We start from the raw sequence: 60,948 nt of genomic DNA, 5'->3' as shown, positions 1-60,948 counted from the left end.
CAAACAAGTTTTATTTTGAATTTCCACGAAGAAACACAAGCATCTGAAAGTGTTCATCTGACATTTTGCTGTGTTTTGATTCCAATATGTCTTTGCCCATTGAAAACATTCTTTCAACTGCACCGCTGGAAGGTATTGGAGTGTTGTAGCGAAAAAAAGACTTTAAAAAGTATGCGTTGACGCTATGCGCTAAAAAACCGCGCATACTTTACGGCGTAGCCTCAAGCGCAAACTATCCAAAAAAATGTGGCCGCAAGCGTTAACGCAAACAAAAAGTCTACGCCGCAAGTCTGCGGCGTATACGTACATCTCTGGGGAATTCCAGTATCGTAGTTGATACTTGATAGAGATTTTGTTGGTGCTGAAGGATATGATTTCAGCTTAATTTAGTATCCAAACGACGATACCAGCCAGCACAAATAAACTACCGTACTCGTAAGCGTTACGTAACGTTTTGCTTGAACCCCCTCCCCCCGATGTGACGCTAACGTAACGCTTTTCATAAACCCCCTCCCCCTCGATAACGTTACGTAATATTTGAACGGTCCCTAAAGTGACGTTACATAATACTTGAGTAGCCAAAATAGAATCTAAGATGAGATGAAAGTTGATTTCGTGAAACGACAAGTAACCTAAATCAATTTTTCGCCGAAAGTATCCGTTTCAAAACATGCCAAGCAGGGACGTAGTCACGGATTGGCTTAAAGCAATCTTTCTCCAAAAATATGATTTTAATACTATACAGTATAACGTTTTAATGACATTGTATTGTCATGTACAAGGACGTTGTGTAAATGTTTTACTGTATTCATCAGCAACATTTTTAAACAAACTTGGTATTTTAAACAAAAATGTTTGCCCCCCCCCAAGCACTTGGCTTTGTCCTCCCATAGTTACGTCACTGCTGACAAGCGCAATCACAACTAAATCATAGCTGCTTTCCTGGCAATACTCACACAGAACGTAGTTGTTGGATGATAAACCGTACCTTTAATCTGTATTCAATTGACTGGCAAAAGCAGCGGTTAAGAACTATGTGGCAAGAACTAGTGGTGCGGTACTGATGAGCCCATCCTCATGGGCGAAACACGTGTCTATCGATAAGTTCTTGCTACACTCGACTGCCGAGAAAAACATGTTTTTGGGAAAAGTCTTGATGGCTAGTGTAGAGGCTACACCGGTATGGATACTGGATAGCGAAACACAATGGTCGCTGTTCTATAGTGAGTAGTCAGGTAGTGCTGAGGCCAAGAAAATCTCTCCTTCTCAACATTGAACTTACTTCTTCCACAATGTTTATTGAAACACAATTGCTGTTCACGAAAAAGTTTTCCATTTCTTGTCAGCTACGGTATAAGTTTAGAAGAGTTTAACTTTACTCAAAAAACACCTGTTAGCCTGTTTTGGCTCACCACCAATAAAGCAAGTACTTAAACATAAAAAATAACATGATTGCATGTTTGGTTTAGAATCTCTTAAGACATGCATGCGAACCATATGGCGGAAAGGAACCTCATACAGTAGAAATCGCCTAATTCGTCACCTCACAAAAATTAAAACAAAAGTGACGATTTAGGTGAACTGACGAATTATGCAAACATGTCAAAATTATAACGGCTTCTGCCGGGACCAATAAAAATATGACAAATGAGGCAAACTGACGAATTAAATGAATTTTACTGTATTGAGTTTTACAGTGGCAATTATGCAATAGTTCAACAAGTGATTGCAGTAAACTATGTTCCGACTAATATGCAAGGAATTGATAAAAGTGTTGAACAAACGTTGAACAACGTAAGAAAAGATACATACAAACGCATGAAGCAAAGTCTTACAGACAACACACACCGCTTACATATCACTTTAATCTCATATCTGACATCTGCATATAAGTAGTAATTCATGACAGTGACCAAAATATGTAAAAGATGAAAGAAAACAATTTGCATCAATCACACGCACAATAGAAAAACTTTCACAATAACTTAACATAAGCAAACTGCGCTTTCAATAGATCTCATCATAAACATGATTGGAACATGATCAGCTTCTGACGAGGCAGGAAAAGCATTCAGTAAAATATTTCAGCGAAGATCATTTAAACATGACTGGATGGGGAACCGAACACTGGTTCTCTTGGTTTAAAACTCGATGCTACACGATTGGCTGCAGCTCCACTTCAAGGAAAACTGAACGACAATGCACAAGCTGTTATGTTTACAAATTTAAAATTGCTGTGATTGAAACAGTTATTTTAAAACACTCATCCATGCTCATATTATAGCAAGAAGCTTCTGGATAGCTCGACGATTATATTCTCTCTGGTGTTCCAGAAATAATTCCAAGTAATCCTGCAAGCAATCTGCATCCCCATCACATAACTCCTCCCAAGACTCCAGTCTGGTCTCCGCAAGGTCCGCCCATGAAGACTCTTTCTCTGAGCTGCTCCGAAGAGGGCCATCGCGCTCTTCATCATCTGTGGATTCCATCTTTGCAAACTTCTCATGCATGCCATGATGCTTCATCATCGAAACGAGAAGATGCTGTTTATCCATGTCCAGACTTACATCTCCCTCTCCTCCGGAAAAGTGGAGGAGATTCTGTACCGCTCTCATATCTTCATCAAACGATGTGACCTGAACAAATTTAATACTTCAGAAGTTAGAAATGGATCAACGCACGGTATCAACTTTAAGCGCCGCATCACTTCTTCGTCGCATCCAGGTTTACTCCGTCTTACTAAAATGATGTGGCGGGAAAGCAAGGAAACCAATCTTCGTGTCCACATTCAGGCATGCCATGCCATAAGTGTCTCGTTAAAAACACAACTATATGCCGTTTTAAGCGTCGTACCAGGGCTCTCACCATTCCGCAACAGATATACGTTTTCTGAGAGGTAGCCTATGCAATAGAGATCGTATCAGAGCAGCCTTAGAGACACACTCGTCTCTACATTACCATATTATTTAAACTTACAAGTGAGTAGTATGTAGTTCTAAAGAAGATTCACAGATTAAATATTTAAGAGGTTGCCTGCTGAGAGAGCCTACAATTACATACCTCGATAGGTTCATCCGTTTTTGGCTTTTTTGCAATCGTCTCCATGACCTGCCTCCTTTCCAAGTAGCCAGCCACCACAGAGAGCTTCTGCTTGCTAGCAAACGACTGCGGGTCAGACTTTATTTCTCTACAAAGTAAAAGATTTAAATTTGAAAATTTAGCATAATCTTCAATTGAATCAAAACTGAACTGTTAACGACCATTCGGTCATGGCTGCATAGAAATCAACCAATTAGCATACAGAATAGTGCACATTGGTGCGATTCAGCAGGACCAGCGCTCTATATCCTACTTCTATAGCCACAAGATCTGCCATTCATGCAGATATTGCCACGTTTGAAAAAAGCAGATCTCAAAAGACAACAAAGAAAAGAACGCCAACTATACAACCACAACCAGCTCTCAAAGGTTGTTAAATGTCCCAAATGCAACCGGACTTTTAAAGGTAGGTGTGGACTCATTAGTCATTTAAGAACTCCATCGTTAGCGTTTATGCAAAGACCGTCATCTTGTAACTAAGACGAGGGATAGCCATGATCACCAACTCTACTTCCACAACCACGCGCATTGTGGTGTTGAACAAGTCATTGTGAGGCAACTGGTCACGTGACTACTAATAAAGTAAATTACGTGGTTGAACCAATATTCCTGCAACCAGGCAGACATGAACGACTGAACGTTGTGAAACGGAAGATGCTACTATTGGAGCGAAATCGATTTTTAATTAGAAAAATGAGGCAGGTAAACTGTTGCTGCGTTATTAACAAGACATCTCATAAAAGGCAGAGCCCCTCGACCCTTGAAGTGGCGAAGAAGGATTAAACGAGGAACAAGACATCTCAATCATACACATAAAATTGACAAGAACTTCTTAAAATTGACAAGCACGTACTTGACAATGTCCGTCACATGGGCGGCAGAATGTCTCATTTCCTCGTGGAACGTTTTAAGGATGGCTTCATATTTGTTGATTGAAAGCTTCACTGCAAACGTGTATCTTGGCCCCCCATAATCTGGTGCGGGTGGGTGAGCGGAGTGGGGGAAGTTGCCCCCAAACACGACAGCCCTTCCATACAGGGGAACCACCTCTGCCACGTAATCATTCTCGGGGGAATCGACATTCAGTTCCATGAAAGCAGTCTCGCCTGAAGATGGATTTGTATCAGAAATAAAAAGTCACTTAAAAAGAAAATAATTCAAGTTAATTAGCCCTGAACAACTTTACACTCTTGTAGACTAAATCCAGGAGTGGGTGCCATATTATCGCGTGGGGAGGGGAGAACTGTAACTCAAAAGTCCAACTAGTGGTCTGCACGAACATGTAAACTTCTTCAAAGCTGTAGACATATCTGCTGAATGTACGTTGTTGTTTTTCTGTTGTTTAAAGCACACAAAATGACTCGGTTGCGACTTGACAGAACTGAATAATTAGATTCTACATAAGCAGACCAACCGACTTGGCTTGTTTTGCATCATATAGGCTACAACAGAACAACGCTACGTTTTAACTTACAGTCGTTGTGTATTGTAACGGGCATGACAAAACATCGATACTTTCGCAAGTGAACACTGCGTAGGCAACACAACGACACAAGCATGAGGCAAAAGATATCTCGATCTCGGCCTAGTTCCGTTGGACTGTCAATAGGCAAATCAACTAGTTAATCCAAGCCAAAAGCACTTGAATGTTAAATATTTCACCGTAATTGCTCGCCGTCCAGTTAGGACTCAAATAGAGCAAGAATGTCAATTCCTTTTCTTCAGAATGCGAAGTGTCGAGGTGGAACCGTGTGTGGTCGGTACTTCGGATAAGGTTGCATGCAACGTCATAAGGATACCACGTGTCTATGCCTGAAACATACGAAACGTTACAACTCCTTCATGGGGGCATTGTTGAAAACGTGTTAATATAGAAGCGGCATTGTGACAGTCCTTCTGCGACTTGAGATCGTACATCGCGAATACATGTTTGTTGGTGGTGCGAGTCTCACACAAGTCAGCAGTTGTGAATGTGAACTGAGTAACCAACAACTGAGCTAGCAACGTTTTAGCAAGTGGCTGCAGTTGGTAAGTGATGAAACTGAGAAAGCAACAACTGAGCAAGCTGAAACTTGGCATGTCACAAGTCAGAAAATTCAGCTTAGCAACCGATGACCAAGCAAGTTCAACGTGAGCACGTAAATCCAATTTGCTGACTTGAAAGTAGCTGAAATGTAATTGCTGAGTTGTTGCATGTCGAGTGGTGCACCAACAAGGAGGGCCCTTTCCAGGGTCTGATGTTGCAACTATGGAAGTTAAAGAAATGCTTCCAAACACTTTTTGTGAATACCGTACACGAAGTAACTGTGATGTCATGTCAAGGTAGTTCAGTAATTTATAAAACAAACTTAGCGTAGCATATAAAGTGATAGTTCATACCGATGCAATAAGCGAAGCCAAGAAGAGTTTGTGAAATGGAACATCTTACAATGCAAACACACACAATTTGATTACAATATCAAAGATTTAAGCTTGGGGTTAAATCCATGGATCACACGCACATCACTTGACATTTGTCTGGTTGGCTTATCTTGGCGTATCTGCTGTCTGGAGTTAGCTACAAAATTATGTTAAAACAAAGTAAGTTGTTCATCAACTAGCCCACCTGATACGTAGGCAGCCACTTGCTTTATCACTGGCCAGAACCTGGTGGCAACAAACTTTTTCACATTGAAACCAGCAATCCACTGGACGTTATCACTGGTCAAGTCCAAGTGGTCATCGTAAAAATACTTTCCATACTTCACAGTAAAAGTACGCAGTGTATCCAGGTCATCCTTGGCAAACAAGCCGTCAAAAACTGCAACCTGCAAACAGCATAAGAAAGTTTAAATTAATGAACTTTGCATTAGGGTGGATTAAAAAAACGACTTTTTGAGTTCAGCTTAGTGCATCTGCCAAAAGATGCAGTTTGGGCTATCTTTAACATTGGTACTTGAAAAAACATTTTTTGACCCCGTTTGACCCCTATTCAAGAGCGCTCTAGTGGCCGCCGAGCCAAAATTCCTTAAATTGGCCATAATGCTTTTTCTAGTGGGTGCAGGCTAATGATTTTGGTGTCTAACCCCACTAAATCAAGTCTTAGGAAGTCACTTCTGCAGTCTAAAATGATGCATGGGCAGCCAAAATTGCATAATGACATTTTTGCTCTAAAAAAAGTGTAACCTAGGTAAAACACATTAGGATATGACCATTTGTGTGCAAACTGGCCTCTAGTCCAATGAGGTGGTCGAGGTGATATGAGGTCCAATAGACTACCGAAGCATACGATAGTGCAGCTGCATGCCGCATATATATTTATTTGATAGTGTAAACTTAACTATTGCATTTATTACAGCTTTAGATATTGTTTATTTCAATGTTTGTAAATATCTGATCACACTTAACTTAATTGAGTTTATATGATGTTTGCTAGAGGCAAAACTATCATTTGGCTTCTGAATAAGCATCCCATTGAACACATCTTGGGTAGTGTGCACACAATCCCCTTGTTTTTTACTTTTTTTTTTACTATTGACTTGTAGATTTGTGAGATTGTTCCACTAGCCAAGAATCTTTGCTGGTCCAAAAATCAGTAGAATTGGGGCACGTTTATGTGGGCCACGATCCCATTCAAATTTTCAGGTTTGCCATTAAGTAAATATTGAATTACCGGTATTTTCACGCTTCTCAGCAGAATTTGTATGTGTCAACAAAATTATATGCATAAAACTTTTACTTGTTCGACTATCTATTGTACAGGGAATTAAAAGAATATGCTTGTCTATACGAGTTGTCTGTGAATTCACATTTTTTATGCGTTGGAATAGCTAAAAATAAAACTCCAGTGAGCGAAAGTGGTCTAAAATTCTAATTTTGCACTGGAAATAAATCAAATAATACACATAAAAGTTAACAATTGGTTAGTAACTTTGCTACATGAAAGCCTGGTATTGAATCTGTGTATATACAGTAACTGCAAACTTTTACTAACACATTTTGTCACAGAAGGCAATGTGATCGACTAGTCTAATCTGTGCAAGAGGTTATTAGTTTTTTCTCTTTCTCAAATTAGGTGTGTCTTTTCTGTTAGCTTCCACTATTTGTAAAGTGTTTTGATAGTGTTCCTCGTTTCTGGCACTATGTAGGTAATCGGTGCTCAGTTTAACTCCATGTTCAGCCACATTGTAAACAGCTTTCTGGTACGAGTCTGATTCAGACCATTTCTCTACTGATAAAGGAAGAAAATCATCATTTATCTCTAAAACATAGAAAAAGAATTGAGAGTCTTTTGTGATAAAATCTGTCAGTTTTGATTCCAGATTGATTTCTGATGGAAAACGTGGTTTCCTGTAGCTAGAGAGTGCCAAACCGATTTGCTGGTATAAAAACAGGATCTGTAGGTTTTACATATTGTATAAGTTCATCAGCTATCTGATGTTTTCCTCTTCCTGAACTTCAGAGCTGAACATCGTAAGAGCTGAGCCAGTAAAACCATCTCAGCAGAGAGATACCAAAATTGACGTTTGAAGCTACATTCAGCAGCATCAGATATCAACTTATGCACTGCTCCATATCTGAGAATGTTCTTGTACATAGTCAAACAGTTCCAAGGAGCATCTACAGCAACACTACACCAAAACCAATATATACACATACAGTAGACGAGTGAAAGAAAGTTCATGAGATCTTTCAGTTTAGCCACTTGTGAAACTGATGTGATAGTTCTCTTCAAAGGTAACTTAGCTTTTTGATTTTCCAGTAGCACCAATTAATAGGAATGAATCAATTTGGCTATCCATCTGGCCTTGTGTGTGGCCCCAGAACGGTAGAGTTTCACATTTTGTAGACCAGGACTGATATAAGCAATGCACAAGTTCATAAGTTATTTATAGTCGCCTCAAATGAACTTGTATTTGCTTTGTGTAAGTTGAGCAACATCATCTTTGAGGTTCTGAATGAGATCGTGTGTTGTTACTGGAAAGCTGTTGATATCCAGTGTACTTAGCAGTTGGCCACTGTGGAATAGAATCCCAGTTCTTGCGGAGTCTCATCAAGATGCTCATTTCTGGTTATTTTGAAACCTCTAGCTTTAAATCTTCAAAGATATGTGACACAACAATTTCACCGATGTGATGTAAACAAGCTGACTAGAGAAGTTCCTTATTTTAAGAGCTACAGTAGAAGCAGTTTTTGTGTTTCTTTTTTAGAGTATTTTTGTTATTTTTCTGCACTAAGAATCGTACTTTCTTTCCTTCTGACTCGTGCGAATGAAATAGAGCCAAATCCGGCTATTGTGGCTGTCTTGTCTGTCATCATTTATTTTAAGAAAGATATGTCTGCATGATTTGATTATAAGCTCCTCAACAAAACACTAACATACTGATTTTGCCTGAACCCGTTGTCATGCATTTTGTGTCCATTACTGTAATGCTATGGATGATTGGATGCACAAATTAAAGGCAGCATTTTTGCAATTAACTTCATATGGTAATTGTTTGCTTCAGTGTATTAACAGCAATACCTTAAGAAGCATTATGAATTTGTTTTTCTTTGCCCTTTTTAAAAAAAAAACAATAAATTTCCAACTTTTTCAAGCATTTTTGCTGAATAAAGGCTCTGATGTCATTTTGCTAGCCCATAGATGATTTTAAACTGCAGAAATGACTTCCCAAGACTTGATTTAGTGGGGATAGACACCAAAACCACAAGCCTGCACCCACTAGAAAAAAAATTATAGCCAATTTAAGGAATTTTGCCTCGGCGGTCACTAGAGAGCTCTTGGATAGGGGTCAAACGGGGTCAAAATTTTTTTTTTCAAGTACCAATGTAAAAGATAGCCCAAACTGCAACTTTTGCCAGATGCACTAAGCTGAACCTAAAAATTTGATTTTTTTGATCCACCCTACTTTGCATGCATGTTATACATTTGATTGATTGATTGAATCGTTATCCTCGGACTGGGAAAGCTTCTTGCAGAGCTTAATCCTGGCAGTTTCGCATACTTGTAGAGGCTTTGAATCACTGACGCAGGCCCGGTCACCGAGATTGACAGAGTGAAGTTTCCAATTGTTGAAGTCTTGTTGCTGGGGAATTATTCCATCCATTAGATGCCGCTGAATGGAGAGCAGTCCTTAACGTGCGTTGCTCAAGCGCACACCCCGAGGGTCGAACCAGCGCCGCTTGATCTTGAAGCTTCTTCGTTCCAGAAGTGACCCGCTAACCAATTGAGCTATCGGGGCGGACAGAGAAAGTTTTATGAAACTCAACTTGTATCATATATGTATGCATAGATTTTAGGAAAAAAATCTGAATACAAATTACACCTAATCCAACTCCATGGTTGAACAAGAACAGAAACGATTATTGCTAACCGACTCTCCAGCTTTATTGAACCTTCTTAAAGTAAGATGTTTGTCCAAATCCAACGCAGGTGGGACATCGGGTTGATCAGTACAAACAAAATCCCTTTTCCTTGCATCCTGACAACAAATAAGAATGTCACTAGATACCTAACTAATATCAAAAGCACCCTTTGTATGAAAACTGCTTGTTAGACGAGAAATATATTTCATCAAGGTAACAAAAAGACAACGCCTTGATTACGTTGGCCACAACTGAACACAGCTGTCAGTGCTCGGAAATTTAGCTTTAAACTTGCGATCACTCGATGTTTTAAGGTTTGTGGATCATTAAGTAATTCAATAACCTCAGCAATCAGCATGGGTCCTTTATACGGGTCTGCTACTATTTGGTGAGTCCGATTCGGTGAGTTCCTAACCTCTAACCCTAACCCTAAAGCGGCAATGATAATTAGGCTACGGTACCCAATAATTTAAAAAAAAAAATTGAAAAAATTCCCCGTTAAGGGATTGGACTCACCGAATCGGACTCACCGAAACGGGCCATTCTGCCTTTATACTGCTACTAGCAGAAATGCCACGAGTTTGCATTACATCCCTTGTAATAAACAACTTGATGCTGTGACAACTCAAAATGTGGATTAAGGGGGAAAGAAGGCAAATCTTCGTGTCTATACTCACGCACGACATTATAAGTAACACCATTCAGGGATGTCGAACTGCCACCCCTTGCAGCATTGGATAGTACAAATAGTTTGAAACTAGCAAACCTTAAACTTGCAACATGTTTCCATCTGTTCAATTGATTTTTATTTTACCAGACAAAATCATTAAAGCAGATAAAGCCATGATCGTATTATCAAGACGTTAATGATCTTACCTTAACTTCATCAAGATACTTGTCGAAGTATGTTCGCTTCTCGAATATAACTTTTGGATCAGAGTAAAACAGTGCAAATATCAAATACTGACCAGATAGCTCATTATTGCTGGGTGACCGAGGGAGATAACGTATGCTGCTGTCCCAAACTACCACTCTGCCTAAGTGTGGTGAAACAACAGCAAATACATCAAAGTCATCCTGGTCTTCATAAAAGAGTACTTCACCATAACTGTTCTTCCTCCAGATGGTGTTGGTAAACGCCACAGCAGAGTAAGCTGTGCCGGGTGCTTGACCAGAGTCACTGTGCAGTTGAGTGACATCGCCACGTCGAGATATTGCAGAATAAATCTCTGACAGTTCAAAACCTCTAAACAAAAGTTTAATCTAATTTTAGAACATCAACTTTAATTTTCCAAGATAAAATTTTAAAATGTGTTCCGTTCCACAATTGATCTTGACATAATGTCAATGCAGATAAAAAAAAGTATATACTGTAATATAATACAAATAAAATGGCCTAACTAAATTAATTATTAGGCTATTAAAGTAAAATAGTGGTCAATGACTACATTCATGGATATGTACAATTGTACGTTAGTAGCCTACAGTACAGGGATGCAACCTAGTTCGTACCCTGAACAGTTCGTACCCTCAAAAGATCGAGAGAAAAAATTAAAAAAAACGAAAGTTGCTGATCGCAGTTTCCGCAAATATTTTAAAATTTTCCCCCTGAAAAGATCGAGAGAAAGATAGCACAAAGCCGAAGTCGCTGAACGCACTTTCCGCTAACCACCGTAACCCTTACCCTAACTCTAACCTTCGCTGATCGCAGTTTCCGCAAATATTTTTCCGTAGTTTCCGCTAACCCTTACCCTAACCATAGAGTAATCTTTGCTCTAACCCTAACCCTCGCTAACCGCAGTTTTCACAAACATTTTTCCACAGTTTCCGCTAACCTTTACCCTAACTCTAACCATAGAGTAATCTATGCTCTAACCTTAACCCTCGCTGATCGCAGTTTCCGCTGATTGCAGTTTCCGCTAGTCGCAGTTTCCGCTTACCCTAACTCAACTCTAACAATTGAGTAATCTATGCTCCCTAACCAGGGTTGAAAAAAACCCGGGTTTTTTTAAAAAAGCCCAACCCGCCCGTTTTTTTTTAAAAAAACCCGGGTTTTTTTAGTTTTTTTAAAAAAAGATGCAAAAAAAAGGTATTCATGCTTATTTCACCTCAAAACTACTTTTTACGAATAAAGTGCCTTTCACTCACAGTACATGCTTGCATAACTCAATAAAATAATGCACTAGGGCTGTTGTTGCTTGAATGTTGCATCCTCCATTAATTTCAAGATCAAGTTGGATGTTGCATCATCCACTGATTTCTATACCAAGTTGATGCTACTGTGGTAGAAATCACATTATTGCATCATTTGCTTTAGATTTGAAGGCAAGGAGCATTTATGCCATCATGTTTAAATATTTTTTATCATTTATATATATATTATTAGGGGGGTATGTTAAAATTAAAAAAATCTGAGTATATACCCCCCAAAATTGTGCCACTGGGTGTAAAAAAACATATTATGAAAAAATTTTTAGGTTGCTCCTCCGGGAACCCCCCGCTACCGGGGGGTCTAACGAGCGATTTCCAAAATGCATGGGATTTGACACCTAACTTTTGAATCGGTGGCCATAGAAAGCTGAGACTGGTCGTAAAAGTTTCGTCTTGAAAAGTTAAGATAGGAATGTAACAGTTTCAGAAGTTTCAGGTGTGTAGTTTGGCCCGTACAAGCCCATTTTGGCCCAAAATGACCCATTTAGCCTACCGCGATAGTACCAAATCAAAAATTTGGCAATAATTGGCCTTAATGAGTTGGAAATGGGCCTAAATTTTTGATTAATAAGCTATGATAGGGTTGCAATATTTTTGCATGAGTCATATATGCCCGACTTGACTATGCTTCAGGCACATCATTTCCTGCAAACATCAGTTCCTGCAAACATCAATGGAAAGAAGCATTTGAAACCAAGGGTATGAAGGTGAATCTTGAAAAAACAAAAGTGATGGTGAGTGGAGCAGAAGGAACAGTTGTTGAGAGCAAAGTAGATCCCTGTGGAATATGTGGCAAGAGAGTGATGAGAAATTCAATGCAATGCAAGGAATGTGGAAAGTGGGTACATGCAAGATGTGCTAATGTCAAGAGAGCCGCAACAAGATTGGCGAAGTGTTTTGTTTGTGGGAAATGCAGTAAAGGAAGGAATGAAGTGGAAGGCCATGATGATGAGTTCTGCCATGGCATCGAAACAGTGACAGACTTCTGTTATCTAGGTGATCGGATAAATGGAAGTGGTGGATGTGAAGCAGCGGTGACAACAAGGGCAAGATTGGGCTGGGCAAAGTTCAGGGAATGTGGGGAAATGTTGTATGGCAGAAAATTCTCACTAAGGATGAAAGGGAAAGTATATCGGAGCTGTGTGCGGCCTGCAATGCTATATGGTAGCGAGACATGGATATTGAGAGAGAGTGAACTGGCAATCCTGAGAAGAACGGAAAGGTCAATGGTGAGAGCAATGTGTGGGGTGAAAACGAGAAGGGAAAAAAGGACTGAAGAATTGTTGGATATGCTAGAGATGAGAGAGACCATAGACCAACTGGCAAGGGCAAATGGAGTAAGATGGTATGGACATGTGATAAGGAGGGAGGAAGGAAGTTTTCTTAGAAAGGCACTAGATCTAAAGGTGGATGGGAAGAGGAAACGCGGTCGACGGTCGTCCAAGAAGAACGTGGAAACAACAAGTGAAGGATGAATTTAAAAAAGTCGGACTGAAGGAGGAAGATGCAAGGGACAGGGTGAAATGGAGAAAAGGGATTAAAACAATTGCTGCGCGGAAACAATCGGCCACCCCCACTAGTGGGGAACAAACCGACGATGGATTATGATGATGATGATGATCAGAGTGTGTTACTTCTTGTTCGTCAATTGATATGTTCAAATCGACATTACCTAAACCAACAATTCTCAGCTTGATCGATGTTTGCTTGCAAGAACACTGTAATGAAGGAGCTTGCTTGCTGTATTCCTTCAATCTTTTGCAAAAGGCTTGGCAACTCAAAAAGGGTCTCTGTTTGGTTTTGGTCCTGCTGCAAATGAGGACACAGGATCGCTGCTAAAAATTGGATCGGCAAGTGATGATGTCCTACAAAACTGGATAATCTACCAGTTCACAACCTGGGTGAAGAACGTAGTGTCGGATTAGTGAACTACAAGATAAATATTTATGGTAAAAGAAATCTTGATACAGTCTCCAGAAGTGTAATTCTCAATAAAAGCACGGATTTACTTAAAAATATTCTGAAGATTGACAAAAAGAAATGGGAAAAATCAGTACAAGACAGCAAAGAAATTAGACTACAATGGAAGGAAAAGATAAAAGCTTATGAAGAAAAAGGTTACTCTGAAAAAGAAGCTCTTAATATCAGAGCAGAGTAAACTTGCTGATTTAGATTTCCTGAAAGCGCAAAATCCACCAGGGCCTTTCACCACTTCTGAGGAAGTGAGTGCTTACCTTCTAAGTGATGTTGTAACAGATCACACATAAAGAACAAAAGACTTTGCACTGAATTTCGCTATGCAAAGAAGACATGCCACTCCCTAAAATCAAGTGCTTCAATATTCCGACTGAAATGAGACTATAAAAATTCCAGATTTGAAGACTATGGCAACAACCTTATCAGCTAGTTAGATAATCCACGTTCATGTGCAACTATAACAATGTTAGACCTCCAAAGTGTGCTTTCTGCTCTGCATTTGCTTACAGAGGCAAATTCAAGCTCCACATCAAATGACCAGGAAGCTGATTCTGCAGCACCAGCCTATCAAGTTGGTGAGTTTGTAGCTGCCATCTGGATTGAAGGAAGTGAATAACACTGGTACCTTGCTAACATTGTTGAAATTGTGAATGATGATGCCTTACTACTTATATACTTCAAGAAGGTTGGCAACAGTAGACATGGAGAAATATGGATTTCCCCTGAAAATCCTGAACTTCTTGTTACTGATACTTATCAGATCATTCATAATAGCTTGGATGTGTCGTATGTCAGATCTGCCCGGATCAAATGCTGTGTTTCAAATGAAACAGTTCAACTATTGAATGAAGCTCTTAATGAAAAGATAAAAAACACTAACTAATTTGATATCTGGAACTACACAATACTTCCATAACATTGGACCTTTGAAACATAACTATGATTATTCTTTATATATGCGTCAGACAAAGCTGTCCATATCCAAAACAAAACAACAAAATAATACACAAACTGCAAATGCACAAACAAACAAACTATCATTTAATATTACATAGCAATAGCCTCCTGTTCTTATTATTTTATCAGTATTTATACAGTATGCTGAATATTATATATATAATACGTCGTATTGGTAACTGACACGTACATATATTTATATTTCAAAAGAGCAAACATGGGCAAGAAAATTGAAAATGCTTTATAATGACTGGCTGTAATACCTATATTTCAATTTTTATGAGATTACCCAAAATGTCTCTGATTTTAAACGTAATGACGTCATATAATCAATCAATTTTCTACAACTAGACATGCATATGATTCATTTGAAAGTACTAATTCGAATCATAACGTTTTAAACAAAAAAATATCCCGATTTCAAACTTATTAAGGTAAAATTTTGAATTTCATACAATCACGATAGGCCAAATAGGCCGTTTTGGACTAAAATGGGCCTGTCCATAGACCTGACACTTCTGAAACTGTTACATTCCTATCTTAACTTTTCAAAACGAAACTTTTGAGACTGGTCCCAGCCTTCTATGACAGCCGGTTCAAATTGTAGGTATCAAATCCCATGTATTTTGACAATCGCTCATAAAACCCCCCAGTAGCGGGGAGTTCCCGGGGGGGCAATCCAAATTTTTTTTCATAATATGTTTTTTTACTCCCAGTGACATAATTTTGGGGGGTACTCAGAGTTTGTACTCAAAATTCGTATTTTAACATACCCCCCTAATATTATATATAGTAATGGATGAGCCATTGAGCGATTGCGTGGCCAATGGCCATTTAGGCAAATGCTCTGAAACAGCCATGAGTTAGAATCCAGAATCTGTAATTGGTAAATAGCCTCCTAAATTGCAATTCACATTATATATACAGACTACAGTAGAGTAGTACTTTCACCAGTTTAACTATAATGCCTTCTTGCATAAATGAGTTTTAGTGTAGTATACACAAGTGACTTGCACTGTACAATATCCAATGCGTTTTCAGTTTATTCTTGGAAATTTACTTCACAATCACATCCTTAAGTCCTAATTTAAAGTTTGTTTTAAGTGCCTTGTAGTGTTTTTGTTCATTTTTTTAATTTTCCAATAAAAACTGGACAAATATGATGCTCTGGGTTTTTTTATGGTTTTTTTTAGAGATGTACCGATATATCGGTATCGGCATCGGTATCGGTGATATCGGCCATTTTTTGAGTATCGGTATCGGCATCGGTATCGGCAAAATTTGGCCGATACTGTGGCCGATACTAAACATGTAAAAAAAGGCGTTTGCTGCGGATTTTTGCAGAAGCAAAGATATTACATAGATTTTTTAAAGTAGTAACTAACACCACATTGATATAGAAAAATAACAACCTGTTCAAATTTTTGATACCTCACACTCCCATGACTTCATGTGCGTACCTCTTGGCATTATTTGCTTACAGTGATTCTTTCACTCAAACAAAACGTTTTGTTTCAGCAGTTTTGCGTTGTTCGATTCTTAAGTTGTGAAGGAGACTCAATTTCTCCAATATTTATCATGCTTTTCTTTGTGTTTCTTTTTATTTCTCAGCAGAGAATAAAACCAGGCCAAGACTACCCAGGTAGCAAAAATGTATACTTTTGCATCGTTTTTACGTTGCTAAACGTTTAAAAAACCATGTAACTTGGTTGTTTTTAGTAAGCTGGTTTTATCAGTTTGTGATTTAATATCCACATTTCGTTGTAATAAACTCACCAAGCTTAAACAATGTCATGGCAGAGTAAGTAGGCTTAAAATGATAGCAATGGGACTACCAATCCTCACTAAACTAATCAATAAATGGTCTTGTTGCGCCTAAGATGACAACCTCATTGTGAAGAAAGGAGCGTTCTTCCCGGCTATCAGCACAAGGCTGAGCACTCACTAGTACAGCGAGCTGTTGCGATTCGCTAACCATAACGGTGTAGCTTCCACGCTAGCCATTTAGACCATTAAATCAACTATATGTTTCTCGGCAGCCGTTTTGTAGCAAGAATTGACATCGACAAGAATTGAAATGGCTAGTGTACGCCCGGACAGCAGAATAACTAAGTGTTATGATTTAATTTAGGGTGCTTTAAACAGAACATTTTTGCACGTAAAGCATTAAATTACCACTTTGGGCCCATAATTTGCTTGCAAAGCACTCGCTTACCTTTCTGGGCCCTTTTGCTAGATATGGGCCCCCAGGACTAAAGATTAACAACTTTAATGCTTGAAATCAGTCGTTTAGAATGGTTTTAGCCAAACATTTTTGCGCGTAAACTATAAAACCAAAATTTCGGGCCCTCCCAACAAACACAGGCTTGGGCCGTCAAGGGTACGCCGTACCCTCCGTACCCCCTCTCATAAGCCTTGGTCATTTTAGGCGCAACAAGACCATTTTGATTAGTTTAGTGAGGATTCGTAGTTTCATTGCTTTCATTTTGAGCATACTTATTCTGCCATGACATTGTTTAAGCTTGGTGAGTTTATTACAACGAAAGGTGGAAATTTAATCAGAAACTGATAGAACCAGCTTACTAAAAACAACCAAGTTACACGGGTTTTTTAAACGTTTAGCAACGTAAAAACGATGCAAAAGTATACATTTTTGCTACCTGGGTAGTCTTGGCCTGGTAAAAGCTTTTCAACCGAACGACAAGCGCCATTAGGTTGCACATTACTTGTCGAATAGTTTTTGTACGACTACACAAATCACTTGGTTTACATTTTACATCTTATTATCAATTATGATAGCTAGGGATGGGCAAAATAGAATACCGAATATAGAATAACCGGTTGTAGAGTCTAACCGGTTTCAAAATGCATATGAAATCAGATAATTGAAACCGCTTTAACGATCTACTTCGTACTAGTCCGTTTGATCGCAACGAATTTGCTGCAGCGAAAGTAGAATTGTGCGATAGAATTTATCGATTCAGTGCGATGCGGCGTCGGAAAAACGCACGAGTTTCATTGTTCGCATTAAAGAGATCTTTCTTGTCAAGTGCTTTGTAGTCCTCACAGTCTTGCGGAAGTGTGGGCGTGTGGCACGAAACAGCTTAATCCGCTTCAGGATTTTTCTCTATTCCGGTACCACATACCTAAGTTGTTTCTGGTAGAATACAAGGGTCGACTTGCCTTCGCTGAGCCACCCAACATCGTGAGCTCCCACTCTCGTATGCAGGGCAACGTCGACCACAGGGTGTGCGAATTAGCGACCCTCCCCGCAGAAGTACGTACGGGTAGTTCGGCTTTACTGTACTACCGCAGAGCAAGGGGGAGGCAACTTTTTTTTAGGTGGGGCCAAAAAAATTTAAATGGGCAAAATTATTATAATTATAGCTGTTGCTCGAAAATGTTGGGATTTTGCCAGGGGGGCACAGTTTTTTTAGGGGGGCGAGGCCCCCGGTTGGCTACAGGCCTGTACTACCGGTATGCCCGTACTGTAACATGGACGACTTGTTGAGCAGTGGGATTGAAGATGCTGCTTGCAGTAGTGAAGATGAATCAGCAAATTTGGCTTCCCCTGCTTCAAAAATAGATAGGCCTACCTATCTCACGTTGTTGAAAGCATCCACTACATCTCTTCAAAACGCCCTTGTTTGATGGAAACAAAACAAAAACCAATTTTATTGTTTCTATCAGTTAGTTTTAAAATATTTTTGTGTACCTGCTACATCTGCTTCTTCAGAGAGATGTTTTTCAAGTGCAGGTTTAACTGCCACCAACTTGAGATCTCGTTTGACTGGTGAAAATTTAGAAAGCCTAAATTTGTTACACTGCGATAAGCAATTTTTGTGATGTTCATTGTTTTTGTAAAGTCATAAAAATCATTAAAATGTGTCGATGGTAAAAACGGTCAATTATTCTAGAATAGATATCTGTATTCTATATTCGGTTTCAGTATTCTAAAATATTCTAGATTAGCTAATTATTCTATTTTGCCCATCCCTAATGATAGCCTATTTGGAGAGTTTGCGCAAACACTTTATTAATTTTTCAGAAACCCCAATTATGATGTAATGTTTCTTCCCTTATACCCCAGTCCTCAATTATGGTGGCCTTTCATTACTAAAACCTACTATTATGACACAACAATGCAGTTGAGATTGGATTCTTGAATCTTTAATAAGTTATGCCAATTGAAAGCTTTTTTCAATAGTTTTATGCAAATAAGGTAAAACTTAGCATTTGATATGATTCCTTGCAAATACCAAAATTGCTTCTTTTTGTAACACCAAAGTATCGGCCAAAATATCGGTATCAGTATCGGTATCGGCCTAAAAAAGTGATATCGGTATCGGGATCGGTATCGGCCAAAATATTGGTATCGGTACATCTCTAGTTTTTTTTATGTTTTTTTTAAGTGGGTTTTATTAAAAAAACCCACCCGGGTTTTTTTGGGTCGGGTAAAATACCAACAACCCTGTCCCTAACCCTCGCTGATCGCAGTTTCCGCAAACATTTTTCCGTAGTTTCCGCTAACCTTTACCCTAACCGTAGAGTAATCTATGATCTAACCCTAACCCTCGCTGATCGCAGTTTCTAACCCTCGAGTTTGTTTGCGGAAACTCCAATCAGCGAGTTCGGCTTTGTGCTATTAAACTGCAATCAGCGACTTCGGCTTTTTTAAATTTTTTCTCTCAATCTTTTCACAGTACGAACTGAGGGTACGAACTGTTCAGGGTACGAACTAGGTTGCACCCACAGTCAGTGATGGGCATTATCGGCGATAATTATCGGCGATAAACTTTTATCGCTTATCGTTATCGCTTAATTATTTTTTCAGTTATCGTTTATCGTTATCGCCAAAGGCAATATTTGATTATCGCCGATAATTAATCGCCGATAAATTTTATTTCGGATCAACACACAAGTGGAAAGAACATGAAAAGTAATATTTTTACTAGCCACCTAGTTCATGAAACTAAAATTAAAACCAGTTCTTCTTCAGTGCCTGAAGTGTGTGTGCACAGGTCGTTGTCATGGGAGGGGCACGCCCCCTGCAGCGACGGCCTTGACAACACAATAATTTTTAGACTTGCAAATTGCAATGCAATGAAATGCATGCAATAAGTCTCTTGTTGTTTTGCTGCAATCGGCAATCGCGAGTGAATTTTACAATTAAAATGTAAGCGCACAGGCGGTACAGATTCCTTTGAAGCGAAGCGAAAGAAATTGGCAAGTGGTTTATGAAAGTGTCACAATACGAGGCCGCTTTTACATCGGAAACATGGTCTTTCGCGCCACCATCACTGAAACAAGTCATTGCAGAATATGATATTGCTTGAAGCATTTGACATGCAGACCGACATCCCACTTTTTGCATCTTGTAGTAGTTTTTGCATGACAATAGGCGCATCGAGTTGCGTGGTAAAATTATGCTAAATACAGTATAACCTTTCTCATTTACCTATGCTGCATAGACGAGTGGTGAGAGCGCTGGAACGGCAATCGAAAGGACGCCGGTTCGACACCGCTCATGAGCATACAGTTGCGTATCGAGTTGCGTGGTAAAATTATGCTAAATACAGTATAACCTTTCTCTGCTGCATAGCCGAGTGGTGAGAGCGCTGGAACGGCAATCGAAAGGGCAGGACACTTAAAGGCATGCCTGAAGGTGGACATGAAGATTGGCTTCCTTGCCTTCCCGTCCACTTAATCTAAATCTTCAACCACCGGGCGTAAGCCTGGATACGACGACGATTTACCTATGCGACATAGTCAACGCTCAATCAAATATTTTTATTCCCACTAATAATACAGTGCCTATAGTGTAATTCTTATCTCAACAACTCAGCGTTCTGCCATTGCTTTAATGATGGTGTTCACAAAGAAAACAGAAAAATTTATCTGAAATTATCAGTAAATTACGATAATTATGTTATTGTTCTTGAACAAACACGACTAATTTGACAAGCTTGATGGATTTCACAGTATGCACATTTTTACTACCAATAACGCTTAAGATTACTGATAAATTTTCAAGCATTTTGCGTTTTTTGGAATTTTTTCAATTATTGCTGACTTTGCTGTAAACAGCCCGCAGAAAGCAAAATACAAAGTTTGGAATTTTTTATGGTATTTTCATTTGATTTAATTATTTTGCCTACTGCACGTAAGCAGCAGTGTAACTCAATTGATAAAAGCATCCAACTGGTATCTGAAGGTATAATTATAAGCACGGCGGTTACCTCAGTGGTTTGATTCTGGATCAAGAGGTTGAAGATTCGATACCTACTGCCGCTGTTGCGATTCTATTCATGCATAACTTACAAAAAGTTTTGTCCCTTTACAGTACATTATGTTCGATTTTTCGTCATGTTGATGAAAACAGTTCGTGCTGCATGGGGTGGGGCAGCGCTAATCAAGAAAAAAAATTTATCGTTATCGGACATTATCGGCGATAATTTATCGTTTATCGTTATCGCTTAACTTTTTTTTGATTTATCGTTTATCGTTATCGCTTTAGGCATTTTTCGTTTATCGATTATCGTTATCGCTTAACTGAAAAATGAGTTATCGCGCCCAACACTGCCCACAGTACAGTATGTGCATTAAGTATAAGAACAGCAATGTGTTGGGTTAAATGTTTTTTTTCAACAACTTACAATATAACAAATTACCTTCTGCTTGTATTTAAGTCTGCCGATGAACTTGATGAAGATGCAGTTTTAACCAATGCTTGCAATATCATTCCAATCCTTGTACCACTGACCACAGTTGGATTTTGCCATGACTTCCATGGAATGCCATTCCCATGATCAAGAGTACCAGATGAATCAACAACGTACTTATCAAATAAAACGTAACGCCACTCATCATTGCTGCTAAAGTATGCGCGGGTGGCCATTAACATGCTGTAGGAAATTGCCCCATCAAAAACATAAACCTAAATATGAAAGTAATTAGGCATCAAATTTTTGTCATTTGACTGAACTTTAAACGTAAAGCTTAAAACATTTTGCTACACCAGCAAAATTATCATGAAGCATGCCCTTTCTTCATTAACTTTAACCGGTATGATATGCATTTTAATAGATTAGCCCACTAATGGTTCTGTGATTTCACTAATTTGGCTAGTTTTTGTCATCGACTGTGTTGAGTTTGCCTTTATCGACCTTTTCAGCCCGCCAGAAAAGTTTTGTTTGGTTTCTATCCTTCCAAGGTGTTTCTTTCAACTTTCCTCTCAGTATCAAACTTGGCCACCACTTGATAAGTAGCCAGTGCTCTTAATAATATCAAAAGGAGTGTTCGTAGCATATCACAATTTGCATATACCGGTAGTTATCTGTTTCGTTAATTATGCTATGTTTAAAGAATAAGGTACCTTTATAAGATTATCTGACAGAAAGTTTCATCTTGATTAAAGAAATAAAAAAAAAATTTTATGCGAAAATGAAAAGTCCCAATTTAGTTGTGGGACCCCGTAGTCTTTATCAGTGCTCTTCAACCTTTTTGTCCGTGGTACACCTTTTTTCAATTTTTAATAACTTCGTATACCTCACAAATAGCGATGTTTAATTGTGCACAGAAAGCGAAAAAAAAAACTAATAATTAATTAATCGTTTGTTAAAGTGATTATAGTAGTCTTGAACTGGGCACAAGAAACTACGCATGCAAAAGTGCAAAAAACGTCCAAATTGAAGTTGATTTAATGGCTAGCTTGTTGTTGCATTGTTTCGGCAAGTTGGACATAACGTGGTGTTAGCTCTTTCTCTATTCCTCCCCGCAGAATCAATGTCAAATATCGAGTTTCGTTTGTTTGACTTGATCTCAGCAAGACTGGAAAATCCTTCTTCACAAAAATAAGTGGTAGGCATCTGCACCAAGACATCAATGGGTTTTTGCGCGAGATTTTTGTATTTGGGAAATTCAAGAAGAGAAACCCAACATTCTGCTTCCAGACATTGGTCGTTATCTTCAGGAAAATACGTAGTCAAATTGTCGGCAAGTAATTCCAGGTGCCCAACAATAAGGGCAGACAAGTTATCTTCAGTAGAAACGTCCTCAAACTCCTAGCTAGACTCTTTCATGTATTGACTTACCGGTAATACAGGAAAGTCATTGAAGTTCCTCGACAAAGCATTCTCTTTCCAGAGTGCAATTTTCATCTTCAGCGCATTGATCTTGCTAGTTGACCGAAATATATCACCCCCTCTTCCTTGAAGTCTGATGTTCACTTGGTTCAAACAATCAAAAATCTAAGCCAAGTATGCCAATTTTGCAATCCAGAATATTTCACGAAACTTGGAAGCCCTTGGGTCTCCGCGTTCAGTGTAAAATGCCCCTAATTGTTCGCGAAGTTCAAACACACGAGAAAGAACTTTCCCTTGCGATAGCCACCGTACCTCTGTTGTGACTTCCACTATCACAGATCTAAGCTGTATACCCTTCGTATACCCTTCTCCAGCTGTATACCCTAGTTTTGATCTGGTATACACTTGGGCGGGTCTGCTACTATTCGGCGAGTCCGATTCGGCGAGTCCGATTCGACTAGTCCGATTCGGCGAGTTCCCTATTCGGCGAGAGCCTTTTTCGGCGAGTGCCCTATTCGGCGAGTTTTTGAAATTTGTGAAAGGAAATTATCGGATACCGTAGCGTAATTACAATTGCCGTTTTTACATCGTTTTAACGTCGCTAAACGTTGAAATCGTGCAGAAAGGAATAAAAATTAAATGTTTAAACTATTAAATTACAATTCGTCATGTCAGTTCAGTTGTTTTTATTTCTGACCATCATATGAAAAACAATACACGTCAACATAGCAAAGGCGTAGAAAAAGGTAGAAGCGACAAAACACGAACGTTGAAACGTGCTTGTGACCGAAGTAAGTTATTGAGTTGAAAGAAACATACGCGCCGACTTCCAGGGGGCGGCGCCCCCCGTAAATTTATGGTTGAAGGGCAACAAAAATGGTGATGACAAGTGGTGTTTCAAAGATAAAACACTTCGTGAAAGAGATTTAGATAATTTAAACGGTCTTAAAGAATGCCGAAAGCAAGAAAAGCCTACGTTGCTCTTGCCCGCAAAACAGCAGCTGATCGCATGGCTTTCTCATACGGTATGGAAGTTTCAAAGTAGATGGTAGAGTAACTTGCACTGCTGGAATAGTCACGTAACTATTCACTGCAATATTAAGTAAACCAGCTAAATTAGACGCGCTATTTTCAACGAGGCCTTCCCGCTGTGAGACAATTATGATTCAACAGAACGCATTGTTTTCTTCGCAATGTGTGAGAATTAAATCGAAAACCGATAAAAGAAAAGGTGTTTAATGGTCTTGGTCGCAGATATTGCCTGCATTAACGACGTCTCTTACCGCTATTATCACCTAGCTAACCTGACATCATTGTTTTATGCGGCCGCTAAGGTTTGACATCGACTTCAACGATCATGGAATGTTACGTGAAAATAATAACGATTATATCCTACACGCAAAAATAAAAAAATGATCTCCTCTTTCTGTTTTGTCTCGTGAGCTTTGCATATTGCTCAACAAGTGCATAAAGTTTAGAATTGACAAGAAATCATTGAATTTGAAAATTAAGTTTGAATCACTGCAAATAAACGTATTCAAAAGTTTTACTTAGGCCGACGCGATTTCACACTTACGTAATCTACATCGACAATGATTTTTAGTGCGTTCATTTTGAAAATTGCCGAGCTGGAGACAACAGCTTGTCCCGTGTTAGTTGAACTTGTCTTTTTGAGGTGAAAATCACTTGCGAACATCTCGACCTTTACTCGAGTCTAGGCCACGCTCGAGTATAGCCTACTGTATTCAATAAAAGACTATAAAGACTTTCGATAAAAAACAGAAGAGAAAACACTTCGCAGTTGTTAACGCTTTGAAAGTAATTAGCGAAACTAGGTTAATAAAACTGATAGCGGGTTTTCACTCTGCTTGAGATCATGATTTTTTGCGTTTTATTTCGATAACTTCACTGTCTTGATCGTTGTTATTCACTCGCACGAAAAGGAAATGAATCGGCTTGTTTTCCAACAGTTCCAATTATGAGCTAACAATATCAAAATTTTTACGACTAGGCGTACTGCATGCGTAAAACTAATCCTTTCAAGCAGCGCTTCTAATAAATTCAGTTTGGGACCTATTTGTTAATATAAACAAGACACTAAGCTTAATCAAAGACTATTTTAATTGAGTAAAATAGCGTTATGGTTATGACGTCATCACCTTTCTCGCCCCCCAAGGTTTTTTGAAAAGTCGGCGCCTATGGAAAGAAATTTGGCACGGTCGCAACACCTTCAGAAAAATTTAAGATATGAAGGGAAAATAAAATAAAGAAAATGTTACAAAAAAAAATAAAATAAATTTTGTTTATGTCTATAAGTTAGTACTTTTGAATAGTTAAAATGATTAGTTTGGATCAACAAATGTGTGGCCTACAGCTTGGATTGAAAGGAAATTATCGGGTACCGTAGCCTAGTTATCCCGACCAGCAAAAATTTGTTCCAAGAACACAGTTCATTTTTACATTGTAGTAACAGAATGAAAAGGCTAACCAAATGTGTGGCCTATCGTGTTAACGTCGCTAAACGTTGAAATCGAGTAGAAAAGGGAGCTTTTGCTGACTAGGATACTTTGAAACTGAGAAACATTCACAGAAGCCTTTCGATTTGTTCCAAGAACCCAGTTAGCCTAACAGTTCATTTTTACATTGTAGTAACAGAATAAAAAGGCTAACCAAATGTGTGGCCTACTGTAGGCCGCCTACAGCTTGGATTGAAAGGAAATTATCGGGTGCCGTAGCCCAGTTATCCCGACCAGCAAAAATTGCCGTTTTTACATCGTTTTAACGTCGCTAAATGTTGAAATCGTGTAGAAAAGAGAACTTTGCTGACTAGGATACGTTGAAGCTGAGAAACATTCACAGAAGCCTTTCGAATTGTTCCAAGAACCCATTTAGCATAACATTTCATTTGTACATTGATTCAACGTCTGGATACATTATCTTAAAAATGCAACGTATCGTAGGGCTTCTGTGAATGTTTTTCAGTTTCAACGTATCCTAGTCAGCAAAGTTTTCTTTTCTACACGATTTCAACGTTTAGCGACGTTAAAACGATAGGCCACACATTTGGTTAGCCTTTTTATTCTGTTACTGCAATGTAAAAATGAACTGTTAGGCTAACTGGGTTCTTGGAACAAATTTTTGCTGGTCGGGATAACTAGGCTACGGTACCCGATAATTTCCTTTCAATCTAAGCTGTAGGTCACACATTTGTTGATCCAAACTAATCATTTTAACTATTCAAAAGTACTAACTTATAGACATAAACATGATTTTTTTTGTAACATTGTCTTTGTTTTATTTACCCTTCATATCTTAAATTTTTCCGAAGGTGTTGCGACCGTGCCAAATTTCTTTCAACTCAATAACTTACTTCGGTCACAAGCACGTTTTAACTTCGCGTTTTGTCGCTTCTACATTTTTCTCGACCTTTGCTATGTTGACGTGTATTGTTTTTGATATGATGGTCAGAAATAAAACTAACTGAACTGATATGACGAATTTTAATTTAATAGTTCAAACATTTTATTTTTATTCCTTTCTGCACGATTTCAACGTTTAGCGACGTTAAAACGATGTAAAAACGGCAATTGTAATTAGGCTACGGTACCCGATAATTTCCTTTTAAAAATTTCAAAAACTCGCCGAATAGGGCACTCGCCGAAAAAGGCTCTCGCCGAATAGGGAACTCGCCGAATCGGACTAGTCGAATCGGACTCGCCGAATCGGACTCGCCGAAACGGGCCATTCCGCACTTGGGCACTGGCGCCGACTTACGGGGTTACGGGGTGGCCACGCCACCCCGTAACCCCTGTGGCGGGGTGGCAGCCACCCCGTTTAGGTTACATTACTTGCTGCAAATAAATGTAATTTGAACGTACGTTTAAATCTTTTTTTGATCATTGGTTTTCGCTTCAAGTCAACGTAAAGCAAGAGGTGAACCAATATAGTATTGCGAAGAAAATGATTGTTTTTGTCACAAGCATGATACTCGCGTGACATCAAGCAAGCTACGTGAAGATTACGCAACACGTGGCTACGAGTTTTTTCCTTGTTGTTGCGATCGTTTTATTTGTTACTTGTCATAAGTCATTGTTACATTTGTTAGGTTTACAATGGGATTTATTAGTCAATAAAATACGATCTTTCCATTGCGTCCTTCAAAAATATTTTTTGAAAATTTTTAAACTGCTCATAATATCGCTATAAATTATGCCAGCTATAAAATACTTGGAAATAAAATTATCTCGATGATTGATAGCTTCACCCCCTAAATGAATACCTATTTTCAAATTTCATTAAAAAAGTGCAATTTTTGAAACTTTTTAAGTTTCATTTAAAAAGTGCACTTAGTAAAGTAGCAGTTTTAACGTTCTGCAAATTTATACGTTTATATGATTCTATTTGAGGAAAGCTACACCCCCTGCCAATTCCCAATAATAAAAGCAACCTTTTTCAATTGCTCAAGATTTTGCATTTTGAATTATTTTCCGATTTCAATTGGAGTGTACTGTCATCTACTTCATGCTTTAATTTCTACTTTGTTATCTACTTCATGCAGTAATATTACGTGTCAATGCGTGACAAACTGTGAGGCGGGAATTTATTGGTCTGACATAGGAGTTGCTTGTTACATCCAGGACTGGAAAAAATGTTTAGCTTCCCGGGAATCTGTTTTTTTTAGCAAAAAAAATTTCCCGCGGCTTACAATCACGATAATGACGTCATAATTACACCGTTTACAGTTTTCTGGCGAAAAGCCTCATGCAAAAAATATGATATATCATAGACGGCTATTTGTAGCTTCATAGTTCCAATAAACAGTCTTGGTATCGTATTTTATTCGTAAGCAGGCATGACGCACTGTTTGTGCATGATGTGCCCACTTTGATCGGAATAAAATTGGAACAATAGGCTAAATTAGACGTCGCATGCTCACAGATTAGATCCACTGTCTCACCGACCACCGTGTGAATGTCATGAAACAATACATCACGAGCCGCTTGTTACGTACTTCACAAGTTGACAATGACAACGCTTCATGCTCGAACGGGTTGATAGTATGTGCATGAATAGCATAACCAATTACGAAAATCATGCTAAAACAGCTGTTTTTGTAAATAAAAGAAACCGCAAGCAAGTTTTGTCCGTGCGAAATTACTACAAATACATTACCGGGGCATAAAAGATGGTGACGATTTCTTGTTGTTTGGTCTATCTACCACACCACAGCAGACACTTTGTACACTTTCGAACGAACGACGAACGTCATTAGTACCAAAATGCCATAGTTTTCCTTTGAAATGTAGATTAAGAGCCTGTTTCGCGATGCTATTACACTTGCTTATGTGTGGCCCATTCCATTGAGTAGCTCGTCGCTAATGTCTTTATTTTGTTTTTTATTTATGGATGTTTTTGTACCTCCGCAAACATTTCGACTTTTTTCAATGACACTTCCCATGCTTTTGACGACGCTTTCGGACGGACTACTGCAACATATTTGTGTAATTTTGCTAAGAACATGTTCAGCTCTGACGTACAAGTTGGAGGTCGTACATACGCATTAAGCAGCGATACGAATCAGTGTCGGAGCTGCAATATGTTAGCAAATTACGATGACGGTGAATGAAAGACGTTAGTAATGTGATTTTTACGGTAAAAATTTCCCGCAAACCGACAAATTTCCTGGGAATGTCATTCCCGGATTCCCTATTTTTTCCAGGCCTGGTTACATCATAGAAAAAATTACGAAAAGTCGTCCAGTAAAAGTTTTCGCCGACATTCCAGTTTTATTCTGCTTAAAGATGCCACCGAAAAAGCGTTCAAAATTGCAGCCCTCCATTGAGTCATTTTTTGTTGCGTCTAGTCAGGATTTCAGCCAGCATGAAAGTGATCAAACGCCTCAACGAAACGAAAGTGTGCCACTGCCAAAAGGCGTTAGCACGAGCAGGATAATCGCTGTTGAAGGGAGAAGCTATCAAAAATCGTGGGGAGCGAATTCCCGTGGCTACATTACGATAGATGCAAAGGTAGAGCATTCTGTCCGATTTGCAACTGCTTGATATATTTGCAAGCAATGAAACAATTTCATTAATGCTTCCAAACGTGGTCTGCATTGTGAAAATATACTTATCGTTGCCTTCCACCACCTGCAAGGCGGAGCGATCGTTTAGTGCACTCAGGCGCATAAAAACCTACTTGCGATCTACCATGACAACTTGACCAGTTGATTAACAGTTAGATTGACAGAGCTGCTGTTCGCAAAAATACTTTTGCCAAATGTTAATTGTCAGAGCAGCAACGCACCAATAAAATTCACGACATACCTCCTGTGCTTTGTTTTAAAGTTGCTTTGTAAATTATCGAGCTACAAATCAGGTGTGAAAAGACAATTGCATCTACGAAACACGCTTAGTAAAAATCAAACAAAAACATGCAGTTTGAAAGTTTTTAGGTTGCCATATTGTGCTATCCGCCACCCCGTGCAAAAATAAAAGTCGGCGCCTATGCACTTGGGTATACAGTATACCCGGTTGAAGAGCACTGCTTTAATTCAATAATATCATTGATAAAGCTTACTTTTTTTCCAGAATTGGAAGTGTACTCAGCCGACAGACATGATTGCAAATGTTTCAATGAAAGGTTTTCTTCGGAGAAATAACTGTTGAGGTCAGAACTGGACAACGATAATCTCAAGAGAGCACAAATAATAAAAAGAAATTGAACTGAGTGAAACAACATATTGCTTAAACTTAAGCATATCTACCAAAATACAAACATAAGTTAGGTAAACTATATGTCAAAAGGTTGATTTGACCACATTTTTGCTGGCCCATCATGAATTATAATAATAGCCTAATAACAACATATGAGATGTTGCAGAGTGTTTATTCATCTTTCAATTATTATCATACAGTAAACAAATTGATAAAGACAATATGTATTGAAGCTAACAGTTGGTATCAACACGTTGGTACCAACAGTTGGTACCAACAGTGATACACACACAAAAGTAAACACATGTAATATCAGTGAGGGTTTTATCAGTACTCATTGATATATTCCCAAAAAAAGATAGAAGATTTGTAATTGTTAAAACTAAGACAAAATAAGGACAAGTCAAAAACAAAGACATTTCTTAGAAATAAGGACAATTAATTTTTCTAAGATATTGCTCTTTAAAATAAGGACAAATCTTAGAAATAAGGACGGTCAGTGTTGCCAACCACACTTAATGAATGGGTACCAAATTGATGAACAGAGTACCAATTTTTTTTCACCTTTAAAAATAGCAAAACTTTTATCAACTTTATTAGCGCAGAATAAAATTATGATCATAATTCTTTCCATCAAGTTTTTTTTTTCCTTTCAGACAACTTCTTTTTTTTTTGTGCAATTTGCTTTTATCGTGTCGAGCCAAGTTAGATCGATAGGGATTGACAAGAAAGTTACAAACTTTACAGTAGCTGAAATCTTTTTATATTTGTTATTTACCAGGCTAGATTCAGATGGGCTGCATGACCAAGTGAACAAGGGCGCCGGAAGCGGGGAGGCAAGGGGGCAAATGATGCCCTTTTAAGGTCATGTAAGCTGCTGCACATTTTGCAATGCATTATTATATATATAAAAATTTCAGCTTTTAGCCTAATTATAATCTTTCATTTATGCCTCAAACTAATATTCACGACACAAAATTCTGTATCACAGTAGGTAATTAGCCTGCATCATAATAACATAGCATGATGCCCTCCCGTGCCATTGTTCTTTGCATACCGGACACTTGTATCATTACTCGATAATGAGCTGATGGATGAGCATTATTGCTATATCCTTATCTTAAAACTTTAAAAAAAATTAGCTATTCAGCAACAAAAGCGCCCTTTTTTCATAATTCTGCCCCCCCCCCATTCAAAAACCGTTCTGGCGCCCCTGAAAGTGAATTCAACTTCCCATGTTTCAAATGCTTACTATTTTTATGATAGCATTTGGTTGCTTTTACTTTTGCCATATACCATACGTACAGCAAATCAATTAGAAGAAGTAACACTGCAATGGCCATAGAGTCACCCATTGGTGCACAGAAATAAGCAGTTTAATATAATTACACTATTAATCAGTTAATATATATAGCAGGCCTAGCCAATGTTTTCTGAAAAAGGCTATTACTGCAACTACGTTAACATTACTTCTGTTTTAAGCTAATTGGCCACACCATTTATTTAGATACTGGCACAGTGGGTCTACAAATTAGTGGTGTAGCCTACAGATACTCAAGTATCAGTGTTATCGGTTCAAAACAGTCAGTTTTAAAGTTTGCAACTGCCATGGCCCAAGTTTTAAACATGTAGGCATACCGTACAGTTTATTTAAAATCATAGATTAATAATCAGAACAAATGTGTGATGTGACAAACAAATAAACTGATGGATTGAACAAAGAAAATTAGGTTCAGTTCTTTCAGCCGGCTTTCTTTCATTCAGCTGAATCTAACTTCACCAGCAGTTCATTCTATTAATCTGCTGCAAAGCACTTCTTCAGCGGAAACCTTCAACCGTCACAGCCAATCCAGTCACCTGCCGTACTTCAACAGGCTACCCAGGGTTGGAAGTCGTTAGTCAAAAAGCAATGACTATTTCACTATTCGATAGTGCCCAAAAAAGCAATGACTTTCCGCTATCGATACTTAAAAAAAGCAACAAATAGCAATTACTAAAAATTGACTGGCCAAAAAAAGCCCAAAAACAAGACACAGGCCTCGAAACTGAAGGCGGCCATCGCGGCCATGGCCGCGATTAACCTACAAAAACCGACATTTTGTCCGCCGGGTCTCGCCCTTCCGTCGGCCGCATTTGTCCGCCATGAAGTTCCGAGAAAATTTACGCAAGCGGCCCTGTGAATAAAGTACTTTGCCACTTGTAATCACAAAGGATTAGAAAGCAGTCAAAGTATCCGATAAATCACAATACACCCTGTCTATGCTTGAATTGTTAACATTATTGAGTGACCAAGCAGCTGATGTCTGACCTCCGCAGGATGCAAGTGACATCACAATACATTTTATTGATGCGATATATTCAGTCTTCGAAATTAGCGTCGGCAAATGGCGCATTAGCGTCGGCAATAAAAATGCCGAGGCTACACGAGCGCTTGTAAGGTTAGGGTTAGACATTCCTCCCAGTCGTTATGGCACAGCCATAGATTTGTTCCTTAGTCAACACCCTGATGGATCTCTATGAAAAAGAAAGAGGCGTGTGGATTGGTATCAAAGCACGAAAGCCGCAAAACGTGGACGCTTCATTGCGAACGGCAAAGGCGTGATGACGCGACAACCTCGTGCTCCGATACAGCATCTGATGATTCCGATTCTGACAGCTAGTTCTTTATCAAACAGACTTTGTGTTGTTCGCAGTATCCCAATTGTGCCGAAATTATGTTAGTGTATACGTAAATCGATGCAAACTTCTCGCAGGGAGCTATTAATTTGTTACCGGTACCTGATTGAGCAATTGACATTATTTTATGATAATTCAACGTTGCTAGATGTCGAATTAATGCAAAACAAACGTAACTTTCTTATTGGGCATTGTTGTTACGCAATATAACCCGCCGAAAAAATTAAATCGATTTGTGCTGACTCGAACGTTATATCAACCCAAAATTAACTTACTTTCCCCCCGTGAGTTATTTAACGTGAATTACTATAACAGCGTGCGACGTGCGTATCTTGTTGCTCGCTTTATCGCTACTTTTGGCATTATTACATCACAACAAATCAAACAGTGCGGTCGTGATAGACTACTCTAGTATATTTTTCGCTTCTGCCGAAGTAAAAATGTGCTAATTTCGAAGACTGTATGTTGATGCGTGTCGAAGTTCCGATGGCCGCCATGTGCTTGTGATTGGCCGCCGAACAGCTTGCTTCAGTCGGACACGTTTGGCCGCCGGAAAAAAAAAGTTGTTTCGAGGCCTGAGACACCCGCAAACTCAAAAAAAGGTACCAAAACTCGAAAAAAAAACAATCCCAAACTTGCGGGAAAACCGCAAGGTTTGCAACCAGTGCTTCCACTTCTGACAATTGATAAATCCTCTTCAGTTTCCTTTTTTGTCCTGAAAAATCCCCTTTTTCTCAATCGGAAATCCTACAAAATTTCCTTAATAGACGAGGTTATTTTTGACATTATTTAAGTTAAAAAAGGTGCCAATACAACTTTAAAGTTATTGTAATCTCAATTAAAGTTATTTTAATCTCGATTTTTTTCAGTAGCAATGATATGTCGAAGCAACGATGTTTGGTGCTCTTGCACAAGACGCCCTGTTGGTCAACCGGAAAAAATGATGACGTCACACATATTGGAATAGACTATTATGAAAGAGGAAGAGCGGGGTGGAAATGCACTGAAACACACCGGAAAGAAATTGTCTCCCATTTATTGATTTGTTGTTCAATTTCAACAAATTTGCTATCGTAGGAAAGCACAAGCATAGATCTAACCAACTAAGTTAATACCAAGTCCCAAAATACTACTAGCTCCATCTAGTGGTCACTTAAACTTGACCATCAAAACTTCAACCAAAACTTCACCAAAACTTCATTTTAAATGATAAACAATCTAAATCAAATCCAATTAAAAGAACATGTTACTGTGTATTGAAGTACTAACTTTCATTTTTATATCTTATTTAATATGCGAGCAATCGTTGTTCGAAGACAGCCCCCCAACGAAGCTTTTGCCCAATGCATTTCAATGACGAATCGATCGTCTTTCAGTTCACGCCCTATGTGATCACGATAATTAATTGTCTCCCATTTATTCATTTCTTGCTCAATTTCAACAGATTTGCTATCGTTGAAAAGCAGAAGCATAGGTCTAACCAACTAAGTTAATACCAAGTCCCAAAATACTTCCAGCTCCATCTAGTGGCCACCTAAACTTGACCAAATGCAAACCATCACCAAAACTTCATTTTAAATGATAAACAATCTAAATCAAATCCAATTAAAAGAACATGTCACTGTTTATTGAAGGGCTAACCTTCATTTTTATATCTTATTTAATATAGGAGCAATCGTTGTTCGAAGACAGCCCCCCAACGAAGCTTTTGCCCAATGCATTTCAATGGCGAATCGATCGTCTTTCAGTTCACGACCTGCGTGTTCACGATAATTAATTGTCTCCCATTTATTCATTTCTTGCTCAATTTCAACAGATTTGCTATCGTTGAAAAGCACAAGCATATATCTAACCAACTAAGTTAATATCAAGTCCCAAAATACTACTAGCTCCATCTAGTGGCCACCTAAACTTGACCAAATTCAAACCATTATCAAAAGTTTATTTGCAATGATAAAAACATTTAACGACAACCAATTAAAAGAACATATTACTGTTTATTGAAGTGTTAACTTTCATTTTTATATCTTATTTAATATGCGAGCAATCGTTGTTCGAAGACAGCCCCCCAACGAAGCTTTTGCCCAATGCATTTCAATGGCGAATCGATCGTCTTTCAGTTCACGCCCTGCGTGTTCACGATAATTAATTGTCTCCCATTTATTCATTTCTTGCTCAATTTCAACAGATTTGCTATCGTTGAACAGCACAAGCACAGATCTAACCAACTAAGTTAATATCAAGTCCCAAAATACTTCTAGCTCCATCTAGTGGCCACCTAAACTTGACCAAATGCAAACCATCACCAAAACTTCATTCTAAATGATAAACAATCTAAATCAAATCCAATTAAAAGAACATGTCACTGTTTATTGAAGGGCTAACCTTCATTTTTATATCTTATTTAATATAGGAGCAATCGTTGTTCGAAGACAGCCCCCCAACGAAGCTTTTTCCCAATGCATTTCAATGGCGAATCGATCGTCTTTCAGTTCACGCCCTGCGTGTTCACGATAATTAATTGTCTCCCATTTATTCATTTCTTGCTCAATTTCAACAGATTTGCTATCGTTGAAAAGCACAAGCATATATCTAACCAACCAAGTTAATATCAAGTCCCAAAAAACAACTAGCTCTATCTAGTGGCCACCTAAACTTGACCAAATTCAAACCACTATCAAAAGTTTATTTGCAATGATAAACAATCTAAATAAAATCCAATTAAAAGAACATATTACTGTTTATTGAAGGGCTAACCTTCATTTTTATATCTTATTTAATATGCGAGCAATCGTTGTTCGAAGACAGCCCCCCAACGAAGCTTTTTCCCAATGCATTTCAATGGCGAATCGATCGTCTTTCAGTTCACGCCCTGCGTGATCACGATAATTAATTGTCTCCCATTTATTCATTTCTTGCTCAATTTCAACAGATTTGCTATCGTTGAACAGCACAAGCACAGATCTAACCAACTAAGTTAATATCAAGTCCCAAAATACTTCTAGCTCCATCTAGTGGCCACCTAAACTTGACCAAATTCAAACCATTATCAAAAGTTTATTTGCAATGACAAACAATCTAAATCAAATCCAATTAAAAGAACATATTACTGTTTATTGAAGGGCTAACCTTCATTTTTATATCTTATTTAATATGCGAGCAATCGTTGTTCGAAGACAGCCCCTCAACGAAGCTTTTTCCCAATGCATTTCAATGGCGAATCGATCGTCTTTCAGTTCACGCCCTGCGTGATCACGATAATTAATTGTCTCCCATTTATTCATTTCTTGCTCAATTTCAACAGATTTGCTACCGTTGAAAAGCACAAGCATAGATCTAACCAACTAAGTTAATATCAAGTCCCAAAATACTACTAGCTCCATCTAGTGGCCACCTAAACTTGACCAAATGCAAACCATCACCAAAACTTCATTTTAAATGATAAACAATCTAAATCAAATCCAATTAAAAGAACATGTCACTGTTTATTGAAGGGCTAACCTTCATTTTTATATCTTATTTAATATAGGAGCAATCGTTGTTCGAAGACAGCCCCCCAACGAAGCTTTTTCCCAATGCATTTCAATGGCGAATCGATCGTCTTTCAGTTCACGCCCTGCGTGTTCACGATAATTAATTGTCTCCCATTTATTAATTTCTTGCTCAATTTCAACAGATTTGCTATCGTTGAAAAGCACAAGCATATATCTAACCAACTAAGTTAATATCAAGTCCCAAAATACTACTAGCTCCATCTAGTGGCCACCTAAACTTGACCAAATTCAAACCATTATCAAAAGTTTATTTGCAATGATAAAAACATTTAACGACAACCAATTAAAAGAACATATTACTGTTTATTGAAGTGTTAACTTTCATTTTTATATCTTATTTAATATGCGAGCAATCGTTGTTCGAAGACAGCCCCCCCCAACGAAGCTTTTGCCCAATGCATTTCAATGGCGAATCGATCGTCTTTCAGTTCACGCCCTGCGTGTTCACGATAATTAATTGTCTCCCATTTATTCATTTCTTGCTCAATTTCAACAGATTTGCTATCGTTGAAAAGCACAAGCACAGATCTAACCAACTAAGTTAATATCAAATCCCAAAATACTACTAGCTCCATCTAGTGGCCACCTAAACTTGACCAAATTCAAACCATCACCAAAACTTCATTTTAAATGATAAACAATCTAAATCAAATCCAATTAAAAGAACATGTCACTGTTTATTGAAGGGCTAACCTTCATTTTTATATCTTATTTAATATGCGAGCAATCGTTGTTCGAAGACAGCTCCCCAACGAAGCTTTTTCCCAATGCATTTCAATGGCAAATCGATCGTCTTTCAGTTCACGCCCTGTGTGATCACGATAATTAATTGTCTCCCATTTATTCATTTCTTGCTCAATTTCAACAGATTTGCTATCGTTGAAAAGCAGAAGCATAGGTCTAACCAACTAAGTTAATACCAAGTCCCAAAAAACTACTAGCTCCATCTAGTGGCCACCTAAACTTGACCAAATGCAAACCATTACCAAAACTTCATTTTAAATGATAAACAATTTAAATCAAATCCACTTAAAAGAACATGTTACTGTTTATTGAAGTGATAACTTTCATTTTTATAGCTTATTTAATATAAGAGCAATCGTTGTTCGAAGACAGCCCCCCCCAACGAAGCTTTTGCCCAATGCATTTCAATGGCGAATCGATCGTCTTTCTGGACTCGCATTGCGTGTTCACGATAATTAATTGCCTCCCATTGATATTGAAAAAATGCTAAAGTCATAGAAAGGATTAGGATCAGGCACACAAATAGCCTAATTGGTGGTGTAATGGCTTGTCCGAATCAAGTAATGTAGCCTAACAAACACTGATCAATAGGAAAGCGATGTGTGCTCTAGAGCGGTGTAGAACTTTGATCCTTTGTGAGGTCGTGGAAGAATTCTTGTCACTCGGCGCGCAGTCGACATCAACTGGAAAAGTTCGGTTGAGGAAGCAAGTGATGTCAGCTCCAAGTGCAGGAACCAGAAAATTGTTCCTATTTGGATGGAGAAACTTCTGCAAATAATAAAAAGAAACAACAACCAGCGATACAGTGGGTGTGGATACTTATGTTTTGTTCAATGCTTAGCCAAATAATTTTTTCACAACACATAGGCTAAGCCGAATAAACCTAGGCTTAAATATGGATCAAAGGTAAGTAACGAAACCGTAATGAAATGACTTGGGCTTGCATTCTCGTGTTCTTTCATAACCACATGAAGTCATTTTTCCAAAGGCATCCGTGTGTGTAAACAAAATGATTCATAGGTCCAAACCTTAAACGTTGACACACAAAAATCATGTTACAAACGTAACTTTTATTAAGTTAAAAAAATAATTTTGTTTCATGCGACATTGCACTTTTGTTAGCCTAGTTTGTTTGTAATAGAATAAACATCACAAAGTATGTGGGCAGCAACTCTTTTTTATCATTAGGTAGCCCTGAAAAGGGCTGTTTTTTGGCAAATGGACGATATGGCGGCTACAGTAATGGGTAGGACTCCCTTATGGCTATGGGACAGTTGTCTGACACTTTTTAATGATGAAAAAAAAACGATAAAGAATGTTAGCCTACAGTCATCACTGTTTTGATTTCATGTTATGAAACAATGACTAAACTTTGCAATAAAATTGCTTTAGTTCATGATTTGTTTTAAAATAACGTTTTATTAGAAATAATGTCATATTCGTCCCATAGGTGCCACATCTCCCCTACATATTTTTACTCTCAGTACACCTAGTCTACACAAATGTTTAATCTACATGCATTTTATGTACTTTATCCAATCCATTTAATGTTTAACATAATCCACGTTAAGTGTTTACATGTTAGTGTATGTCATTTTAAAATAGAACTTCAAGAAACGCTCACTAGACAAGTTAGAGTATGCACCCCATCAGTGCCGGTCTTTGGGGTGTGCAAACCGTGCGATCGCACAGGGCCCGCAAATTAGGGGGCCCGCAATTTACTCAAAAAATGCAGTAATTTTGTCATTTTCAATGGAAAAATTCAAAAAGGAATTAACAACAAGAAAACATAGAGACTCAACGAATTCAACCTATTTCGTCCCCTGAACATTTCGTAACCTGAAAAGATCGAGAAAAAAAACACGACATAGCCGAATTCGCTGATCGGAGTTGCCGCAAACATTTCAAAATTTCTCGATCTTTTCAGGGGACGAAAAAAACAAAAACATTTGTTACACGATTTCAGGGTACGAAATCGGAGTACGAATTTTTCAGGAGACGAAATAGATTGCATCCAGACTCAACATAGAGACATAGCTTTATTTCCGAAAAATGCCAAAGAAAGCATGATCTTATCCTTTTGCTATGCCACCGGACAGCACTATATTACAGTAATATTCATATCTAAATTTTTGTTGAACATGCTCTAAGAATGCCCCAAATTCAAAGTAATTTTTCAAAATTTTCTGGGGGAGACCCCCCAGACCTCCCACCGCTGATTGTCACCATCGACGATCACGCCGCCCCTCCCCTTTCAAAGTACCTAGCTACGCTACTGAATTGGATCATTGGCATTGGGGCCCGCAAAGCATATTCCGCACAGGGCCCGAAATACCCTAAGACCGGCACTGACCCCATTCATCGGAATGAATCTCTGTTCCTGGTGCGATGTGGCGTAGAATTTCTGCCTCCAGTGTAGCCCTGTCCCGCCACGGTACCATTACGATGAAGCATTCTCTAATAGCACAATTTTACTAGGGATATCTACAGGCATTGAGAAGCAAAAGAACGTGCCCGAAGGAGGGTGGGTTAAATAAAAGTGTTGTCAAATATTCCTTCAAATCCCAAGCTCAAGTGATATTGCTCACCTGCTCGAACGTAGTTGACTAGGCGTACAGGGATGGAGGAACCATTTTAAAAGTAGGTGGGCCCAAAGGCGTATAGTAGTCAAAGTTATTCAAACTTCTGGGGGGCTTCGCCTCCCAGACCTCCCATAGCATTGCTGCATTCCTGATACTTCAAATCGCTTATGCATTGTGTTTTCATGATTGCCTTTTGTGCCAGACACCGAAAAAATTGCGTTTTTAGGCCCGATTTGGTCAAACAAATTACACAATTGTTAAATTGTAGCGCTGTACAAAATATGGCGATGTAGGCTACACACAAATAAAAAGGCAATATAGCCTACACGCACAGTTATAATACCAACCTGGGAGAAATAATCTGCAGCATTATACAGTAGGCTTACGTGCATGCACTGCATAATATGTAATGATATCATTGTTTTAACCTTGGAGAACAATTAGATTGATTTATAGATTACTTCACCAATCACACGCAAGACGCAACCACATCCACTGCTCATCAACAGTGGGCTCAACAGAAAAGTTTGAAGATTAGATTTCATCATTGAGCTATCAAAGATAACACAGGCAAACAAAATTTTTTTTTAAAGGCACGGTATGTGAGAGTCATTTTAGTAGGCTAGTATAGAAGTACATGGTTAAGCAATTTTAATTAATGCTTTCTTTGCTTTGTAATCCAAGCTCAAGCATATTACGACGAAAAATGCTGCATTGGCAACAGTTCAAGTTTAGGTGGCCACTAGATAGAGCTAGTAGTATTTTGGGATTTGGTATTAACTTAGTTGGTTAGATCTATGCTTGTGCTTTTCAACGATAGCAAATCTGTTGAAATTGAGCAAGAAATGAATAAATGGGAGACAATTAATTATCGTGAACACGCAGGGCGTGAACTGAAAGACGATCGATTCGCCATTGAAATGCATTGGGAAAAAGCTTCGTTGGGGGGCTGTCTTCGAACAACGATTGCTCCTATATTAAATAAGATATAAAAATGAAGGTTAGCCCTTCAATAAACAGTGACATGTTCTTTTAATTGGATTTGATTTAGATTGTTTATCATTTAAAATGAAGTTTTGGTGATGGTTTGAATTTGGTCAAGTTTAGGTGGCCACTAGATGGAGCTAGTAGTATTTTGGGACTTGATATTAACTTAGTTGGTTAGATCTATGCCTGTGCTTTTCAACGATAGCAAATCTGTTGCAATTGAGCAAGAAATGAATAAATGGGAGACAATTAATTATCGTGAACACGCAGGGCGTGAACTGAAAGACGATCGATTCGCCATTGAAATGCATTGGGCAAAAGCTTCGTTGGGGGGCTGTCTTCGAACAACGATTGCTCGCATATTAAATAAGACATAAAAATGAAGGTTAGCCCTTCAATAAACAGTAATATGTTCTTTTAATTGGATTTGATTTAGATTGTTTATCATTGCAAATAAACTTTTGATAATGGTTTGAATTTGGTCAAGTTTAGGTGGCCACTAGATGGAGCTAGTAGTATTTTGGGACTTGATATTAACTTAGTTGGTTAGATATATGCTTCTGCTTTCCAACGATAGCAAATCTGTTGAAATTGAGCAAGAAATGAATAAATGGGAGACAATTAATTATCGTGAACACGCAGGGCGTGAACTGAAAGACGATCGATTCGCCATTGAAATGCATTGGGAAAAAGCTTCGTTGGGGAGCTGTTTTCGAACAACGATTGCTCCTATATTAAATAAGATATAAAAATGAAGGTTAGCCCTTCAATAAACAGTGACATGTTCTTTTAATTGGATTTGATTTAGATTGTTTATCATTTAAAATGAAGTTTTGGTGATGGTTTGAATTTGGTCAAGTTTAGGTGGCCACTAGATGGAGCTAGTAGTATTTTGGGATTTGATATTAACTTAGTTGGTTAGATCTATGCTTGTGCTTTTCAACGATAGCAAATCTGTTGAAATTGAGCAAGAAATGAATAAATGGGAGACAATTAATTATCGTGATCACGCAGGGCGTGAACTGAAAGACGATCGATTCGCCATTGAAATGCATTGGGCAAAAGCTTCGTTGGGGGGCTGTCTTCGAACAACGATTGCTCGCATATTAAATAAGATATAAAAATGAAAGTTAGCCCTTCAATAAACAGTAATATGTTCTTGCAATTGGTTGTCGTTAAATGTTTTTATCATTGCAAATAAACTTTTGATAATGGTTTGAATTTGGTCAAGTTTAGGTGGCCACTAGATGGAGCTAGAAGTATTTTGGGACTTGGTATTAACTTAGTTGGTTAGATATATGCTTCTGCTTTTCAACGATAGCAAATCTGTTGAAATTGAGCAAGAAATTAATAAATGGGAGACAATTAATTATCGTGAACACACAGGGCGTGAACTGAAAGACGATCGATTCGCCATTGAAATTCATTAGGAAAAAGCTTCGTTGGGGGGCTGATTCGAACAACGATTGCTCATATATTAAATAAGATATAAAAATGAAAGTTAGCCCTTCAATAAACAGTGACATGTTCTTTTAATTGGATTTGATTTAGATTGTTTATCATTTAAAATGAAGTTTTGGTGATGGTTTGCATTTGGTCAAGTTTAGGTGGCCACTAGATGGAGCTAGTAGTATTTTGGGATTTGATATTAACTTAGTTGGTTAGATCTATGCTTGTGCTTTTCAACGATAGCAAATCTGTTGAAATTGAGCAAGAAATGAATAAATGGGAGACAGTTAATTATCGTGATCACACAGGGCGTGAACTGAAAGACGATCGATTCGCCATTGAAATGCATTGGGAAAAAGCTTCGTTGGGGGGCTGTCTTCGAACAACGATTGCTCGCATATTAAATAAGATATAAAAATGAAGGTTAGCCCTTCAATAAACAGTAATATGTTCTTTTAATTGGATTTTATTTAGATTGTTTATCATTGCAAATAAACTTTTGATAGTGGTTTGAATTTGGTCAAGTTTAGGTGGCCACTAGATGGAGCTAGTAGTTTTTTGGGACTTGATATTAACTTGGTTGGTTAGATATATGCTTCTGCTTTTCAACGATAGCAAATCTGTTGAAATTGAGCAAGAAATGAATAAATGGGAGACAATTAATTATCGTGAACACGCAGGGCGTGAACTGAAAGACGATCGATTCGCCATTGAAATGCATTGGGAAAAAGCTTCGTTGGGGGGCTGTCTTCGAACAACGATTGCTCCTATATTAAGTAAGATATAAAAATGAAGGTTAGCCCTTCAATAAACAGTGACATGTTCTTTTAATTGGATTTGATTTAGATTGTTTATCATTTAAAATGAAGTTTTGGTGATGGTTTGCATTTGGTCAAGTTTAGGTGGCCACTAGATGGAGCTAGTAGTATTTTGGGACTTGATATTAACTTAGTTGGTTAGATCTGTGCTTGTGCTGTTCAACGATAGCAAATCTGTTGAAATTGAGCAAGAAATGAATAAATGGGAGACAATTAATTATCGTGAACACGCAGGGCGTGAACTGAAAGACGATCGATTCGCCATTGAAATTCATTAGGAAAAAGCTTCGTTGGGGGGCTGATTCGAACAACGATTGCTCATATATTAAATAAGATATAAAAATGAAAGTTAGCCCTTCAATAAACAGTGACATGTTCTTTTAATTGGATTTGATTTAGATTGTTTATCATTTAAAATGAAGTTTTGGTGATGGTTTGCATTTGGTCAAGTTTAGGTGGCCACTAGATGGAGCTAGTAGTATTTTGGGACTTGATATTAACTTAGTTGGTTAGATCTATGCTTGTGCTTTTCAACGGTAGCAAATCTGTTGAAATTGAGCAAGAAATGAATAAATGGGAGACAATTAATTATCGTGATCACACAAGGCGTGAACTGAAAGACGATCGATTCGCCATTGAAATGCATTGGGAAAAAGCTTCGTTGGGGGGCTGTCTTCGAACAACGATTGCTCGCATATTAAATAAGATATAAAAATGAAGGTTAGCCCTTCAATAAATAGTAATATGTTCTTTTAATTGGATTTTATTTAGATTGTTTATCATTGCAAATAAACTTTTGATAGTGGTTTGCATTTGGTCAAGTTTAGGTGGCCACTAGATGGAGCTAGTAGTTTTTTGGGACTTGATATTAACTTGGTTGGTTAGATATATGCTTGTGCTTTTCAACGATAGCAAATCTGTTGAAATTGAGCAAGAAATGAATAAATGGGAGACAATTAATTATCGTGAACACGCAGGGCGTGAACTGAAAGACGATCGATTCGCCATTGAAATGCATTGGGAAAAAGCTTCGTTGGGGGGCTGTCTTCGAACAACGATTGCTCCTATATTAAGTAAGATATAAAAATGAAGGTTAGCCCTTCAATAAACAGTGACATGTTCTTTTAATTGGATTTGATTTAGATTGTTTATCATTTAAAATGAAGTTTTGGTGATGGTTTGCATTTGGTCAAGTTTAGGTGGCCACTAGATGGAGCTAGTAGTATTTTGGGACTTGATATTAACTTAGTTGGTTAGATCTGTGCTTGTGCTGTTCAACGATAGCAAATCTGTTGAAATTGAGCAAGAAATGAATAAATGGGAGACAATTAATTATCGTGAACACGCAGGGCGTGAACTGAAAGACGATCGATTCGCCATTGAAATGCATTGGGCAAAAGCTTCGTTGGGGGGCTGTCTTCGAACAACGATTGCTCGCATATTAAATAAGATATAAAAATGAAAGTTAACACTTCAATAAACAGTGACATGTTCTTTTAATTGGTTGTCGTTAAATGTTTTTATCATTGCAAATAAACTTTTGATAATGGTTTGAATTTGGTCAAGTTTAGGTGGCCACTAGGTGGAGCTAGTAGTATTTTGGGACTTGATATTAACTTAGTTGGTTAGATATATGCTTGTGCTTTTCAACGATAGCAAATCTGTTGAAATTGAGCAAGAAATGAATAAATGGGAGACAATTAATTATCGTGAACACGCAGGGCGTGAACTGAAAGACGATCGATTCGCCATTGAAATGCATTGGGAAAAAGCTTCGTTGGGGGGCTGTCTTCGAACAACGATTGCTCCTATATTAAATAAGATATAAAAATGAAGGTTAGCCCTTCAATAAACAGTGAAATGTTCTTTTAATTGGATTTGATTTAGATTGTTTATCATTTAAAATGAAGTTTTGGTGATGGTTTGCATTTGGTCAAGTTTAGGTGGCCACTAGATGGAGCTGGAAGTATTTTGGGACTTGGTATTAATTTAGTTGGTTAGACCTATGCTTCTGCTTTTCAACGATAGCAAATCTGTTGAAATTGAGCAAGAAATGAATAAATGGGAGACAATTAATTATCGTGATCACATAGGGCGTGAACTGAAAGACGATCGATTCGTCATTGAAATGCATTGGGCAAAAGCTTCGTTGGGGGGCTGTCTTCGAACAACGATTGCTCGCATATTAAATAAGATATAAAAATGAAAGTTAGTACTTCAATACACAGTAACATGTTCTTTTAATTGGATTTGATTTAGATTGTTTATCATTTAAAATGAAGTTTTGGTGAAGTTTTGGTTGAAGTTTTGATGGTCAAGTTTAAGTGACCACTAGATGGAGCTAGTAGTATTTTGGGACTTGGTATTAACTTAGTTGGTTAGATCTATGCTTGTGCTTTCCTACGATAGCAAATTTGTTGAAATTGAACAACAAATCAATAAATGGGAGACAATTTCTTTCCGGTGTGTTTCAGTGCATTTCCACCCCGCTCTTCTTCTTTCATAATAGTCTATTCCAATATGTGTGTGACGTCATCATTTTTTCCGGTTGACCAACAGGGCGTCTTGTGCAAGAGCACCCGATGTTTTATTACAACAGTAGGCAGAAGTCAGCACATATTTTGCAATAACATGGTTTACTTCCTTTGTTCACTGTCCAGTGCTTGTCAGTTGTCAGGTTCTGGGACATTTACCGGTACCCAGGGCCTCCAAGAGCCCTGCCGGGCCCCGGTGCAGATGTTGCTGCCGGGCCCCCCAGCGCGACATGTCGCGTGATATCTCACCAATCAGAAGCAAAATTTGCGGTGCGCGTTCTTACAAAGAATAAATTAGTATTAACACTCCATTATATCACAAACAATGCTCTATTGCTCTATTGTAAATATAACTTTAAATTCACAGATACACACTAGTTATACACAAAGATAAAATGCTGTAAAATGCTAAAACACAACGTAGTGTAAATATAGCCTCAATAGCGTTGTCAGATATGGAATTCTGCCCTAATTTGAAGAAAAGTTTATAGCTGTTGAAAACAAAAACTTGTATTTTGGATATTTTTTTTAGTCCTGAGCAAAGAACAAAACCCTAATCTTATTCCTAACTCTAACCCTTCCTAACTCTGGCAACAAGTTGGTAAAATCAGCCATTTCAAAGATAAAAATTGCAATACTATCCGACATGGCTGACATAGCATTGCATATTATGTGCTTACAGCTTTACATTAACATACAATAAGTTACCATTTCTGACATTGAAATCTGCAGGGCAGCAAACTTAGGATGAATGCATTGCTATTGTTCATGACATTAAGAAATACCAACTTCAATATAACAAATACCAATTTTAAAATATTAAAAAAAATTTATGCAAAATTGACCTTAACACGCAAATTTAAACATTTTAATGGCCCCCTGAATGCAAAAAAATGAAAATATTGTTGTTCTAAAAAAGGGCATACCCATGAGGGGGCCTATTCAAAATACAAAACTAATATTCATATAAAAAAATATATTTCATGCAAAATCGACTTGAGCACGCAAATTTAAACATTTTGTCGGGCTCCCCTAAACTCAAAAAATTGAAAATTCTGTAATTTTAAAAAAGGGCATAGCCTAGGCTACTCATAAAGGGGCCCCATTCAACATACAGAACTAATTTAAAAACAATATTTTATGCAAAATTGTTGAAATCAATCTTTTTATCGCGCGAATTTAGACATTTTGTCGGGCCCCCTTGAACTCACCGGGCCCCGGTGCAATGCACCGGTTGTCTCTCCCTCTTGTGGGCCCAGCCGGTACCACCTGGAATCCTGGACATTATTTACCAATTACGGTACCACTTTCAATCTTTCATCTTTCCCACCCGGACTCCTAACCTATCCCTAACACCGAAAATGTGCAGGTGGTACGGTAAATGTCCAGTAACAAATTATCCATCAATTAACTAATTTATTTTTGTGTTTAGTTCGGTTTTCCTTGATGCGCTAACTTGTTTAACTCTATATATATAGGTTTAACTTTATATACATAGGCTGGGCTATTTTTTTTTCTCCTTGTCAGTAACGTCTTCACAATCATTTGAGACTAATGAAAAACTTTAGGATAGGCTACTAGGCTTATTCATGATACTGACTCCGTCTGACTGTATATGCTACACATGTTGTATACACTATAGTATACACACTAAACAGCCTAGCTTAAATTGCTTTATTATTATGACACCATACCGTACGGTAACAGGTTAGCATAAATAGGCTGTAACTAACTTTTCCAAACCGGAAGGATACCATTAGCCTAAGCTTATCATACATAACTGTACGTCGAAGCTCAGTGAATTTGTCATTGCTACTCAAGTTCAACCGTAAATCAACGGATTACCTAATTTTAAATAAAAGAATTGAGAACTAACCGTAACTCACTCAAGTCCAATTCCCAAAATGGCGAGAATAGGAATCAAGCGACGGAAAGGCGAGAATGGGAAAGAGAGTAAGAGGGGGTTCCGGATGGCCAGTGGAGATGGAAACCAGCTGATCATCGTTATTCCAGTCGTTTTTAGAACTTTTCAAAGGAAATATTAATGAGATTTTCTTTAAAATTGCTAAAAACAACAATTTCCTTTTTAAGACCAAATTTCCTTGTTAAATTGTTAAAAATCCCTAAAAAATCCTTCCGATCATCATTTCCTTTTTTTATCCTTTGAAGCGTTGAAAAATCCCGATTTCGGGATAAAATCCTTCAAAGTGGAAGCACTGTTTGCAACACTGTTAACGGCTCTCAGTCTCACTGGCATGGTTTTTCTGAACTGTGTTGCCGAAAAATTTTCCTTAATCTTTTAAAGTTTGAAAACCGGAAGGGTACTAGGTCGGATAGTAATCCGAAAACCAAATCTCGTAAATTCGTTTTGACGTCAAAGTAAGCGAACAACAAAAAATGATTCAGCAGTTCTCCTAAATATCGATTAGTGAAAAACGAATAATGATTTCGTTGCTTGCGTAAAAAAGCAGTGAATAACGCGCATTCGATATTTATTTTTAAAAGGAATGGGTATAAGCATTCGATATTCAGAAAGCAACGAATAACGCTATCGAATAGTGACAACTAGTCGTTACTTCCAACCCTGAGGCTACCAATACCTTTCACCTTCTCCACAGCAAAAACCTTCCACTTTCATCAACTTCAATATTACCATGCACCTTCTCTTCAGCAAATCCGTACTTCACTGCAAACTTCACAGTCAAATTACTAATCAGTAGGCCTATCCATTCCTTCCTTTAAAACACCACCGTCATTCTGGCAGAATAATTCTGCGCGATCCGCCTAAAAAAAGGATCCGTAAAAATTTGCGCGATAAACAATGCGATGAAAGTAGCAACACTCGGAAGCTGATAAAATCACTTCTCGTTACCACATCAAAGCAAATCTTATATTTTTTCCATAGCCAAATGAACAGTGAACACAGAAATTTAAATAAAAAACTTGACTTGTCAAAGATAAAGCAACTGCAATTGCGAAAAGTTAGACAAAAAATCGTATCTATTAAGACTGCTATATGTGATATGGCAAGAAAAGTAAGCATCACAAAAACAACTATAAAAATACTTTCCCGAAATATTTTTCGGAATTTTATTTTTGAATCGTGTTCAGAATTAAATTTCCTTTCCAGGGATGGCAAGCTCGTGGTGGGGCAGACGAAGGAAACGCGAGTAGAATGGTTTAAAAATGAGGGAAATGTCTTACGTATATAAAAATAAATAGAGATTTTAACGTTTATAGACGCCTTCAATTAGGAGTCTATAAAAATATTTTCCCGATATATTTTTCGGAATTTTATTTTTGAATCGTGTTCAGAATTAAATTTCCTTTCCAGGGATGGCAAGCTCGTGGTGGGGCAGACGAAGGAAACGCGAGCAGAATGGTTTAAAAATGGGGTAAATGTCTTACGTATTTAAAAATAATGAGAGATTTTAACGTTTATAGACGCCTTCAATTAGGCGTCTATAAAAATATTTTTCCGAAATATTTTTCGGAATTTTATTTTTGAATCGTGTTCAGAATTAAATTTCCTTTCCAGGGATGGCAAGCTTGTGGTAGGGCAGACGAAGGAAACGCGAGCAGAATGGTTTAAAAATGGAGTAAATGTCTTACGTATTTAAAAATAGAGATTTTAACGTTAAAAAACGCCTTCAATTAGGCGTCTATAAAAATATTTTCCCGAAATATTTTTCGGAATTTTATTTTTGAATCGTGTTCAGAATTAAATTTCCTTTCCAGGGGTGGCAAGCTCGTGGTGGGGCAGACGAAGAAAACGCAAGCAGAATGGTTTAAAAATGGAGTAAATGTCTTACGTATTTAAAAATAAATAGAGATTTTAACGTTTAAAGACGCCTTCAATTAGGCGTCTATAAAAATATTTTCCCGAAATATTTTTCGGAATTTTATTTTTGAATCGTGTTCAGAATTAAATTTCCTTTCCAGGGGTGGCAAGCTCGTGGTGGGGCAGACGAAGGAAACGCGAGCAGTATGGTTTAAAAATGGAGTAAATGTCTTACGTATTTAAAAATAATGAGAGATTTTAACGTTAAAAGACGCCTTCAATTAGGCGTCTATAAAAATATTTTCCCGATATATTTTTCGGAATTTTATTTTTGAATCGTGTTCAGAATTAAATTTCCTTTCCAGGGATGGCAAGCTCGTGGTGGGGCAGACGAAGGAAACGCGAGCAGAATGGTTTAAAAATGGGGAAATGTCTTACGTATTTAAAAACAAATAGAGATTTTAACGTTTATACACGCCTTCAATTAGGCGTCTATAAAAATATTTTCCCGACATATTTTTCGGAATTTTATTTTTGAATTGTGTTCAGAATTAAATTTCCTTTCCAGGGGTGTCAATTTCGTGGTGGGGCAGACGAAGGAAACGCGAGCAGAATGGTTTAAAGATGGAGTAAATGTCTTACGTACTCGAAATCGATCACTGGGTAGAGGCAATTATCGTAAAGTTTCTTGCCTAGAGAAACAACAGCAAGTGCGGGTGGCTGGAGTCAAACATGCAGGCTTTTGACTGTGAGCCCAACGCGCTAACCACTCGCCATTGCTGCTATTGGGTAACCAATTGCGAACGAACGTCTTTTCAAGTGGACTATCATTTTAACAGACTGCATCAAGGCGTTAAACCTTACGAAACTAAATCAAAAGTAACAAATGAAATTGAAGAAACTGATGTAAACGACCTGACTGACCATTTTCATACCAGCATGCGTGAGGATCAAAAACAAGAATTGAAATCTCCATTTTACTTACGCTACCATAACCGACTTGTCGCTTTTTTAGATTCTAATAACTTTTCGTATCACCTTAACCATTGCAATTCAAAGCTAAAGCACAAAAATGTTTATATGGACAAAACCTTTTGTTCCCAACTCATTCGAATTGTTTTAAGTCGAATTAGTACAACTTCGCAGCTAATTCTGGGAGACTTATCCCGGCATTCGTCTCATCATCAATGCCCAAATGATCAACTTTACTTTCGGTATTCCTCTTGGTTTAAAAATGTTATTTCTTCCGAATTAAGATATATTTCTCGGGATAACTTAACTCAAGGAATCATTGAGCAGCATTTTTGGGATTTGAAACAAATTTATTTAAAAGGAAAGCGAGTTGTAAGTATCGATAATTTTGTGGAACAATATGAAAATGAAATCAGAACTAGTGAAAAAATATACTCTGCACATTATATCCACCAAGGTTACAGAAAACCTCACATTTCTTCCAAAAACAAAAGCGACCAAACATTGAAAGTTCAGATAATATGAAACCAAGGAATTTTCAGAAATAATTATTTAAACTACCATTCAACGTTTTATAGGCAGAGAAAACTTTTTCTCGAACCCTAGAAAATGTAATTATCAGATCACCGCTTCAATGCGTGATGGAAATCTACAGATAAATCTGCATCAGGCATTGCAGAGTGCAAAAAACAGTGTTGCAGAACGCGTTTTCGAATATTAAATTCTCATCAGTGCAACTACGTTTATGAACGCAATAACAACGGTTAAATTTAAACTCAATACAAAACATTACAAACATTATAAGGACATATTCTCAGTGTTCAATTGAATATTAATAAATCCAGAGACATCAGAAAATCACTTCCCGCATGCAATTCCAGACCGACATTACTCGCTTAAGGTTTTTTTTTTTTGTTAAAACAAACTTAATGTTCAAAGTAAAAAAGCCATCACAATGAACATCTACCGAAGTATACTAATTTACAGTACTTTAGATAAGCACTGAAAATTAATAGACGGTACTGTTATTAATATCAATTCAATATGATTTCAGTGATTATAATACAATGTAATACAGTAGCGTATCCAATTAATTAGCGACGACCTTCTAAAGTACACGTTAATTCGAACAGAAATAACAATTTATAATTTATCAAAAATAACAAATAACAATTTATCAAAAGTCTCAGTCATTTTAGAAGATTTCACCACCGGTTACAGGACCATCTTTGCTTGTTTTCTTGACAGAGTCAACTCTGATTGATCATATACGCCTTGGAGAGTAGCTAGTTGAGAAAATTCAGATAATATGAAACCAAGGAATTTTCAGAAATAATTATTTAAACTACCATTCAACGTTTTATAGGCAGAGAAAACTTTTTCTCGAACCCTAGAAAATGTAATTATCAGATCACCGCTTCAATGCGTGATGGAAATCTACAGATAAATCTGCATCAGGCATTGCAGAGTGCAAAAAACAGTGTTGCAGAACGCGTTTTCGAATATTAAATTCTCAGATCATTGAAAAGATCAGTGAAAGATCAGTCAAACCATTGCACTAGTCTGGTAGTTTCTAAATTTAGAAAACCAAAAAAACGTCGTTCAACTGGGTTTTACACTAACATGAATCAAAAAAGCATATTCGATACGACAATGTCATAAGTGACTCCATGTCCACATCGGCTGTTTATAAAAACACTGCTTTTGCAACCTCTATGTGTGATGACAAACGGATAAATGACTTTTGGACTGCTATAAAAAAAGATTTCGGGTACATGAAGGAATTTTCAACAAAGGTGTGGCACGGTTTGGCAATAAATCGTAACTGTTTATCTGATACCGCTCTCGTAATAGACAAAAACCACGAAGTGTCTTGGCTAGATTTACTTACGGCGTGTAATAACCCCTGTAGGAAAATCAAGAGCGAATTGGAAAAGCACTATATACAAATCCATCGGCCGTTGGTTGGCTAAGCAAACGTCTGGTAGACGCTTACATTTTGTTAAAAGTCAATGAACCGAACAACAGTAACGCCATAGGGGCTTTAGATAGGGGGGTGTGTTATTTGACGAATTTCACGATGGCAACGTGGTACGGTGCTTAAAATATGTGGAGTAGTAGCCAAATCCGGAATATGAAAACAATTATCATATTGGACCACCCTAACCCCCATGTACATGCCCCCTGAAAAGGGGGTATCCATAAATTCACCAAAATATGAGTTTTTAAGCCTTTTCACCAAACGACGTGTATTTTGGCGGTATTTATGGTGCTCCTATAGAAGTTTTCGGGGTCTGTGAGTTCAAATATGGCATTAGAAATTACCTCCAAAAATCCAATATAATGGTAATCCAATATGGCGGCCAAAATAGCGCTTAGAATGGGTACTTTCGTAAAGTTTAACCAAACATAGTCATGTAATATGTCGAATTATAGGTTTTCGGGGGCATAGAATACGAATTCATGATTATTTCAAACGAAAAATAAGCTGATAACAACATATTTTCAAACTTATGACGTATATGTAATTTAGTATAAAACACAGTATTCAGCTCTGTTAGATTCATGCCGTCAAGAACAGAATTTAAATCATTCATTGTAACATCCGCTTTGCAACTCAAATTACTCAGGTAAGCTTTCAGATTGGCTCCATAAACAGAAGCTGGCAACTTTTTATGGTCTTTCAATAAACAAAAAATGTCACTTTGTTTTGGAACTGAGAGTGCAGTGTCACGGGCGTATCTGATCTCGAGGTATAACCGCTTCTGTTTCTCGATCTCTGTTATATTACTATTTAGAATCTCATCCACATCAGAGTCCTTCGTAAAAAGACCGCCTTGTTTTTTCAGTTCGTTTAAATCATTATTTCGTCTTTTATCAAGTGCTACATTAGCTATTTCTTTGTCGTCGAGGCCCTGTTGTTGCAAATGCTTCTGTTGCGCATTCCAGGCTTTCATTATGGCGGGAATCGTAAACTTTGCAATGTTGCCATATTGTCGGGATGAACCAGAAGATTTGGATTCTATCAACTCCTGTGATTTGGCCTTTACTTGAACAGTCGACGCACACTTTAAGTTTTTGGCGCCTCGTTGTTTGAGTTCATAATTTATGAATCCTACCGCCCGTTCTGAATCCAGATTGTGTATAGGGGCACTTTCTAGTTTTTCGAATCCATTCTTGACAGAGCAATCTCCGATACCTCATCTGAAAGTCCAAATCCAAATATGTCCCCTTTCTGGCGTTGGAAACCATCCGCTAGTTTTGGTAATAACATAGTAAGAACCTTAATCACTTCAGGACGTGTGTCTTCAATTGCTTTACTAAGTGACGTAAGGATATCTTGGCTGTATGTTGTCTGGTTGAAGCGTTCCAGGGAAATGAAGTTGAATGCAGGCTGTTCGAGATTGAACAAAGCCTGAGCATCGGTTTCACGAAGGTTTTTATTCAGTGTTTGGAAAGGTTCTGTTAGCTTTGAATACTTAGTAGTTTTTGCCGTAGTGAGGGATAGAAAAGGTTCTACCAGATCCAATCCAATCAGTGCTCCTACAACGTACATTACTCTCATGAAATCTAGTTCTAGAAAACATCTTACAATACAAGCGAGCTGGTTTGTTACTTGCTGAAATTTTTGTAGAAATCTATTCACGTCTTGAAGATGGTGAACAACTACAGCGCAAGTGAGTGTCAACCGATTAAATCTTTCATCTTTTAAACATACGGAAAGATTCTTTTTCGGCGCTATGGAGATATCAAAACCCACTGCTCTGTTCCAAGGCTTATGATTGAAGTCGTGGTTTACGAGCCTTGTTATGCAATCGAGTGCTTGTTCGGTCACACTTGAATGTGTATTACTTGCTTCAACAAGGAATTTTGAATAGATTTTGTCCTTTCCAAGAGCGTTCTCTATCTCTGCCCATAACCTCGTGATTATTCTATTGAACATCAATGTTAGATGCACATTACAGAAGAGGTGATCAGGGATGTGCCCAGTCTCAAGTCTTTCAGCTACAAGTTTCTCTACCTCTAGATTGTGCGAAGTCTGATCAGTAAGAATGAAGTCAAGTTTTTCAAACAGAAGTTTGGTGTTGACTCCACTAGCAGCTGATAACACATTTAACACGGCAATCTTCAGTTCTGCTAGGTTTTCACGAGTCTCGGATGCCATTGGCAATGTTGGTAGTGGTCGAAACATGCCATTTACCGTTACACCCAGAACTGAGAAGGACCCAGCTCCTTGCTTTTTTGATCCGTCATCTGCGTACGTAACTGCAGATTTTTCATCGCTGTCCATCATCTGTTTTACGATTTCATCTAACGCCAAAGCTTCTAAACTTCGCCCCACCTGTTTCACGTTGCGCTTATCAAGCAACATATCTCTGTCTGTTTCATCGGGAGACTCATTATGAAGTTTCCATTTTTGACCAAAAACCTTACTGCCGATGGTCACAACGGCCGCTGCCGCCTGTGTTTCTGACATGTGGTTGACGCTTTTTAATGTGTCCATTGCCTCGTAAATCTCTGGATGCACTTTTCGTTCACGTAAACGGATGTGACGATACTGCGCTGGCATGTCATCATGTTCATCAGATATACTGAGACCAAAATTGAGCTTTCGTTTCTTTCTGTGTCCTCTTGAAACTTCCTCGGAATCACTTACTTCATACTCGCTTCGGTTTTCTTCAGCTGATTGTTCGGAGGAGCCACTTATTTCTGCTTTCTCTTCCAAGTATGATTTTTCTAAGACAGCCGTCTGGCGCGATCTGTCGATACTCTGCATATCCTGAGGATATTGCAAAACACAATGCAAAATAACAAGCATAATTCATCAGTATGAACATATGTAAATACTCAGGTATGTAGTAACTACTGCACTGATGAGACCGGGGGGTCGAAACGGTGTGCACTGTCTGCAGTTAAATACTCAGGTATATTCATTGCGCATGCCAGGAAAGAATAAGCTTACTTTTGGGATCAAATTCGTATTCTACGCCCTCGAAAACCTATAATTCGACATATCACACAACTATGTTTGGTCAAAATTTACAAAAGTACCCATTCCAAGCCCCATTTTGGCCGCCATATTGAAATACCACCATGTTGAAAATTCTTAGGAATTTTCTAATGTCATATTTGAACACACAGACCCCGAAAAGCCACATATGAGTAAGATAAATACCACCAAAACGCAAGTATAGTGGGTGAAAAGGTCAACAATCTCATATTTTTCTGAAAATAGGGGTACCTTATATTCGGGGGGCATGTACATGGGGGTTAGGGGGATCGTATGTCGAATTTTCATAAATATTCTCGATTTTGATACTGCTCCACAAATTTTTAGCAGCGTACGGTATGAATCGACAATTAACACACCCCCCTACTTTAGACTGCGATTCCACAAGCAAGCTTCTTCAAGGAACACCCGTAAAGTCAATAAAATTTTTTAAAACGGCCATGATAGAAAACGAGGACAAACTGCGACCCGTCGTTCTTCTGCCTTTCTTGTGCAATGGTCATTTTCGCTTGTTACATTTTTCCATCCAAAAGGAGTTGTTACATTGCTATGATTCATTAAACAATGGCATGTCCAGTGATGTTTCAAAGTTCTTTCGTGACGGCGTAGATTGTTTATTAAATGTCTTGGTTGATTACGGGCTATGTAAGGACGATTGTGCCGTAGACACTAAACACATCTTGATGCAACCAGACAACAATACTTGTGGAGTGGCCGTTTACATGACAGCGGATATTCTTTGCAACAACAGCGATGAAAAGCTTAACCAAAGAAATTTGGATGTTGATTTTTTCACAACCTATCGACATTGGATGATATATTACATCGTTACAAACGCTATACAAACGCAAACGCTATCTGGAACTCCTAATAGCAATCTTCCCCTCCTGGCTTAGTAAATGTAGGTAACTTATAATGCATAATCCTATTGTTAACAGAAACGTAGAAGAAAAACTACTTAAAAACACGTTGAATGATATAAGAAGTAAATTTTCACTGGATTTGCAACATGACCCTGCCGAATTTTTTAGCGAATTGTCATTGCCATTGTTATTAGAGCGGTCTGATATAACATTGGCACTGGAATACGTCACGTATCACCAGTGTATTGAATGCGGTTCAAAAAGTGAGCTTCATAGAAATAACGAAAAAGTATTATTTCTACCAATGTACCACTGGATTTCAGAAAATAATCTTTTATCCTTATATCTAAAGAACTTGCTCGTTGACAACGAAATGTCACCATGTTGTAAATGTACAAGTGTGAACTGCACTACGAGTAAACAAATATTTAGTTTCCCCAAAGTTTTGGTTCTGTCTTTAGGTAAAAATACTGGTGTAATCAAATCCAAAAGAGGTGTCCCAGCAGATGAAACTTTTACTCTTGAGGATGCAAATGGCGTTGAATGTAATTACAAATTCGTAAGTGCCATTGCACATTTTGGTGAAGGGAAGGAAAACGGCCATGACATTTGTTATTGTCTAGAAGGAACCAATGTAGTTTGGGAATTTAATGACAAAAAAGTTCGATGTATTTCGTTCTGCGAAATGACAAAGGTAATACAGGATCGCGGATACTTGTTTTTCTACGTAAAAGCTAAAAACTGAATATAGCAAAAGAATCCGCAGCATCCTACTCGATTTGCTGAAAAAAATGTTTAGAAGTTTATGTTGTGCTCAGAGAATACAAATTATTCTTCATTAACTGATACCTACTACATAGCCGAGTGGTGAGGTCGGCTGCATAGCCGAGTGGTGAGAACTTGGAAAGGCAATCGAAAGAGCACCGGGTTCGACACCGTTCAAGAGCATGCGGGTGTGTCTTTGGCAGGACACTTAAAGGCATGCCTGAAAGTGGACACGAAGATTGGCTTCATTGCTTTCGTGTCCACTTAATCCAAATCTTCAACCACCAGGTGTAAGTCTGGATACGACAAACAAACCTAGTGATTTCTAAATCAAATCATTGTAGATGCAGTAATCTATTAAAACTTAAAAAAATACCCATTCGAAATGTATAGCCTATAATCGCTTTCTAGAGAAATTTAAGTTTTCAAATTAGGATCTCTTAAATTTACACATCATTTTGTCAAATTCTGAAAAGTTCAATATTGATAAAGCATTAACTATTCTGTACAATTTTTTTGCACTACTCAAGATGTGCTGTATAAGCAGGTGTAATATGACTACTGGCGACAGGTCCTGCGTTAACAAAAAACCTAACGACCGTATAAGGTTGCCTCAAAGGTGCGGTGGGAAAACTTTACAACAATACAGAACTTAATAAACAAATGTAATACAAGGAATTTATTTTTGTACAGGTCTTTTCCATTATTTTCTGTAATTTCCAATTTTTCAACTATCTTTTATAAACGCTTAATTGAAGGCTTGTCAAAACGTCAAAATCCTTATTTAATTTTAAATACGTAAGATATTTCCTCCATTTTTAAATCATTCTGCCTCAGTTTCCTTCGTCTGCCCCACCACGAGCTTGCCACCCCTGGAAAGGAAATTTAATTCTGAACACGATTCAAAAATAAAATTCCGAAAAATATTTCGGGAAAATATTTTTATACACGCCTAATTGAAGGCGTCTATAAACGTTAAAATTTCTATTTATTTTTAAATACGTAAGACATTTCCCCCATTTTTAAACCAATCTGCTCGCGTTTCCTTCGTCTGCCCCACCACGAGCTTGCCACCCCTGGAAAGGAAATTTAATTCTGAACACGATTCAAAAATAAAATTCCGAAAAATATTTCGGGAAAATATTTTTATAGACTCCTAATTGAAGGCGTGTATAAACGTTAAAATCTCTATTTGTTTTCAAATACGTAAGACATTTACTCCATTTTTAAACCATTCTGCTCGCGTTTCCTTCGTCTGCCCCACCACGAGCTTGCCACCCCTGGAAAGGAAATTTAATTCTGAACACGATTCAAAAATAAAATTCCGAAAAATATTTCGGGAAAATATTTTTATACACGCCTAATTGAAGGCGTCTATAAACGTTAAAATCTCTCATTATTTTTAAATACGTAAGACATTTACTCCATTTTTAAACCATTCTGCTCGCGTTTCCTTCGTCTGCCCCACCACGAGCTTGCCACCCCTGGAAAGGAAATTTAATTCTGAACACGATTCAAAAATAAAATTCCGAAAAATATTTCGGGAAAATATTTTTATAGACGCCTAATTGAAGGCGTATATAAACGTTAAAATCTCTATTTATTTTTAAATACGTAAGACATTTCCTCCATTTTTAAACCATTCTGTTCGCGTTTCCTTCGTCTGCCCCACCACAAGCTTGCCATCCCTGGAAAGGAAATTTAATTCAGAACACGATTCAAAAATAAAATTCCGAAAAATATTTCGGGAAAATATTTTTATAGACGCCTAATTGAAGGCGTCTATAAACGTTAAAATCTCTATTTATTTTTAAATACGTAAGACATTTCCCTCATTTTTAAACCATTCTGCTCGCGTTTCCTTCGTCTGCCCCACCACGAAATTGACACTCTTGGAAAGGAAATTTAATTCTGAACACAATTCAAAAATAAAATTCCGAAAAATATATCGGGAAAGTATTTTTATAGTTGTTTTTGTGATGCTTACTTTTCTTGCCATATCACATATAGCAGTCTTAATAGATACGATTTTTTGTCTAACTTTTCGCAATTGCAGTTGCTTTATCTTTGACAAGTCAAGTTTTTTATTTAAATTTCTGTGTTCACTGTTCATTTGGCTATGGAAAAAATATAAGATTTGCTTTGATGTGGTAACGAGAAGTGATTTTATCAGCTTCCGAGTGTTGCTACTTTCATCGCATTGTTTATCGCGCAAATTTTTACGAATCCTTTTTTTAGGCGGATCGCGCAGAATTATTCTGCCAGAATGACGGTGGTTTTAAAACCCTCATCTGTTATCTGGGTGATCGGATAAATGGAAGTGGTGGATGTGAAGCAGCGGTGACAACAAGGGCAAGATTGGGCTGGGCAAAGTTCAGGGAATGTGGGGAAATGTTGTATGGCAGAAAATTCTCACTAAGGATGAAAGGGAAAGTATATCGGAGCTGTGTGCGGCCTGCAATGCTATATGGTAGCGAGACATGGATATTGAGAGAGAGTGAACTGGCAATCCTGAGAAGAACGGAAAGGTCAATGGTGAGAGCAATGTGTGGAGTGAAAACAAGAAGGGAAAAAAGGACTGAAGAATTGTTGGATATGCTAGAGATGAGAGAGACCATAGACCAACTGGCAAGGGCAAATGGAGTAAGATGGTATGGACATGTGATAAGGAGGGAGGAAGGAAGTTTTCTTAGAAAGGCACTAGATCTAAAGGTGGATGGGAAGAGGAAACGCGGTCGTCCAAGAAGAACGTGGAAACAACAAGTGAAGGATGAATTTAAAAAAGTCGGACTGAAGGAGGAAGATGCAAGGGACAGGGTAAAATGGAGAAAAGGGATTAATACAATTGCTGCGCGGAAACAATCGGCCACCCCCACTAGTGGGGAACAAACCGACGATGGATTATGATGATGATGATCTGGCAGCTATGTTTTACAAAAATTTTATGAGACGAAATAAAAACATGTCCGCCCTCAGCTGAGACATAATCCGACCAAATACCATTACTAGGCAATATCAAAGACAAAATAAAGACCAAAGACAAACAAAAGACCCAATGTCAACGTTCAAACAAGCGATTTGTTATATCTCCTCATGTATAGGGGAAAGTAGGGCAAAATGGGATAGGCTACTTAAGCCTAAACAGTCATAAAATTCTAAAGACTTAAGAAAAACGAACAATTTTTGTTTTAGCAGAAAGGTCGGGCATCATGCTACACAAATCAAACAAAAAAATATCAAAATTAATATATAATGCTCATTTAAGTATCAAATAAATTCCAGAGGTTCCTTTTTTCCCATTTTGCCCCATGGGTGGGGCAAAATGGGATGAGAGAAGTGAATCAGATATTTGCAACGCAACAATGCATTGACAGTCTAGAAACAAGTTTATCATTGATGATTAGCCTACATAATAAACATGCAAAATAGCAAAAATAACATTTGAACCACAATTATGATCAGTTTTGTTCGTTTTTGATATTGTCATTTCAATTCTTATTCAATGCATAAATCACAAGTGTAAACAATAAGACTATTGTCATCCTGAACTCCTGCACAAGAACAATGTGCCCATTGCTCACAAGAACAACAATAAATCCACCCTTCATCAGATGTCGAATAGCTGTGCAGCTTTCTGGTATCCACATTCTTTATTCACAATGCACTCTATAGCGGCTCTCATTGTGCCTTCATCCCAATTTTGCCGTGTTGTTTTTTTAATATAAGTTTCTACCATTTCATATTTGTACCAAAAATATTAGCTAGGATATTCTTGAATGATAAGCTATAATTTAAGATCTATTAATAAACAAATAGTTTAATTCTGCTATGTCCTGTAGCATATAGCTTCCAGAAGTAGGCTAACAAAAACGAAGAAACCCATTTCACATGTAGCTTCATGCAATGATGTAACTATCCCTGTCACAATCAATGTGCGAGGTCTTGCGACGGGCTGCTTGTATCTCGATCGAGCGTGCTGTTTTGATTGTAAAACTTTTATGCTATAGGTTATCATTGGTCATTATCCTGAAGTAACCTCTGATTACGAAATCTGTATTATGTAACGTGTATTCTAGGTCTTTCGATTGCTACGTGCAGTTCTAGAGTTTTCTTTAAACTTGCATGTTTATGCCGCTCAATGCTACGTGACCGAACGATGAGTTCGTGTGATGCAACATTACGTAACCTTCTCGAAGTTACTAGACCGAACAAACCTTTTATAAATAGTGGTGTAATTTGTGTGATTATTATTATTGAGTTGATTATGTGATTATGGGAGTTGTGTTATGAGTTGTGGATTGGTAGTGATGCAGAAATTATTGTTGATTGAGAGTTGAAGTAATCGAATACACCAGATGAGAATTGATGCTGATATAATTTCTGATCGAAATTAGAGTTAATTGAGAAGCCGTTCGTTAAAGTCCTTCAAGAAGTTAGATTATCATTTCATAGTAGATCCATTCGACATTTAATTGACTGCTTTTCGGTTTGACCCATTAAACTACGTCATTGAACCTTTCCAAGTCTTTTTCCTGGTAAGAGATAGAAAGAATTCGTGACAATCCCATTATGCCCCATTGCACTACACAGAAAAAAACTGGCTGTAAAACACTTGCAGTGAAAGGAAATTCAAATATTTTCCTTCTTATGCTACCGTATCACTACTTCCTAAAGAGTTATGAGAAAAAGCAACAACTGCAACAAATAATTATTTAGTATAAAAAATCACGAGAACATTTGGCCGTTTGTTTTAACGAATTACCTGTTTTTTTAATTCTGCTGCACAAAAGACAAAACACCTCTGTACACTAAAATTACAGAATTGA

General features: G+C 37.8%; 1 protein-coding gene across 1 annotated transcript; it reads right to left on the bottom strand.

The window, feature by feature from the left end:
• Positions 1 to 1,026: 1,026 nt before the first annotated feature.
• LOC145777154 (uncharacterized) lies at positions 1,027 to 29,425 on the bottom strand. The gene is made up of 9 exons (XM_082588458.1): positions 29,250 to 29,425; positions 21,261 to 21,526; positions 10,321 to 10,690; positions 9,453 to 9,560; positions 5,705 to 5,906; positions 4,762 to 4,911; positions 3,953 to 4,205; positions 3,061 to 3,187; positions 1,027 to 2,636 (listed from the first exon to the last, which is right to left on the bottom strand). Exons 1-9 carry the CDS (start codon positions 29,409 to 29,411, stop codon positions 2,274 to 2,276), a joined length of 2,001 nt encoding a protein of 666 aa, XP_082444584.1. The 5' UTR covers positions 29,412 to 29,425; the 3' UTR covers positions 1,027 to 2,273.
• Between the last annotated feature and the right edge of the window lie 31,523 nt (positions 29,426 to 60,948).

The sequence above is a fragment of the Aplidium turbinatum genome, chromosome 9 (genome assembly GCF_918807975.1).
Source record: "Aplidium turbinatum chromosome 9, kaAplTurb1.1, whole genome shotgun sequence".
NCBI classification, from domain to species: Eukaryota; Metazoa; Chordata; class Ascidiacea; order Aplousobranchia; family Polyclinidae; genus Aplidium; species Aplidium turbinatum.
The sequence above is the reverse complement of the archived record's forward strand: the minus strand, read 5'-3'. Positions and strand labels throughout refer to the sequence as shown.

Bases quoted from the DNA above. Each gene is read 5' to 3' on its own strand.
- LOC145777154 (XM_082588458.1), bottom strand. From the start codon at position 29,411: ATGTTGTTTCACTCAGTTCAATTTCTTTTTATTATTTGTGCTCTCTTG. The intron at 21,527-29,249 runs GTAAGCTTTATC...TTTCATATTTAG, and splicing joins CTTCCAATTCTGGAAAAAAA to GTTTATGTTTTTGATGGGGC. The intron at 4,912-5,704 runs GTGGGCTAGTTG...CGTATGTTTCAG, and splicing joins AGTGGCTGCCTACGTATCAG to GCATAGACACGTGGTATCCT.